This window comes from Pongo pygmaeus, chromosome 3 (genome assembly GCF_028885625.2).
Source record: "Pongo pygmaeus isolate AG05252 chromosome 3, NHGRI_mPonPyg2-v2.0_pri, whole genome shotgun sequence".
Lineage (NCBI taxonomy): Eukaryota > Metazoa > Chordata > Mammalia > Primates > Hominidae > Pongo > Pongo pygmaeus.
In genome coordinates this window covers 52460117-52532205 of record NC_072376.2, presented here as the reverse complement: position 1 = coordinate 52532205, position 72089 = coordinate 52460117, and the positions used below count along the sequence as shown (strand labels likewise).

General features: G+C 37.3%; 1 protein-coding gene and 1 long non-coding RNA gene across 3 annotated transcripts; both read left to right on the top strand.

The window, feature by feature from the left end:
• The first annotated feature begins 21740 nt into the window (after positions 1–21740).
• On the top strand, positions 21741–55626 carry LOC134739413 (uncharacterized). 2 transcript variants are annotated; one of them, XR_010126042.1, is made up of 5 exons: positions 21741–21983; positions 24390–24491; positions 48811–48860; positions 49311–49491; positions 54011–55626. It is a non-coding gene; the product is annotated as an uncharacterized LOC134739413 (long non-coding RNA). The 2 variants fall into 2 exon arrangements; XR_010126041.1 differs by lacking the exon at positions 48811–48860.
• On the top strand, positions 25604–27934 carry LOC134739412 (uncharacterized). The gene has a single exon (XM_063663643.1). The coding sequence runs from the start codon at positions 25649–25651 to the stop codon at positions 27932–27934; it is 2286 nt and encodes a 761-aa protein (XP_063519713.1). The 5' UTR covers positions 25604–25648.
• Positions 55627–72089: the final 16463 nt, after the last annotated feature.

The following is a 72089-nucleotide window of genomic DNA, read 5'->3' as shown; positions in this document are numbered from 1 at the left end:
AATTGAGAGCTTGTGCCTGGAGAGAGAGAGACTTTATTTAGAGTGACTACTGTTTATCCTGCCTTAGGTATTTCTTGATTTACTGGCTGTTTGTTAGCTAAGAGCTCTCCCTAGAGGACAGTAATTCTGCCACATTACGTGGGGTGTAAAACAGTTAAATTACTTTTCAAGGTTTATATGGAGGCTTTCTGACTAGTAGAGCTATCATGACAATGGCTTGAAAGCATGCATAAACAGGTCCTCCTAACTGCAACTAAGAAGTTGAGTAAAATATTGGATTAGAATTTTTCCTGAGAAGCCCCTTATGGTCCTGCTATGGGAAGAGGGGAGGCCTGAATTAGAGAGGAGAAAAGAGAGAGACTGACTTTAGTGTTTGGAAGGAGGTTTACTTTCCTTCCTTTAATTTCCAGAATCACTCAAGGCTCCTGTGCTGTAATGGCAGTTTGAGCCACTAGAGCCAGGGTTTGAGCCCTGAGATGCATCAGTCACTGGACCATCTGTGAGACTGGTTCTGAACCCAGTGACTTCTACTTCTGGGGGCAGTTTGATCTCCAGTGGTCTCCACCATGGGCTAGACAGGATCAAGGTGGCTGTTTGGGCATTCCTTCTTAAAATGTCCTGGCTTGCCCCATCAATAACAACTGGCAGAGGCACCTCAGGGATCCTAGATGTTGTAAACTCGCAAAGCCACTACCAGAGCTCTTTCCTTCTCCTGAGCTTTCTCTCTTTCTTTTGGGCCTCCTCCTGGTCCCTATTATAAAAGACCAAAGTGGCCATCTCTAGTAGGTTCTGTAAGGTGCTATCTGGTCCTATAGCTTGCTTCTGTGGTTTCCTTCTAATATAGGGAGATGCCGTTGTCATAAAGTTATCCTGCAGACTGAGCTGTCCCTAAACTGAATCAGGGGATAAGGAGGTGTACTCTATTAGTGCCTCAATTAGCCTTTCCATAAAGGCTATAGGATTCTCATCTGGCATTTTGTCTATCATGGACAGTTTAGAATAATTAAGAGGTTTAGTCCTGGTTTTTTATAAGCACTCTAATATGCACATTGAGAAGTGCTTCTTTTTCCCTTCATCTCCTGAGTTATTGGGGTTCTAATTAGAGTTGTCTACTGGAACTGCTTCTCTTCCTAGGGGGAATGGAGTTTCCACTACTTCTTCACCTTTTGTGTCTCCTCTTTTCTCCTCGGTCCGCTATAGGAGACATGTTGCTCTTCTCCCTATTTTTCTGCTGCCTGAAGAACTGCCTGCTTTTCAGCTGCAGTGAGGGTCTGATTTAGGAGCAACGTAACATCTCTCCTTGTGAGGTCAAACACCTGAGTTAAATAATGGAAGGCTTCTATATACCTATAATGGTTGTCAGAAAATTGACCTAGGTCTCCTTTTATTTGCCTAAGGTCTTGTAATGAGAAGAGAAGTTGAAGGGGTCCCAAATGATGGGGATAATTAGATGGTTCCCTTGACAGTTGCTTCTCTAATTTTAGGAAATTATTCTCTTTGGGCCTTCCCAATATGACTGCAAAAAGAGCCATGTTGATGTTACAATGCTTGCAAAGATTCAGTAAAAATGCCATGCTCTTGTGCAAAAGAAAATGAGTCACTTTTCTTTTCAAAGTCCTAAGGTTAAAGAAGTTCCAGTGTTTCAGAATGCACTCCAGAGTGCAAGCTGAAAATAATCTGTTACCCGTCTAGAAAGAGAAGTGACAATAAAAGTTTCCTTTTCATCTCCTTCCTTTCTGTGTGACCTAAGGTGGAGAAGAAGACAGTGGGAGTGTGCCCCTGACTGTTTTCCCTCCTTAGTTCCTGGGTTCTGGCACCCAGTTAAATCTGCCGCCCATGGTTGTAGGCAAGACCCTCCAAACCATGGCACCAGAGGAACTAAGCCATGCTCACTCCAGTAGCTCTAGTCCTCTGCCTTTGATTTCCCTTGTCTTCCTAGACTTGTGTGACCTGTGTGCCTCCCTAAAAAAGTGAATCTTGGGAAAGACTATATAAAAGGCAAGGCTCTTTTAAGGGAGGGAGTGTGCTAGATTGCCTGATATTATGGCCCATGCTAAAGCATTTACCTTTAAAAAAATGATTTTGGTTAACTTCCAGACTTAAAATCCCCTTACTAATTAAGTACTGTCTTAAGGGGAGACAGAATAGGTTCCTTAAAGGGACACAGGAACCTAATGGTGATTTTCCTGCTGATGGGACAGTACTGAGTAACATTCAGGTGTGGAGGACATTTACTCCTAATAGTTGAAAGAAGAATTTTCCCATTCACAGAAGAAGCATAAAGCCTGGTTTCTAGTAGAAAGGCACAAAAAGGAAAAATTGGGAAGCTGCCATATACTACAGAGGACCACAATGTGTCTTATGAAAAGGATTTCTATTTCCACTATGTGGCAATGTTGGCTTAGAAATACCATGTGCTCACAAGGAGAATATTAGTGAGTAACCTCACTGTTGGGGAAAGGGAGACCTCTGTTCCTAGAAGATTGCAATGGCATTTTCCTGAGCTATACCCGGTTACCACCGCATTTCCTGATCTTGCCTAATAGGATTACTACCCTGGGCTGTAAAAATTCCCACACTTTCAGCAAACAGAGAGAGTAAAAGACACAACCACCATGGACAGAAAAAGAAGGAAAGTTTTGTGACAGGATAGCTGGGGGTCTTTTACCAATACTCAGAGCAAGCTGGCAGAGGCTGAGTTCAGTCCAGAAGCCTTTGAATAGCACCAGCAAGTGTCCTGGCCAGAAATTCTCAGTTGCTTCAGAAATTTTCCTAGCCTTGTATGATGACTAAGTTTCCCCATGAAAAGAAATTGATTTAAAGCATGGCCAACATTCCCAATGACCCGTGGGTACTGAGGCGTTTTCCTTGTTCTCACCAGCAAACCTGACATCTGAGTCTTTAGAACAGCAGCCATGAAAAGCTTATCTAGATGGCTGACAGATGCCCATTAATTGATTTCATTTTGATTTTTAAAATACAGGCCAAGAGCCTCAGAATGATAGGGCAGATTTTGAGTTCACTCCTCTATTTACCACTCCAGTGAATGTTGTACCTTGGTTTTCCAGCCAATACACCAAGAATGATATGGCTTCAATGACTGGAGTAACACCAGGGTCCTTTGTCTTGTGTCAAGAAAATTATCAGCATGGACACATGTGGAGTGGTTTTAAGGAGGGAAAATTGAATAAACAAAAAAGAAGAAGATAGCTGTCCTCTACAGAAGGAGGAGAGCACCACTGGGAAATATCTCTTGTGGTGGAAAACAGTCAGTTATATTGAGGGGCTGGAGGAGGTGATGTCTGATTTGCATAAGGCCCAGGGGATTGGTTTAACCAGATGTGTCATTCACATAGCCCATGAAAAAACTGGCCCTCCCACCCTAGCATTTTAATATGCAAATGCAGGTCACCATGATGTCCTGCACATGTGGCCTTATCTGGAGGCTGCCATGACACCTGGCACATGTGGTGGCAGGGAGAAGAGGGCGGGAACCACTATATTGGGTAGACCTGGCTTCTAGCCTCTAGCATTTGCATATCAATGCCTGCTGGTCTAGTTTTTCAAGCTGCTTTCTGTTAGAAAAGAAATGGTTTGGGGTTGCTTTTTATAAATGGAAGATTCCACCAAGAACTTTCACCCTTTCTAGCTGCCTATAAAAACATTTCTTAATAACTCCTGTATTGATTCTATGTTGTCTGAATCTAGAATCTGTGTTTTTCACCACTATACTATATTACATTATATTATACCACCCCAGAGTGGCAGGAACCAAGCATCATGAGATATCTGGAATCAAGATTATTATTTTCCTAGGATTGAAAAAAACTGGCAGCCACTTGAGAATCTTTATGTAAACTGTATAACATAAACAAGTTCACATATGATAAATAGAAGCTATATGTTTGTCTATATTATTAAAAACCTGTAGTCCTCCCACATTTAGACATTGAAAAGAAAGACCATACTGTGATACTACTAGACTATAAGATGAAGCTTTTCCACACTTCACCAAACAGATTGTGATCGAACGAATTAAAGTTAGGATGGACTATCTCATAGTTCCACCGAATGATTCACTCTTCATATTGTTTCTTCCACTTTCTGTAAGCCTAGACTGATTCGGATATTTTAGGACCTAAGAAAACAATGTTTCCTTTAAGGTTCCATTCAGTGGAAAAGAGCCCAATCTAAAAAGGAATAAAATTATTATCTAATAATTTTTGGCCTGGCATTTTATTAGCCAAACTGGAAAAAGGAGACTTTATAGTGTGAGGTGATTTATCCTAAATATTTAGGGGAAATATTGTTAGTTCTATAAAAATAGGGACAAGAAAGTATATGAATCAAACCAAGGACAACTAATGATGTGTGGTTTTTTAATACCACCATATCTAGCAATAAAATTAATAGATTGCCGCTTTAACCATGTATAGGAAGTACAGTGTCCCACTAAGAACTCAAGGTTCCTTAGAAGGAAAAACAGAATTACAGGCAGGATTCTGAGTAGCTGAAACACTGACTACAAACTCTACCCATAGAAATTATTTCTTAATAACTCCTTTATTAATTCTATGTTGTCTGAATCTAGAATCTGTGTTTTTCACCAGTACACTATATTACATTATATTATATCACCCCAGAGTGGTAGGAACCAAGCATCATGAGATATATGGGTCTCATGATGCAAATGAAGGTAGCCATGATGTCTTATACATGTGGCCTTATCTGGAGGCTGCCATGACACCTGGCACATGTGGTAACAAGGAGAAGACAGCTGGAACCACCATAGTGGGTGGACCTGTCTTCTAGCAACCTGGCATTTGCATAACAATGACTGCCTGTCTGGTTTTTCAAGCTGCTTTCTGTTAGAAGAGAAATGACTTTAATTTCTTGAAGAAATTAAATCTAATTTAAATAAATCTGAAACTAGGACACAAGATACAGATAGTAAAAAATAAAAATTATAAGTACCAGCAATGGCTACAAACCAATTCTAAAAATGAGAATGCTAATATCTACTAATGTTCTCATTCTTTATTTCTGTCATATATATTTGCATATTTTAACAATTATTTTTATGATCCCTCCCTTTTCATGTATGTACACATACACATGTACACACCTACTATATATAGATATAGATATTGTTGATGACCTGTAAATTTAGCCCAATAAATTACAAAATAATCCTAAATTATAGAAGTTATCACTCAGAAATCTTGCATGTTCAGTTGGAGTTGATAATATATGATTTAGGGGAGGAATTTGGTGTACATTTGGTTTAAAAATTATGTCTTCATTTTCTCTGGCAAAATTATTTTTTAAGTGTAAGTAAATAAGTAGGGTAAAAAAGAAGTTTGACAATGAAAGAAAACAGTTTAATTAGAAGCTGTACTTTTTGTGTTTTTTCATTTGGAGACAAAGTTTCTCTCACTGTGAACCAGAAGGGGGCAATTACTCACTCTTCTCACACCCAGACAAGTAGGACATAGCTACCTGATATAGACTTAGCTGATTAGAATGTCCACTCAGAATTTCTAATGTAAAGCAAGTGTTGCAAAAGGAAGAACACAAAACATTACAGTGTTAATTGATGGCAGCAGAGTATCAGAGTGTACAGTGCCAAGTAGAAGCAGAAGTATAAAGTAGCAGTTTTAGCCATTGATATCCATTGATAATGCCAATAGCAATATCTTAACCATCTCAGTGAGGAATTTAGATTTCACCCTAAATCTCTGGGAAGATATTTTGGCAGTACAAGTCAGGTGATAATCCAATTTAACATTTTGAAACCTCATTTTAGCCACCAAGTAGTGAACAGACTGTTGAGCATTAAGAATGGAGACAAGGACAGACATCAGTCAGTTCTAATCCAGGTGGATTAAAGTTGGTAGCAATTTATTAAGACATGCATAGTAATTACCCCAGGTAATTCTGGAGGAGTTAAGAGAAAAATAAACTTTATAAATTTTCTAAGCTTTAAAACAACTGTTTATTGTTAGTAGTGATGGGATGTAAAGTATGAATATAAATGCTGCCTATTTCATAATATAAAAGCTGTGTTTAGGTCCATATATAATATGAACTAATTCACTAGCACATGTTAATTACATGCTAAATATGTGCTAGTGACTGTACTAAAATTTGAATATTTAAGGTAAGCAATATATGCTTAATAAACCACAAATTACTAGCGTAAAGTAATTGATAATGTCAGCTCTATATATCACACTACATTCCTTTTGATAACATTGTATCTAGGCAAAGCTGGAATTTTTGCAGTCAAGAAGAAAAAATAATTGTAGAAAAGAAAATTGAAGTACACCCAATTTCTTTGATTAATTCTTTTCTCAACTTTTACTCTCATACTTTGAAAGTCTTTTTTATTTTTGTTGGTTCTTAACTATTTTAATAAAATCTGACAATCTGTCTTATAATAAGTGAGTTTGATCTTATAATAGGTGAGTTTGATATTTCTCATAAGAATGAAAATAATAAACATTTTCTCTCAACTAATTTTTTTTTGTTTTCACTGAATTTTTTATTTTTATTACCCTTTTGCAAATTGCTGATTTTTTTTCATTGTGCTGTTTTAGAAATTATGGGTTCTATTTCTATTCTTTGTGGTTTTCTTATATAACTTTACAGCACCTATATTCATTTAAATTTTGTCAAATAAAACTAGCCCCCAAAACTTGATGGTTTAAAACATTGATTGTATTTTCTCACTATCATAAAGGTCAGCAATTTGAGCAGCTGTCCTCTACAGAGTATTACATGTAAATTCATTCATCCTGCCAATTGGCTGAGGGCTAGTTTAGTGGTTGCCTCACCTAAGAGGGTTTGTTTCTACTCCAGATAATCTTCTCCTTTAGTAGGCTAGCCCAGTGTTCATTACTTGATGGAAAAACAGTTCTAGAAGTCAGAGAAGGACACTTTAATTAACATTAAAAAAAAATTCTGCTTCAACATTGAGTAAAAAAATAAAATGCTTATGTCCAGAACCAATGTAAGAGAAAACTACATGTAACTGTGGATACAAGGAGTTATAAGTCATTGGAAGATGGGAAGATTTTACTTGTAACTATGATGACATATTCATTGCAAACACTCTTAGGAATACTTTAACTACATTCCTCCTCCTTCTAAATTACTATCTTCTGAGATTGTAATGATTAATTTTATATGTCAACTTGACTGGGCAACAGGAGACTCAGATATCTCATTAAATATTATTTCTGGATGGGTCTGTGAAGATGTTCCAGGAGAAACTAGCATTTGAACTAGCAAGTGGATTAAAAAGTCAACCTCACCATGCCAGTGAGTATTGTCCAACCCATTAAGGGCCTGAATAGAAGAAAAATGCTGAGAAAAGTTGGATTCACCTCTCCTCTGCATGACTGTTAGAGGTAGAACATTGATCTCTTCCCCTTGCCCTTCCTGGTTCTCAGGCCCTCAAACTTGGACTGGAATCTACACCATGGGCTCTGTAGCTCTCTGGGCTTTAAACCACACCAGCAGATTTCCTGGGTCTTTAGCTCAAGGCGGCAGATCATGAGACTTTTCAGCATCCAAATTCATGTGAATCAATACCTTATTATATGTATATACATATACCCTATTGATTTTGCTTATCTGAAGAACCTTGATAAGATAGAGGTCCACTATTTTAATTTTGAATCTTCACCCCCAAACTAGACATTATTATTATATTTGTCATTGTTATTCTTGTTGTTACTTTATGTAGCCCATAAATGCTTTGATTGACTTATACCTCAATAATTCCTTTACTCATATTCTTATTAGAACTTCAATACTTCTTGCAGGAGTGCATTTTCATAAGATTCTGCAATATTGCCTCTTTTAGAAAGGCATTTTAGATTTTGTTTGTTTCCCTGTTTAAATCTGAAAATGTTTATAATATGTTTTCATTTTTGAAAGATAATTTTTGGCTACAAAATGTAAAGTTAGTATTCATTTTCTTCTAATGTTTTGAGAATATTATTCCATTGCCATCTAATTTTAAACTAATAGTTCTTTCATAAATGACCTGCATTTTCCCTCATATTGCTTTTAAGATCATCTTTTTGACTTTGGTGCTCTAAAGTCAAATAAATGAAAGTAAAATATTCACTTGTATGCTTATAAAGAGAACATTTGGTTATTTGATTAATGATCATTTGGCTAATGGTCATTTTGTAATATAAAGCCAGTTTTTTTAAAAAAAGATGAAAATCTATATTTAGTTTTTTATAATATTCACTCAAGTCAAATATCTTGACTTACCCTCAAGACTTTGTATAAATGTTAACAATCAAAGCTGACCCTGAGTATGATCCTGTCATTCACTTCAAAGAAACATTGCAGTGAAAACCAAGAAAACTAATGAGAAAGAGAAAGAAAACAATATTGTATTACATATACATGCCAAATGCTAAATCCATTGTCAATTTGTCCATCTTCATGAAGCATGTATTCTTATATGACAGATATGGCTGAGATATGCTTTTTCTCAAATTGAGTTTAAATACTCTTTAAAAGACAAAATGCAATAAAAATACTATGTGACTATCTGTTGATTTGTTTGTATATATTTTTCTCTGCATTTGTTGTGCTTCCTATATATATGATATTTGATGAGTTTGGCATAATTTACAGAATATTTCTTTGAATATTCTTTCTCCTTCATCTCTATGTTCTCTTGTCCAGAGTATTTAGTTGGAAATATGTGTTAGATGTAGGACATTTTCATCGTATTTTCCATATTGTTACTGGCAAGTCTTTGTTCTTAGAGCTCCCAAGATGGTGGTGGGCCGCTCCCAGGATGGCAGCAAGCCTTTTGTTCTCTGACCTGGGGCTTTTGGCCTCACAGATTACAAGGAATGGAACCTTGGAACCTCGGGGCATGCAGTGAGTGTTATAGCTCTATTAGAAGCTGTGGGTCATGGAAGAGAACCGTGGAACCCAGCAAATAGTGTTCAGCTCCATTAGGACGAACCCGGGCACTTAGCCAGGCAGGAACAATGGCGAGCCTCCAGCCTGATTGGCAGTGGGAATGGGCCCCTCCCTGTATCAGAAGTGTAGCGGACACCCTGCTGAATCCAGAGGGGTGGAAGTCAGTGGCAGTCTGTGACAGCAGTGATCAGCAGTGGTGGATGATGAGTGAAAGCTCAGCTCCAGCTGGAACAAGCACGGACCAGAAGAGTGTGCATTTGCAACATTTAATAGAGTGAAAACAGAGCTCCCATACAAAGCGAGGGGACCCACAGGGGCTTGCCACCACCAGCTGGAATGCCTGGGTTTATATATCCCGATCATTGTCCCTCCCCCTGTGCTCTCAGGTGTTAGATGATTGACTGTTTCTTTACCTCCTGCTTTTAGCCTAATTGGTATTTTAGTGAGCTTTCTTTACTACCTGATTGGTCAGGTGTGAGCTGAGTTACAAGCCCCATGCTTAAAGGTGGGTGCGGTCACCTTCCCCAGCTTGGCTTAGGAATTCTTAGTAGGCCTAGGAAATCCAGCTAGTCCTATCTCTCAATATTGTGTTACATCTATTTTTTTTTTATTTTCTATATCCTTGATGCATCTTTGTGATGTATAATGTCTTTAGATTATTTTAACTTGTGAATTTTTTTCAATAACCATTTCTAATATTCTAACAGTGTCACTAAATTAATGTTAGAAGAACTTTATTTCTAAAAATTGTTTGTTTTAAGTCTGATAGATAATTATAGTAATTTATTATTACTCAGTATATAATTTTTATAATAACATTATATTCTAAATCTGATAAATAATATATATATAAAGCCTCTATGTTGGTTGTTTCTAATTATTCATAGTTGCATTTTTGTTCAGGTGGGCCTGGAAATTTTATATTTAAGCTCATATTCTTTATAACTAATCTAAGTAAATATAATATGATTCTTAAAGTATTGAATGAGGAGTCCTTTTCTCTATGAGGCAGGAAAATAGAGTCTGGAGGCAGAAAGTATAAAGCTGATTAACACTTCAGCTATAACAGGAAATATCCTCTCCGTAGGGCATAAACCATAAATGACTTTGTAACTTTACTTCATCCTCTTCATTTACATAGGGTGTACCTGAAGTAACCAATGGAATATTCTAGGGGGTAATTAAACTCCCAAAAATTCTGTAACAGGGCCTTTGAGCCCCTGTGCTCAGTTCCACACCCACACTGTTGAGTGTACTTTCATTTCATAGTCAACAAATCACTTCATCCCTTCTTTGCTTTCTTTTTGTGTTTTGTCCAATTCTTTGTTCAGGACAGCAAGAACCTGGACACCCTCCACCATTAACATATTTTGGTGAACCAGCCAGGAGGAAGAGGTAAGCCCAAAGTTTGGGATTTATTCTTCTCCTTCCCTCTTTTCCTTTCTGCTCCATGAAGGGGAATCTCTTTCTCTCTCTTTCTCTTTTTGTTCCAGGACTCTTCATGGGCAGTGCCTAAACATGGAAGCACCTGCAGGTTTCTGGCCATGGCCAGTGAAACTAAGGGATTTCAATGTGGAGAAGTCTGACTACCACCATCCAGTTCCCTTAAGGAACCTGGGTCTTTTTGATGGTCCTTTCTTTTCTTTTTTTCTTTCAGCCTTTCAGCAGTTGTTTTCTAGTAGCTTCTTGGAAATTGAGGGCAATTGGCTTAGGCCTAGGAATAAATGGGAATAATTTCCATGCCCCAAAGCGGGGAGGACTTTTTTTTTTTTATCTTTTCCATGCATGGTCCCTGATCAGTATGTGTGGGGCATCTTGGAGCAAACTTGCACATGTTTCAGGCAACTTAAACTTTTCATGTGCTAAATTCTTCCCTCATGATACTGAACTCGCTAAGGAACAAAAAGGCCCACTTGGCATCCAGTTCACATTACAATTCACAGCTATTCATATAAAGCTCATAGAATGCTCTGGAGGAGAAAACCTGCATGTGGCACCCCCTAAGGCCAGAGATGTCTGGATTGGACCCCACAGGAGGACGTTCCATGGGTTCTGTGAACCCCAACCACTCCAAAGAGGATGCTCTTGGCAGAGGTTCTGAGGTTCTGAGATCTTAGGCCTCCTTAATATTTCCTCTCACAGTTGCAATGCTTCTTGCAATGCTCCCAATATTGCTTGGAATCTGGAGTTTTCTGTCTAATGGGAAAGTAGAATGGTGTTGCATATATACAGGCTTTTGTGCTGTGGTTGTAAACAGGGGGCCTGGTTAATGTGTGGCGCACTCTCTTGGTACAGTTCGGCACCAGTGCTCTTTGGAGTCTGGGGAGGTTTTTCCTTTAAGAGTCAAACCTCCATGGAGACTGCTTTACCCAAAATTTTGCTTCAGAGACTTTATTGGGTTATCTATTGGGGCAAAGTAAAACCAGCAAGCTTGTAGTGCTATCTCATGGCTAAGGTTCCAAGCTATTGGACCTTTGTTTATGTGTGTGTATACACATCTACATGTGTTTATTTGTATGTACACTTATCACTATATGTTGTGTCTACTAAATTGGCTTATAAGTAAAAGAGTGCTCATAAATTAAGTAAATAAATCTAACTGTAGCAGGACAAGCCACAGACCAAACGCCTCAGACACCAAGTTAATGAAGGAAGGGGTTTATTCGGCCAGAGGCACCAGCAAGACTCCTGTCTCAAGAGCCAAGCTCTCTGAGTGAGCAATTCCTGTCCATTTTAAGAGCTCACAACTCTAAGGGGTGCACGTGAGAGGGTAGTGATCGACTGAGCAAGCAGGGGTACATGACTGGGGGCAGCATTCACTGGTAATTAGATCAGAACAAAACAGGATAGGGATTTTCACAGAGCTTTCCTATACAATGTCTGTAATCTATAGATAACATAACCAATTAGGTCAGGGGTCAATCTTTAACTACCAGGCCCAGAGTGTGGCGCTGGGCTGTCTGCTTGTGGATTTCATTTCTGCCTTTTAGTTTTTACTTTTTCTTTCTTTGGAGGCAGAAATTGGGCATAAGACAATATGAGGGGTGGTCTCCTCCCTTATAACCAATTTTCAAGTTCATGTGACTTAAAGCATAACATTACTAAACAAGCTAGCTTTAAAATTCTTGGTGGAATAAAAATAGAAATGCCTTTGTAATTGTCACCATACAATTTTGTCTGAATTTTATGTTTGTCTTTGTTAGATATTTTAAGATGTCAGTGTTAATTCAAGCTGGCAGCTGCTTGGGGCGAGCCTGCCTTCCATTCTATTCAAATTCTCACTGAGATAAATGTGTATCTGATTGCTTCCTTTGGAAAGGCTAATCAGAAACTCAAAAGAATGTAACCACTTGTGTCCCACCTGTGATCTGAAAGCCCCCAAGCCTCCTCGTCTCAAGTTGTCCTGCCTTTCCAGGCCAAACCAATGTTCATTTTACATATGTTGATTGATGTCTCATGTCTCCCTTGTTAAAAGTAAAACAAAAATAAAATTCAGTGAATGGGATGAGTGTTTTAGGTAAAATTTTTGTGTAAATTAAAATCTTAAAGTTATTTTTTAAAGCTTATTTGATATCTGGGTCATTTCCAATTAAGAAAGGGTTGTAATGTGGAGAAATATGTTTCTAAAATTGTGGAATTGTTCTTATCTATAAATGCTCATTTCTAATAGTTTAGGATTTCTTGTATTTTAGGGTTTCACTAAGGTTTTAGGTTACTAACAATAAAATTTTAGTTAACAAATAATTCTGTATACAAAATGTGTCAGAAAGAATTATTAGTGGAAAGAAATAGAATCATTCTGTCTAATTTGGAAGTTATCTAAAAGTTAGTTCAAATAACAAATTTGAAAAGGGTATTTACGAAACAATGTAGTAAGGAATCATTAAGTAGGCAAGGAAGATGTGGAAAAAGTTTAGATAAAAAAATTCTCTAAAGCCTGACAAACAACTGGAGACATTTCGCTAATTAACTTTTTCATAGTTAAAGCTCTTAGTCTTGATTAAATTAAGTATTGTAAAAATGCACTGGCAGTTTGGCAATTCTTTTTTCAATATAGTTAAGCATGAAGTTGGGTTTAGAGTGAGCCAAATTTCACATACATGCTTGCATAGCTTCACACTATGTTTATCATTTGGTTTAGATAGTGCTGGAATACTTACTGGTCATGTTCCTGAAGTGAATTTCTTAATTGCACAGGATGAATAATAATATTAGTTACCTTAAAGATATTGAATTGTGTATCTTGAATAAATTATTTATTATGTGGGTTTTCTGGGGCCCTAGGTAACAATGTAACTTTCAGGGTAAATTGAGTAGGAAAATTTAGAGTTGATTTTTTGTCTATTTGTGTTTGCATCTAGTTTTCATTTGTTTGCTGTTTATTCTCCTCTGGCTTTGGTTGTGTGTCTCTCTATATAAAACCATGATGCTTTTTAGTTTCTAGTGGAAGGCTTTTATTTGATTTTGTGAATGGTTATTTTGCTTCCTATGCATTTCTAGCAAGTCATCATTTGTTCCATTTCTCTGGAATTCCTAAGCTACCTTTGTCTGGCCACAGGAATTAAGGGAGAATTAATTAATTCCAGAGAAATGGAATTCCTAAGTTACCTTTGTCAGGCCACAAGAATTAATGGAGCACACCAGCTTTTTATTCTTATAAACTAACTTTTTGGATCTTAAGCTTTCTAATACTTTAAGTGTGTAATGTCAGCCCTCTGAGCCCAAGCTAAGCCATCATATCCCCTGTGACCTGCACATATATATATCCAGATGGCCTGAAGTAACTGAAGAATCACAAAAGAAGTGAAAATGGCCAGTTCCTGCCTTAACTGATGACATCGCCTTGTGAAATTCCTTCTCCTGGCTCAGAAGCTCCCCCACTGAGCACCTTGTGAACCCCAGCCCTGCCCACCAGAGAACTACCCTCTTTGACTGTAATTTTCCATTACCTACCCAAATCCTATAAAACAGTCCCACCCCTATCTCCCTTCACTGAATCTTTTCGGACTCAACCCCCCTGTACCCAGGTGAAATAAACAGCCCTGTTGCTCACACAAAGCCTGTTTGGTGGTCTCTTTTCACGGACATGTTTGACATGTAAAGTGTACTTTCATTAACATAATTTGAGTCATTTTTCTCTCTCTGCCTAGTTTCTCCAAAATTTGCAAAGTATTTGTGAATATCCTTAATTCATGACAATATGTTTGTTTGCATATGGCCAAGCAGGGTTGCTAGGGCTGTTCAAGGAGAGAGAACCCAGAAATCTGGCATGCTGGCAAAAGGGTAAGAATTTCTTACCAGTCAGTCTCTGGCCTCTTTCTCTCTGTGCAAACTGGTTAAAAATAAAGTGAAAGTCAGTGTGTATCTGCTTCGTAAAGTTTTATCTAATTTGTTTAATAATAATAAGTGCTTAAATCAAATATTTTGTCAGGAAAGTAGAAATTGTAATGCCTTTTAATTCTTGTGACTTTAGCAATCTTTGAGAAATAAAGACGGTTTTAAAGATTATTGGTAAAATACAATTGTCTTCAAAATGTAAACATGTGTTCTAAATTTTGTTCAAATATTAGGTTTCCTAAATGCTTTCAGGTCATGAACTGCTTTGGCTTTTGAAAATTGTTTAACTTGCCTGCACTCTAGTTAGGTAAGGCCTGGGGACATGTGGAATTAGCCATGCCCTTGTTATGCTGGAAACCGTCTAAGCTGATCAGAAAATAACTTACCAAGGTTTACATTCATGGTAAACGTGCCAAGAGTCACCACTGGAACATTCAATAAAGACTACTAGAAAGAGTGTTACACGCAAGGTGTGTAAAAACAGTAGGTTTTTTTGTTTGTTTTGTTTTTGTTTTTTTCTGTAAAAGGTTATAACGGGTTTTTACTTCTTTACAATTTCTGAGTCATAATTTTGGCCAAATAAATAATTATGGTAATCTGGAATTCCAAAACCAAACTTCAGTTTCAAAATTGTCTTTCCTAATGCCTAGCATTCTTGATGGATTAGAGAGCCCCTGAAAACATTCAGAAAAGAGGTAAACAGGATTATTTGACATGTTTATGTACATGGGATTGCCAAAATGATGTTCAATCTTCTTTAGGTTCTATTTTTGTGAATAATACTAATATATATTCCAAAATTATATGATATTTCTAACATTCTTTTTTAAAATTTTATATATATATTTTTATTATACTTTAAGTTCTAGGGTACATGTTCACAATGTGCAGGTTTGTTACACATGTATACATGTGCCATGTTGGTGTGCTGCACACATTAACTCCTCATTTACATTAGGTATATCTCCTAACGCTAACCTCCTCACACCCCATGACAGGCCCTGGTGTGTGATGTTGCCCTTCCTGTGCCCAAGTGTTCTCATTGTTCAGTTCCCACCTATGAGTGAGAACATGCTGTGTTTGATTTTTTGTCCTTGCAATAGTTTGCTGAGAATGATGATTTCCAGCTTCATCCATGTCCCTACAAAGGATATTAACTCATCCTTTTTGATGGCTGCATAGTATTCCATAGTGTATATGTGCCACATTTACTTAATCCAGTCTACCATTTTTGGACATTTGGGTTAGTTCCAAGTCTTTGCTATTGTGAATAGTGCTGCAATAAACATACGTGTGCATGTGTCTTTATAGCAGCATGATTTCTAATCCTTTGGGTATATACCCAGTAATGGGATGGCTGGGTCAAATGATATTTCTAGTTCTAGATCCCTGAGGAATGGCCACAGTGTCTTCCACAATGGTTGAACTAGTTTACAGTCCCACCAACAGTGTAAAAGCGTTACTATTTCTCCACATCCTCTCCAGCACCTGTTGTTTCCTGAGTTTTTAATGATCCCCATTCTAACTGGTGTGAGATGGTATCTCATTGTGGTTTTGATTTGCATTTCTCTGGTGGCCAGTGATGATGAACATTTTTTCATGAGTCTGTTGGCTGCAAAAATGTCTTCTTTTGGCCAGGCATGGTGACTCATGCCTGTAATCCCAGCACTGTGGGAGGCTGAGGCCGGTGGATCACAAGGTCAGGAGATTGAGACCATCCTGGCTAACACAGTGAAACCCCGTCTCTACTAAAAAAAATACAAAAAATTAGCTGGGTGTGGTGGCATGTGCCTTTAGTCCCAGCTACTCAGGAGGCTGTGGCAGGAGAATGGTGTGAACCTGGGAGGTGGAGCTTACAGTGAGTCGAGATTGCACCATTGCACTCCAGCCTAGGTGACAGAGCAAGACTCCATCTCAAAAAAAAAAAAAAAAAAAAATTTCTTTTGAGAAGTGCTGTTCATATCCTTCGCCCACTTGTTGATGGGGTTGTTTCTTTTTTTCTTGTAAATTTGTTTGAGTTCTTTGTAGATTCTGGATATTAGCCCTTTGTCAGATGAGTAGATTGCAAACATTTTCTCCCATTCTGTAGGTTACCTGTTCAATCTGATGGTAGATTCTTTGGCTGTGCAGAAGGTCTTTAGTTTAATTAGGTCCCATTTGTCAATTTTGGCTTTTGTTGCCATTGCTTTTGGTGTTTTAGGCATGAAGTCCTTGTCCATGCCTATGTCCTGAATTGTATTGCCTAGGTTTTCTTCTAGGGTTTTTATGGTTTTAGGTCTAACATTTAAGTCTTTATTCCATCTTGAATTAATTTTTGTATAAAATGTAAGGAAGGGATCCAGTTTCAGCTTTCTACATACGGCTAGCTAGTTTTCCCAGCAGCATTTGTTAAATAGGGAATATTTTCCCCATTTCTTGTTTTTGTCAGGTTTGTCAAAGATCAGATAGTTGTAGGTGCATGGTATTATTTCTAAGGGCTCTGCTCTGTTCCATTGTTCTACATATCTGTTTTGGTACCAGTACCATGCTGTTTTGGTTACTGTAGCCTTGTAGTATAGTTTGAAGTCAGGTAGTTTGATGCCTCCAGCTTTGTTCTCAGCTCAAAATTTCATTAAGCTGATAAGCAACTTCAGCAAAGTCTCAGGATACAAAATCAATGCGCAAAAATCACAAGCATTCTTACACACCAATAACAGACAAACAGAGAGCCAAATCATGAGTGAACTCCCATTCATAATTGCTTCAAAGAGAATAAAATACCTAGGAATCCAACTTACAAGGGATGTGAAGGACCTCTTCAAGGAGAACTACAAACCACTGCTCAATGAAATAAAAGAGGTTACAAACCAATGGAAGAACATTCCATGCTCATGGGTAGGAAGAATCAATATCATGAAAATGGCCATACTGCCCAAGGTAATTTATAGATTCAATGCCATCCCCATCAAGCTACCAATGACTTTCTTCACAGAATTGGAAAAAACGACTTTAAAGTTCATATGGAACCAAAAAGGGGCCCACATTGCCAAGTCAATCCTAAGCCAAGAAATTTCTAACACTCTAATGTCTAAAGTATATGCTGCAAATTGCAATTATAGCTATTATGTTAAGTTATTGTAAACCACAGAAATAACCAAATTTTCATGTATAAAACTGCTCACCCAAGTAAAACAACAACAAAATTAAATATCAAGAAAATACTTTTATGTTAAATCAGCTAATACTGAAATTGTTTAAAACAGTTTATAAACAATGCTTGATCCCATATCCCTGGGAAAACAATTATGGCTTCAGGTAACTTTAGTTACCTGGTTGGCCATTTAAACATTTTGTAAAGGGATTTCATTCCATTGTTGTTTTCAATTCATGCTTTCTTGTTCTATAAAAGCTTTCCCTTGCAGGAGGGCTGATGTTATAACAGTAGATTATTATGCTCAGTGTATTTTCACCAGGTAAAGAAAGCTTTTTATGTTTTGAACATTCTGGAAATATCAGAGAAAGACTGTCTTTGCTACCAATACTACAACAAAACTTTGAAAACTTGAACTTTAGGTTCATAATATCACAACTGAGAAAGGTACTTCCATGCTCTTGGAGGTTATGCACCCACTGGAATGCTTAAGGTAAAACTAACCAGGGAAATTTCTCCCAAAAAAAGGATGGCATCCTTGATGCAAACAACTTTTCCTAAGTTCACAGATTAAGACTTCTACTGTCATGAAACATTTATCTTTGATTTTTTCTTTTTTTTCTTTTTTTTTTTTGCTTAGGCCTCTATGAAAAATAGAAGTGGAAAGGAGGTTTTGTTTATTGGGACCTTGGGTAGGGAGAATACTCTAAACTCTTGGTATTATCCACCCAGTAATTATAATAATAGTCTCCCTGGTGTGCTGCATTCTCTCAGAGGTTTTAAACACTTGCATGCAGCCATATCTAGAGTATCTTATGGTCTCCCTTCAACTGGAATAACAGGAGCTGAAAGAAATGTGCAACTATGAGGACACACATAACCTATAAATGATGTGCTGAGACCAGAAACCCAAAATTATGGTAACTGAGAGTTGCACTGAGGCCCTACATTTTGGTTACACTCTCACATAAGTGAAAGCCTGAACAAAAAGGGGGAAGTTTTCAAACAAAATTATGGGAGGCCATTGTTTTGGACTAAGCTCATGCACTAGGTCCCAACAAACCAAACCAAACCAAACCAAAATTGAGTCACTTGTGCTAAAACTTTAAGAAAACACATAGATTCTAGGACAAACCAGGTTTTGTTTTTTCTCTTGAAAATCTCTATAACAAACGTTTCTGACAGTATAGGTGTGCAGCCCCTGAAGTCCCATTAAATCTTTTAGCCAAATTAATTTTCTCTCTCCTAGAGACCCTCAAGTTTCATATGATTATGCAACAAAGGTTCCAGTCAGTTCGAGGTGAAGACATCAACCCTGGTCATCAAGAAGCTACCTTGTCCCTACTAGATAAAGCAGGGTGAGTTCTGTGATCCCCAATAGGTAGGGACTACACTTCAAGCCAACATGAAGCAGTTACAGAAAAAGACTATCAGTCCCTCTGCCTCCCATGAAAATTTATGGGGATCACATTTCTTAGGAGGGAGATGAGGCAGAAAAATAATGTCAGGAGGCAGGGAATATAATGCTGATTTACACTTCAGGTATAACAGGAAATATTCTCTCTGTAGGGCGTTCACCATAAATGACTTTGTAGCTTTACTTCATTCTCTGCATTAATATAGAGCATACACAAGTAACAAATGGAATCTTCTAGGGAGTATTTAGACTCCCAAAAAGTCTGTAACTGGGCCTTTGAGCCCCTATGGTCAGGCAAGCTGCCACACTGTGGAGTATATTATTCTTTTTAATAAATTTCTTTGTTCCTTCCTTGCTTTGTGCAGTTGTCCAATTCTTTGTTCATGACATCAAGAACCTGGACACCCTCCACCATTAATATCTAGGTATGATTTGCTTGGATGAAAGTCATTGAACACTATTAAACATGAATTTTGTAACCTCTTTTGTTAAGTTTGTAGCTCATCTTGAAGCTTCTAGCATCCTAGAAAGCTTATATTTAATCACATTGCATGGCACAAAGCTTGGTGTAAGACTATCATTCAGAAGTTCTGGTTTTGACAAGCGACCTAAGACAAAAGAACAACCTTAACTTTTGCTTTCTTCTCTGCAAGCAGCTCAAATTTTAACTTACTATTTCACTATTCCCTTTTTTGAAAAATAAATCTACTTTAAAAAATAAAAACAAATCCCTATAGATGCACTTTAAGTTTAATGACACTTTTACTCAAGGCTTTGTGGATGCTGAATTTGAAAAGTTTTTGTTGAAAATTTACCCAGAACATGGTAATTACAGTCTCATTTGACCATGAAACAAATATATGAAAGAAAAATTAGGAACACTATATCATCTAGATGTTACTTATTGTCATTGTTGTTAATTAAAATGCCTGACTTCTCTTTTTATTTTCCAAAATTTTTACCCTTTCTCTTTGTTCCCAAGTAAGTTATTTCATTGATATGAGAGTATAATTAAAAATAATGAAAAAATATTTACTTGGATGCTTTAAAAGGAAACATTTGGTTATTTGGTTAATGGTCATTTGGTTAATGGTCATTTTTCAATATAAAGCAAGTTTAAAAAAAATTGAAAATCTATTTTTAGTTCTATGTAATATTCAGTCAGAGTCAAGTATCTTGACTTAGCCTTAGGACTTTTTCCAAATTGTAATTGTCAAAGCTTACCCTGAGTATGATCCTGTCATTCACTTCAAAGAAACATTGCAATGAAAACCAACCAAGACAGCAAAAGAGAAAGAGAAAGAAAACAAAATTATATATACATGCCAAATGCAAAATCTATTGTCAATTTGTTCATCTTCCTGAAGAATGTATTCTTATATGACAGGTATGGCTGAGATATGCTTTCTTTCAAATAGAGTTTAAATTCTTATTAAAGGGAAAAATGCAATAAAAATACTAACAGCAAAACAAAAGAATTAGGTTTCATTTTTAGGAAAAGAATTAAAAGCAGGTGTTAAACACAGAGAACATTTTTACTCCATATGTGCTGCCCAGTCAAAAACTATGAGAATAAAAAATGTAACAATGAATTAATAAAGATAACTATAATCCACTTCTATCGACATCTATTAAGGTAAAACAGCCACAACATCAACACTGAGATTAAAATTGACTTTGTAATGCCATTTTTTGTTTCTATGAAATAAATTCAAAAATAGAGCCAAGAATAATTTGAACATTTATAGAATACATCAATAATACACCATTACCTAGATCTCCTTCAATTCAGTGATTTTAATTTTCTGTTGAACAAGTAGGGTTTATCAGAGAACTTAGCATCTGAATGTAACAGGGGGAAATTGTAAAATTATTTCTTTAAATTTGCATGTCTTTGGCTCCTGAATAGCCATCAATGTAATTGTTTCTTAAATGTTATGCAAATCTTTTCTCCTGTGTTGACCCTAATCGAAGCAATTAATTCTATAATGATGTCTTTCTTTGCAGACACCATCTTATTATTATCTTCGTCTAAATTAATAACATCATGATAATAATTAGTAGATTTGAAATCATCTATTTATTTCTTACAGCATGTGGACTCCTTATAAAAGACCAACAGCGATGGAAATTAGAGTAAAACATGGCAGCTGTGTTGATTGGTGTGCCCTCCTAACCTTAGCACCTGCAACATCGGCCTTATTTAAATGTGAATGGGATGTGTTTGTAATAGTCTTTCCCTCACCAGACTCTACAAAGTACAAATATACACAGTTAATAGTGTGTGTGTGTTTGTGTATATATATTAGAATATATATCTTATGTCGACCTAAAAGAAAGATGCTGAGGCAAAATTAATATAGGTAGAGAGTTTATTTGAAGCGAGTTTCAGGGATGCAACTTCAGAGCACAAATTCAAGTTGCCCTGAATATACACTCCAATTAACAAGTACAAGTAGGTTTTTAAGAGGAAAGAAGAGGTAGTTTCTGTCAGGCCTCTGAGCCCAAGCCAAGCCATTGCATCCCCTGTGACTTGCACATATATGCCCAGATGGCCTGAAGTAACTGAAGAATCACAAAAGAAGTGAATGTGCCCTGCCCCACCTTAACTGATGACATTCCACAACAAAAGAAGTGTAAATGGTCAGTCCTTGCCTTAACTGGTGATATTCCACCACAAAAGAAGTGAAAATGGCCAGTCCTTGCCTTGAGTGATGACATTACCTTGTGAAAGTCCTTTTCCTGACTCATTCTGGCTCAAAAAGCTCCCCCACTGAGCTCTTGTGACCCCCACTCCTGCCCACCAGAGAACAAACCCCATTTGACTGTAATTTTCCTTTACCTGCCCAAATCTTATAAAACGGCCCCACCCTTATCTCCTTTCGCTGACTCTCTTTTCAGACTCAGCTCGCCTGCACTCAGGTGATTAAAATCTTTTATTGCCCACACAAAGCAAAGCCTGTTTGGTGGTCTCTTCACATGGACGTGCATGAAATTTGGTGCCATGACTTGGATTGGGGGACCTCCCTTGGGAGATCAATCACCTGTCCTCCTGCTCTTTGCTCCATGAGAAAGATCTACCTATGACCTCAGGTCCTTAGACCAACCAGCCCAAGAAACATCTCACCAATTTCAAATCTGGTAAGCAGCCTCTTTTTACTCTCTTCTCCAACCTCCCTCACTATCCCTCAACATCTTTCTCCTTTCAATCTTGGCGCCACACTTCAATCTCTCCCTTCTCTTAATTTCAATTCTGTTCATTTTTTGGTAGAGACAAAGGAGACACGTTTTATCTGTGGACACAAAACTCCGGTGCCAGTCACAGGCTAGGGAAAGCAGCCTTCCCTTGGTGCTTAATCATTGCAGGGATGCCTCTCTGATTATTTGCCCAGGTTTCAGAGGTGTCAGACCACGCAGGACACCTGCCTTGGTCCTTCACCCTTAGTGGCAAGTCCCGCTTTTCTGGGGAAGGGGCAAGTACCCCAACCCCTTCTCTCTGTGTCTATACCCCTTCTTTGCCTTTCTGGGGGGCAAGAAAACCCCAACCCCTTCTCCTTCACCTTTAGTGGCAAGTCCCGCTTTTCTAGGGGAGGGGCAATTACCCCAACCCCTTATATCTCTGTGCCCCGATCCCTTATTTCTGCACCCCAACCCCTTATATCTGTGCCCCGATCCCTTATTTCCATGCCTCAACCCCTTATATCTCTGTACCCCGATCACTTATTTCTGTGCCCCAACCCCTTATTTCCATGCCCCAACCCCTTATATCTCTGTGCCCTGATCCCTTATTTCTGTGCCCCAACCCCTTATATCTCTGTGCCCTGATCCCTTATTTCCATGCCCTGACCTCATATCTCTGTGCCCCAACCCCTTTCCTGCTTTTCTGGAGGGTAAGAACCCCTAAACCCCTTCCCTCCTTGTCTCTACTCTCTCTTTTCTCTGGGCTTGCCTCCTTCACTATGGGCAACTTTCCACCCTCCATTCCTCCCTCTTCTTCCTTAGCCTGTGTTCTTAAGAACTTAAAACCTCTTCAACTCTCACCTGACCTAAAATCTAAGCACCTTATTTTCTTCTGCAACACTGCTTGGCCCCAATACAAACTTGACAATGGCTCTAAATGGCCAGAAAATGGAACTTTTGATTTCTCCATCCTACAAGACCTAAATAATTTTTGTCAAAAAACTGGCAAATGGTCTGAGATGCCTTGTGTCCAGGTACTTTTCACACTTCATTCCCTCCCTAGTCTCTGTTCCCAAGGTGATTCCTCCCAGATCCTCCTTCTTTCCCTCCCACCTGTCCCCTCAGTCCCAACCCCAAGCATCACTGTGTCTTTCCAGTCTTCCTTTTCTACAGACCCATCTGACCTTTCACCTCCTCCCCAGGCTGCTCGTCACCAGGCCGAGCTAAGTCCCAATTCCTCCTCAGCCTCTGCTCCCTCACCATATAATCCTTCTACCACCTCCCCTCCTCATACCTGGTCTGGCTTACAGTTTAGTTCCATGACTAGTTCTTCCCCACCTGCCCAACAGTTTCCTCTTAGAAAGGCAGCTGGAGCTGAAGGCATAGTCAGGGTACATGTACCTTTTTCTCTATCAGACCTCTCTCAGATCAGTCAGCATTTAGGCTCTTTCTCATCAGACCCCACTAAATATATACAGGAATTCCAATATCTAACTCTGTCCTACAATTTAACCTGGAGTGACTTAAATGTCATCCTGACTTCTACCCTCTCCCCAGATGAACAGGAAAGAGTTTTTTCTCTAGCCCAATCTCAAGCTGATAACTGCCAGCTTCACAAGCCAGACCTCCAGGAAGGCATTAGAGCAGTTCCCTGAGAGGATCCCCAATGGAATTACCAGGCAAATTCCCCAGGTATAGCTAGGCAAGATTACATGATTTCCTGCCTAGTTGAAGGGCTTAAAAAGGCAGCTTACAAAGCTTTTAATTATGACAAGCTTAAAGAAACTACCCAAGGTGAAGACGAAAACCCAGCCCAGTTCATGGCCCACTTAGCAGCAACCCTTAGATGCTATACCGCCCTAGACCCAGAAGAACCAGAAAGCCGCCTTATTCTTAATATGCATTTTATCACCCAATCCACTCCTGACATTAGGAAAAAACTTCAAAAATTAGAATCTGGCCCTCAAACCCCACAATAGGAATTAATCAACCTCGCCTTCAAGGTGTACAATAATAGAGATGAAGCAGCCAGACAGCAATGCATTTCTGAGTTACAATTATTTGCCTCTGCTGTGAGACAAAGCCCAGCCACACCTCCAGCACACAGGAACTTCAAAATGCCTAAGCTGCACATGCCTAAACCACAGCAGACAAGCATTCCTACAAGACTTCCTCCATCAGGATCTTGCTTCAGGTGCCAGAAATCTGGCCACAGGGCCAAGGAATGCCCACAGCCTGGGATTCCTCCCAAGCCATGTCCCATCTGTGCAGGGACCCACTGGAAGGCAGACTGCCCAGCTCACCCGGCAGCCACTCCTAGAGCCCCTAAAACTCTAGCCCAAGGCTCTCTGACTGACTCCTTTCCAGATCTGCTCAGCTTAGCAACTGAAGATTGACGCTGCCCGATCACATCTGAAGCTCCCTGGACCATCAGGGATGCCGAGCTTCCGGTAACTCTCACAGTGGAGGGTAAGTCCATTCCCTGTTTAATCGATTCAGGGGCTACTCACTCCACATTGTCTTCTTTTCAAGGGCCTGTTTCCCTCACCCTGATAACTATTGCGGGTATTGACGGCCAAACTTCAAAACCACTGAAAACTCCTCCACTCTGGTGCCAACTTGGACAACACTCTTTTATGCACTCTTTTTTAGTTATCCCCACCTGCCCAGTTCCCTTATTAGGCTGAGATATTTTAACCAAATTATCTGCTTCCCTGACTATTCCTGGACTACAGCCACATCTCATTGCCACCCTTCTCCCTAACCAAAAGCCTCATTCGCGTCTTCCTCTCCTATCCCCACACCTTAACCCACAAGTACGGGACATCTCTACTCCTTCTCTGGCAACTGATCACATGCCCATTACCATCCCATTAAAACCTAATCACCCTTACCCTGCTCAATGCCAATATCCCATCCCACAGCATGCTTTAAAAGGATTAAAGCCTGTTATCACTCACCTGCTACAGCATGGGCTTCTAAAACCTATAAACTCTCCTTACAATTCCCCCATTTTACCTGTCCAAAAACTGGACAAGTCTTACAGATTAGTTCAGGATCTGCGCCTTATCAACTAAATTGTTTTGCCTATCCACCCTGTGGTGCCCAACCCATACACTCTTTTGTCCTCAATACCTTTCTCCACAACTCACTATTCCATTCTTGATCTTAAAGATGCTTTTTTCACTATTCCCCTGCACCCCTCATCCCAGCCTCTCTTTGCTTTCACCTGGACTGACCCTGACACCCATCAGTCCCAGCAGCTTACCTGGGCTGTGCTGCTACAAGGTTTCAGGGACAGTCCTCATTACTTCAGCCAGGCTCTTTCTCATGATTTACTTTCTTTCCACACCTCTGCTTCTCACCTTATTCAATATATTGATGACCTTCTTCTTTGTAGCCCCTCCTTTGAATCTTCTCAACAAGACACACTTCTGCTCCTTTAGCATTTATTCTCCGAAGGATATTGGATATCCGCCTCCAAAGCTCAAATTTCTTCTTCATCCGTTACCTACCTCTGCATAATTCTTCATAAAAACACACGTGCTCTCCCTGCTGATCATGTCCGACTAATCTCTCAAACCCCAACCCCTTCTACAAAACAACAACTTCTTTCCTTCCTGGGCATGGCTGGATACTTTCACCTTTGGATACCTGGTTTTGCCATCCTAACAAAACCATTATATAAACTCATAAAAGGAAACTTAGCTAACCCCATAGATCCTAAATCCTTTCCCCACTCCTCTTTCCATTCCTTGAAGACAGCTTTAGAGACTGCCCCCACTCTAGCTCTCCCTGATTCATCCCAACCCCTTTCATTACACACAGCTGAAGTGCGGGGCTGTGGAGTCAGAATTCTTACACAAGGACCAGGATCGCAACCTGTAGCCTTTTTGTCCAAACAACTTGACCTTACTGTTTTAGGCTGGCCATCATGTCTCCATGCAGTGGCTGCTGCTGCCCTAATAATTTTAGAGGCCCTCAAAATCACAAACTATGCTCAACTCACTCTCTACTGCTCTCATAATTTCCAAAATCTATTTTCTCCCTCACACCTGACACATATACTTTCTGCTCCCTGGCTCCTTCAGCTATACTCACTCTTTGTTGAGTCTCTCACAATTACCATTGTTCCTGGCCTGGACTTCAATCCAGCCTCCCACATTATTCCGGATACCACACCTGATCCTCATGCCTGCATCTCTCTGATCCACCTGATGTTCACCCCATTTCCCCACATTTCCTTCTTCCCTGTTTCTCAACCTGATCACACTTGGTTTATTGATGGCAGTTCCACCAGGCCTAATCACCACTCACCAGCAAAGGCAGGCTATGCTTTAGTATCTTCCATGTCTATCATTGAGGCTACTGCTCTGCCCCTCTCCACTACCTCTCAGCAAGCTGAACTAGCTGCCTTAACTCAAGCCCTCACTCTTGCAAAAGGACTACACGTCAATATCTATACTGATTCTAAATATGCCTTTCATATTCTGCACCACCATGCCATCATATGGGCTGAAAGAGTTTTCCTCACTACACAAGTGTCCTCCATCATTAATGCCTCTTTAATAAAAACTCTGCTCAAGACCACTTTGCTTCCAAAGGAAGCTGGGGTCATTCACTGCAAGGGGCATCAAACGGTGTCAGATCCCATTGCTCTAGGCAATGCTTATGCTGATAAGGTGGCTAGACAAGCAGCTAGCTCTCCAACTTCTGTCCCTCATTGCCAGTTTTTCTCCTTCACATCAGTCACTACCACATACTCCCCTGCTGAAACTTCCACCTATCAATCTCTTCCCACACAAGGCAAATGGTTCTTAGACCAAGGAAAATATCACCTTCCAGCCTCACAGGCCCATTCTATTCTGTTGTCATTTCATAACCTATTCCATGTAGGTTACAAGCTGCTAGCCCGTCTCTTAGAACCTCTCATTTCCTTTCCATCACGGAAATCTATCCTCAAGATCACTTCTCAGTGTTCCATCTGCTATTCTACTACCCCTCAGGGATTATTCAGGACTCCTCCCTTTCCTACACATCAAGCTTGGGGATTTGCCCCTGCCCAGGACTGGCAAATTGACTCTACTCATATGCCTCAAGTCAGAAAACTAAAATATCTCTTAGTCTGGGTAGACACTTTCACTGGATGGGTAGAGGCCTTTCCCGCAGGGTCTGAGAAGTCCACCATGGTCATTTCTTCCCTTCTGTCAGACATAATTTCTCAGTTTCACCTTCCCACCTCTATACAGTCTAATAATGGACCAGCCTTTACTAGTCAAATCACCCAAGCAGTTTCTCCGGCTCTTGGTATTCAGTGGAACCTTCATATCCCTTACCATCCTCAACCTTCAGGAAAAGTAGAACAGACTAATGATCTTTTAAAGACACACCTCACCAAGCTCAGCCTCCAACTTAAAAAGGATTGGACAGTACTTTTACCTCTTGCCCTTCTCAGAATTAGAGCCTGTCCTCGAGATGTTACAGGGCACAGTCCATTTGAACTTTTATATGGACGCACTTTCTTGCTTGGCCCCAACCTCATCCCAGACACCAGCCCTCTAGGCGACTATCTTCCTGTCCTCCAACAGGCTAGACAGGAAATTCACCAGGCTGCTAATCTTCTCTTGCCTACTCCACATCCCCAGCCATATGAAGACACCCTAGCTAGACAATCAGTTCTTGTTAAGAATCTGACCCCTCAAACTCTACAACCTCGATGGACCAGACCCTACTTAGTCATCTATAGTATCCCGATTGCCATCCACCTGCAGGATCCTCCCCACTGGGTTCACCATTTCAGAATAAAGCTGTGTCCATCAGACAGCCAGCCTAATCCCTCCTCTTCCTCCTGGAAGTTGCAAGTACTCTCCCCTACTTCCCTTAAACACACTCGTATTTCTGAAGAACAGTAATAACCCTTATAAGCCTAATACATCCCTTCATTCTATTAGGTCTGTTCATCCTTACCCTACTTTTTGCAACAGGGCTTTACAAAGTCACCCCACCACTTAGGCTGAGCCCCAAAAAACTTGTCATCCCTACTAATTTCTGTGTAGTCATACTCCTATTCTCTGTTCTCAACTATTTATAAATGCCCTATTCTTGTTTACACTGATGGTTTACACTGTTTCTTCAAGCCATCACAGCTGATATCTCTTGGTGCTATCCCCAAACTGCCACTCTTAATTCCCTCTTAGAGTGGGTAGATGATCTTTGCTGGCAAGGCACCTGCCAATACTTCCACCCTGATGAAGTTCTATTCTTTACTTTTATACTCACTCTTATCTCATTCCCATTCTTATGCTACCCTTTACCTCTCCCCAGCTATCTCCACCACACTATCAACCTTACCCATTCTCTCCTAGCTGCTTCTAATCCCTCCTTAGTGAACAACTGCTGGCTTTGTATTTCCCTTTCTTCCAATGCCTACATCGCTGTCCCCACCTTACAGACAGACTGGGCAACATCTCCTGTCTCCTTACACCTCCAAACTTCCTTTAACAGCCCTCACCTTTACCCTCCTAAAGAACTCATTTACTTTCTAGACAGGTCCAGCAAGACTTCCCCAGACATTTCACAACAGCAAGCTGCCGCCCTCCTCCGCATTTATTTAAAAAACCTTTCTCCTTATATCAACTCTACTCCCCCCATATTTGGACCTCTCACAACACAAACTACTATTCCTATGGCCGCTCCTTTATGTATCTCTCAGCAAAGACCCACTGGAATTCCCCTAGGTAATATTTCTCCTTCTTGATGTTCCTTTACTCTTCATCTCCAAAGCCCAACTACACACATCACTGAAATAATTGGAGCCTTCCAGCTCCATGTTACAGACAAGCCCTCTATCAATACCGACAAACTTAGAAACGTTAGCAGTAACTATTGCTTAGGAAGACACTTACCCTGTATTTCACTCCATCCTTGGCTACCTTCCCCTTGCTTGTCAGACTCTTCTCCCAGGCCCTCTTCTTGTTTACTTATACCCAGCCCCAAAAATAACAGTGAAAGGTTGCTCATGGATACTCAACTTTTCTCATACACCATGAAAATTGAACCTCCTCCTCTACACAGTTACCCCATCAGTCCCCATTACAACCTCTGACAGCTGCCGCCCTAGCTGGATCCCTAGGAGTCTGGGTACAAGACACCCCTTTCATCACTCCTTCTCACCTTTTTACTTTACATCTCCAGTTTTGCCTCACACAAGGTCTCTTCTTCCTCTGTGGATCCTCTACCTACATGTGTCTACCTGTTAATTGGACAGGCACAGGCACACTAGTTTTCCTTATCCCCAAAATTCAATTTGCAAATGGGACTGAAGAGCTCCCTGTTCCCCTCATGACACTGACATGACAAAAAAGAGTTATTCCACTAATTCCCTTGATGGTCAGTTTAGGACTTTCTGCCTCCACTATTGCTCTCAGTACTGGAATAGCAGGCATTTCAACATCTGTCACGACCTTCTGTAGCCTGTCTAATGACTTCTCTGCTAGCATCACAGACATATCACAAACTTTATCAGTCCTGCAGGCCCAAGTTGACTCTTTAGCTGCAGTTGTCCTCCAAAACCGCCGAGGCCTTGACTTACTCACTGCTGAAAAAGAAGGACTCTGTATATTCTTAAATGAAGAGTATTGTTTTTACCTAAATCAATCTGGCTTGGTGTATGACAACATAAAAAAACTCAAGGATAGAGCCCAAAAACTTGCCAACCAAACAAGTAATTATGCTGAATCCTCTTGGGCACTCTCCAATTGGATGTTCTGGGTCCTCCCAATTCTTAGTCCTTTAATACCCATTTTTCTCCTTCTTTCATTCGGACCTTGTATCTTCCATTTAGTTTCTCAATTCATCCAAAATGGTATCCAGGCCATCACCAATCATTCTATATGACAAATGTTTCTTCCAAAAACCCCACAATATCACCCCTTACCACAAGATCTCCCTTCAGCTTAATCTCTCCCACTCTAGGTTCTCACACCACCCCTAATCCCACTTGAAGCAGCCCTGAGAAACATCACCCATTCTCTCTCTCCATACCACCCCCCAAAAAATTTTTGCCACCCCAACACTTCAACACTATTTTGTTTTACTTTTCTTATTAATATAAAAAGGCAGAAATGTCAGGCCTCTGAGCCCAAGCCAAGCCATCCATCCCCTGTGACTTTCAGGTATATGCCCAGATGGCCTGAAGTAACTGAAGAATCACAAAAGAAGTGAATGTGCCCTGCCCCACCTTAACTGATGACATTCCACCACAAAAGTGTAAATGGCCAGTCCTTGCCTTAACTGGTGATATTCCACCACAAAAGAAGTGAAAATGGCCAGTCCTTGCCTTAAGTGATGACATTACCTTGTGAAAGTCCTTTTCCTGACTCATGCTGGCTCAAAACCTCCCCCACTGAGCTCCTTGTGACCCCCACTCCTGCCCGCCAGAGAACAAACCCCCTTTGACTGTAATTTTCCTTTGCCTGCCCAAATCCTATAAAATGGCCCCACCCTTATCTCCCTTCACTGACTCTCTTTTCGGAATCAGCCTGCCTGCACCCAGGTGATTAAAAGCTTTTATTGCTCACACAAAGCCTGTTTGGTGGTCTCTTCACACGGATGCGCATGAAAATTTCTAAGTTGTTCACCAAAAATTTTTGGTAAAATAATATGTTATTGATTGATTATACATAGTTATTTGTATCATCAATTCCAGAAAGATGAAGGTAATTGGTGAGGCAGCTAGTCAGGAATGTAATGATTTTAAATAATCGCCCCAGGCATGGGTATGGCATGGGTATGGAGAGGAATGACTGAGGTGTCATACTCATGTCTCTCTGGTCCTGGATACCTCACAGAGTTCAGACTAATCTGAGCCAGTTTTCTTTTCTCACTTATATATACTATATTCATAAGAATTTGCTTACTAATATATGCAATATATTATATAAGCTATATATAATATATTAAAGTGTATGTAACTATATGCATACATACATGACATACACACACATATATATACATGCTTCTATCTATATAAACACACCTCTCCATATATACTTATATGTGTCTGTTCTGTGATTATTGGAAGCATTCCTATATGTTTTTATTTTACATATTTATTTTTCACAAAGATTCATACCTAATTGTGGCATTTATTTATTCATTATAAAGTTAATATGCTCTTAGCAGGTTGAATCTATAGAGAGTAGACAAGTCATAAAATATGTCAAGCAATTTCATTTACAAGAATCTTTAATATCAATACAATAATGCCTATGAGCTAGACTTCTACATTCTTTCTTGATATCCTTGAAGTAAGTTTTTCTAATTAACTTGTTTTAATTTGATGAGGTATCCTGATATCTTTATAGTTAGTACACTGAAGTCCAGGATTTTTATGCAAACTTTCTGGCTAATTTAGGTGGTCTGTCATCCTGGCAGTTCTCTTCATGAATAGATTTCTTTTAGTGGGTATTCTTATTGAATACCTATCTTAGACACAGTTTTCCATTTGTCCCACCTGCATTTGATGTTTCATCAATTAACTTATTTGTTCCAAATTCTCTGATTTTATGTGTATATATGTATACATATAAAATAATCTAACTCATTCAACCCAATAGCAATTATTACTGCAAATATTTGTACCTATTCTTGTAACATTTTACTTATGTTTAATATTGTACCACTGTAGGTAAAATGTAGAAACATTGCAGCATGTGAGGATATTTTTCAGTCTCAAAGATATAATGACAATATGCATTATATTTTAAAGCCTACAAGACAGTTGTATCATATTGCTTTAAAACATGATATATATTTTAGAGATAATAAGAAAACACAATGTTTTACATTTATCCAAGTCTTAGTGCTTTTTATTTCTTCTCCAAAATTGCTTGGTATCATTTTCCTTCAGTCTAAGTTACTTTTAGTATATTTATTCTGCTGTAGTATTCTGTATATTATATTCTGCTGGCAATAAATTTCTCAGTACTTTTATCTAAAAATGTGTTTAGTTCACTTACAAGATATTTGTACAAGATATAATATTTCTGAACTGACAAATATTTTTAATTTATTTCTCTCAGCATTTTAAAGATATTATTCCACTGTCTTTCAGCCTCCATAGGTTTTTTTGAGAAGTCACATATTTTCCTGTCATGTTACTCTGGCTTCATTCAGGATTTTTCATGTTATTTTTGGTTTGTAGTAACTTGTCTATAGTATTATTAATTGTTTAAACATTTATCTTATTTGGGATCCATTAAGTATTTTACTTACTAAATTTATATATTTCACCAAATTGGAAAATTTTTTATCTATTTCATCAAATACTATTTTTCCTACTCCATTTGTCTACTCTATTTTTTTCTGCTACTACAATAACAGATATTTAAGATGTTTTAATATTTTATCAAAGGTACCTAATCTTGGGCTAATATTTTTCAGTGTTTTTTTCTCTATTATTTATATTGAATTAGTTGTATTAATCTATTTCAATTTTGTTGATTCTTTCCTTTGTCCACAACAATCAGTGAAACTTAATTTTTGAAATTGTATTTATTGAGTTGGGGAATTGTCATTTGCTTATTTCTTCAGGTTTCAAAATCTCTTTTAATATTACATATCACTCTATTTGTTACAAAAATTTTTCTTTCATATTAATGAGCATAATGATTATAGGTCTTTTAAAACCTTTCACTGGTGATATCAAAATCTGGGCCAGTCTTTATTAATTGTCATTTATTTTTGAGAATGGGTCTCATTTCTCTGGTTCTTTATATGTTGAGTTATTCTGATTTATATTTGAATGTAGTCATAGTGTGGATAGTAAGGATTCTGTTAGGTTTCTTTTAAGGATGTTGGAATATTTGACAGGAAATTGGTTAAATTTGAAACTTAAACTCCATCTTTTGGAAAACTGCTGACATCTGATTTCATTGTCTTCATTTATAATTTGGTTGCTTGCATTTTAACACATGCTTCAGGTATTCTCCAGATATTCGGACATTTTATATATAGGATATCGGCATTTTCTCTCATTTTCTTTCTTCTAAAATTCACTTCACACTTTTCCTTGGCTGCAATATACTGTACTCTGCTTTCTAGTTCATCAAACCAGAAAGACTGTGAGTTCTCTTTCTTTCAAACTTGCCAATATCCTACACAGAGTGAGGTGTGAGTTTCCTTCCGGCCAAAAGCCATGGCAACAAAAAGACACTCACGTTGTTACTCTTCTCTTCCAAATGGCAGCTGACATGCAAAAACATACCTGCATTATTTTATACTCCAGAATATAGGAGCAGAAGAGGTGTGATATCTTTCCTCCCCATCATAAGGGTCATGGCCACCACTACTATATCAAAAGACAAATTAATGAGAGAAAAGTAAGACAAATTGATTTTAAAAAAGTGTCACATGACATAGAAGAAGTGAGAAATGAAAACCTAAAGACTCAGGGAACTATCAATTTTTGTTTTTATGTTACACAAAGAATAGACAGTAAGGTAAAAATGTAATTGTACAAAATGGATATGATCTAATAGTAACAAAGGAAGAGGGAAATCCAACAAGACATGTCTTTTTCAATTTTTTTTGGCTGTTTTGTGTGGCAATCCTTCTGAAGCCTTGAGTGGGATCCCTTCTAGAATAAGAGTTTTATGACCTACTATTTGACAAGGTAGGTCAGATAGTTTATTTACACTCAGCACTTACATAGAAACATAGGGGAAGGTTTTATGGATAGCTTTGAAGGAGAAATGTCCTAGGTTCTATCCCTGCCCAGAGGGAAAAGAATTCTATTTTCTATAGCTTGTCTTTGTTGGGGGGCAAGAAAGGGAAAGAGGAAGACAGAAGTCCAGAGAGAAACGTTGCTTCTGACACTGCTTCCAAGGTCTTTTTTTTTTTTTCTTTAACTTTTATTTTAGGTACAAGGGACATGTGCAGGTATGTTATACAGGTAAACTCTTGTCACAGGGTTTGTTGTATGGATTATTTCATCACTCAGGTACTAAGCCTAGTGTCCAATTGTTATGTTTCCTGCTTCTTTTCCTCCTCCCACCCTTCACCCTCAGGTGTCTGTTGTTCCCCTCCATGTGTTCATGTTGTCTTATCATTTGGCTCCTTTATGATACAACAATTTATATTCCTTTGGGTATGTACTCAGTAATGTGACCGCTAGGTCAAATGGCAGTTCTGTTTTGAGCTCTTCCAGGAATCACCACACTGCTTTCCACAGTGGTTGAACTAATTTACACTCCCACCAACACTATATAGGAATTTCCTTTTCTTTGCAACCTCAGAGCATCTGTTATTTTTTGACTTTTTAATAGCAGCCATTCTAACTGATGTGACATGGTATCTCACTGTGGTTTTGATTTTCATTTCTCTAATGATTAGTGATATTGAGCTTTTTTGCATATGCTCGCTGGCCACACGTATGTACTCTTTTGAAAAGTAGCTGTTCATGTCCTTTGCCCACTTTTAATGGGGTTGTTTGCTTTTTTCTTGTAAATTTAAGTTCCTTATAGATGCTGGATATTAGACTTTGTCAAATGAATAATTGGCAAATATTTTCTTCCATTTTGTAGTTTGTCATTTCAATCTGTCGATAGTTTATTTTGCTGTGCAGAAGCTCTTTAGTTTAATTAGATCCCACTTGCCAATTTTCCCTTTTGTTGTGATTAATTTTGTAATGAAATCTTTGCCAGTTCCTGTGTCCAGAATTGTATAGTCTATCTTGTCTTCCAGGGATTTTATAGTTTTGGATTTTACATTGAAGTCTTAATCTATCTTGAGTTAATTTTTGTAAATGTTTTAAGGAAGGGGTCCAGTTTTAATATTCTTCTTATGGCTAGCCAGTTATCCCAGCACTATTTATTAAATAGGGGGTCCTTTTCCCATTGTTTTTTTGTCAGCTTTGTCAAAGATCAGATGGTTGTAGGTGTGTGGCCTTATTTCTGGGCTCTCTGTTCTGTTTTATTGGTCTATATGTCTGTTTTTGTACCAGTACCATGCTATTTGGGATATTGTAGCCCTCTAGTATAGTTTGAAGATGGGTAGTGTAATGCCTCCAGTTTTATTTTTGTTGTTTAGGATTGCCTTACTATTCCAGCTCTTTTTTTTGGTTCAATATGAATTTTGAAATAATTTTTCTAGTTATGTGAAGAATTCCATTGGTAGTTTAGTGGGAATAACATTGAATCTTTAATTGCTTTGAGAAATATGGGCATTTTAGTGAGATTGATTTTCCCTACTGAAGAGCATGAAATGATTTTTCCTATTTTTTATTATGATTTTTCATTTATTTGTATCATTTTTGATTTCTTTCAGCAGCATTTTGTAATTCACATTGTAGAGATCTTTCACCTCCCTGGTTACTGTATTCCTAGGTACTTTATTCTTTTTGTGGCAATTGTGAATGGGTTTGCATTCCTGATTTGGCTCTTGGCTTAATTTTTGTTAATGTAAAATAATGTCAGTGATTTTTGTACCTTGATTTTATATCCTAAAACTTTTCCTGATGCTGTTTATCAGTTAAAGGAGCGTTTGGACCAAGACTCTGGGGTTTTCTAGATATACAATTATGTCATCTGTAAAGAGGGATAGATTGAATTATTATCTTCCTATTTGGATGCCCTTTATTTTTTTCTCTTACCTGATTGCTCTGGCCAAGATTTCCAACACTGTGTTGAATAGGAGGGGTGAGAGAGGGTATCCTTGTGTTATACCAGTTTTGAAGAGGAATGCTTTTAGCTTTTTCATGTTCAGTATGATGTTGGCAATGGGTTTGACATATATGGCTCTTATTATAGTGAGGTATGTTACTTCTATACCTAGTTTATTGAGAGTTTTTAACATGAATGGATGTTGAATTTTTTTGAATCTATTGAGATAAATGGGTGGTTTTTGTCTTCAGTTTTGTTTATGTGATGAATCACATTTGTTGATTTGGTATGTTGAACCAGGCTTGTATCCCAGGGATAGGTCTACTCGATAATGGTGGATTAGCTTTTTGATGTGCTGTTGGATTTGATTTGCCAGTAGTTTGTTGAGGATTTTTGCATCAATGTTTATCAAGGATATTGGCCTAAAGTTGCCTTTTTTAGTTGTGAATCAGCCAGGTTTTTGTAGCCAGATGATGCTGGACTCATCGAATGAGTTAGCGAAAACTCCATGCTCTGGAATTTTTAAAATAGCTTCAGTAGAAATGGTACCAGCCTTTTTGTACAACTGGTAGAATTCGACTGAGAATCTGTCTGGTCCTTTGCTTTTTTTTGGTTGGTAGGCTATTTATTACTATTTTAATTTCCAAGATCATTATTGCTCATTCAGGAATTCAATTCCTTACTGGTTAAGACTTGGGAGGGTGTATGTGTCCAGGAATTCATCCATTTCTTCTAGATTTTCTAGTTTGCTAGTTTGTGTTCATAGTAGTCTCTCTCTCTTTTTTTTTTCTTGTATTTTTGTGTGGTCAGTGGTAATATCCCTTTTGTCATTTCTAGTTGTATTTCTTTGGATCTTTTCTCTTTTTCTCTTCATTATTCTAGCAAGCAATCTATCTATCTTACTTGTCATTTTTTGTTTGTTTGTTTTTAAAAAAGAATCTCCTGTATTTGCTAATCTTTTGAATGGCTTTTCATATCTCAGTCTCCTTCAGTTCTGCTCTTATTTTGATTATTTCTTCTCTTCTAGTAGATTTGGGGTTGGTTTACACTTGATTATTCAGATCTTTTAGTTGTAATGTTAGGTTATTAATTTGAAGTCTTTCTTTTTGATTTGGCCATTTAGTGCATATAAATTTTCTTCTTAACACTGCCTTAGCTGTGTGCTGTATTTTGGTTCTCATTAGTTTCAGATAAATTCTTTATTTCTGCCTTAATTTCATTATTTACCCAAAAGTAAATCAGAAGCAGGTTGTTTAATTTCTAGGAAATTATATGGTTTCTAGCAATTTTCTTCATTTTGAGTTCTATTTTTGTTGCACTGTGGTCTGAGACAGTGGTTGGTATGATTTTGTTCTTTTTTTGCATTTGCTTAGGATCATTTTATGTCAATTGTGTGCTTGGTTTTAAAGTGTGTGCCACGTGGCAATGAGAAGTATGTATATTCTGTTGTTTTTTGGTGGAGAGTTCTGTAGATGACTATCAGGGCCATTTGGTCCAGGCCTGAGTTCAGGTCCTGAATATCTTTGCTAATTTTCTGCCTCAATGGTCTGTCTATTACTGTTAGTAAGTTTTTGACAACTCCCACTAACATTGCGTGGAGGTCTAAGTCTCTTTGAAAGTCTCTAAGAACTCACTTTATGAATCTGGTGCTCCTGTACTGGGTGCATATATATTTAAGATAGTTAGGCCTTCTTGCTGAACTGAATCTTCTACCATATGTAATGTTCTCTTTGTCTTTTTTGATCTTTGTTGGCTTAAAGTCTTTTTTTCGTGAAGTTAGGATTGCTCCTGTATCATTTTATTGTGATTCTTAGCTTTCTTAGATTGGGTTTCAACGTTCTACTGAATCTTGATAATCTTCATTCCTACCCACATTCTGAATTCAATTTCTGTCATTTCAGCCATCTCAGCCAGTTTAAGAACCTTTGCTGGATAACTAGTGCAGATGTTCAAAGGGAAAAAAGGGCATTCTGGCTTTTTGAGTTCTCAGAGTTCTTGTGCTGGTTTCTTCTCAACTTTGTGGGCTGAGTTCCTTCAGTCTTTGAAATTGCCGTCCTTTGGGTGGGTTTTTGTTTTGTTTTGTTTTGTTATCGTTCTTTCATCCTGTTTGATGACCTTGGGTGTTTTATTGTGGTGTAAGATGGGTTCGTCAATTGGTTTTGTGTCTGGAAGATTTAGGGGGCCAAGACTGAGCTCAGGACTCCGGCACTGTGTGTTCGAACTCTGGGAAACTACTCTAGGGACTTGGCTTTGTTATCCCGCTCCTTGAGGTTAAGAACCTGCTGTGCTAGAGGATCTTAGGTGCTCCCAGACCGCTGGTCACAATAATATGATGGGTAGTGCCAGCCAAAGCAATTCATAGGGCGGTGGCAGAGGGATCTAGCCTCCTTCACAAGTGCCAACAGCAGTGGTAGTGGCAGTGTGGCGGGGTGCATGCTTATTGGCTGTGTCAGGGTGCTAGCAGTTGCCAAGATGCCGGCCTCCATGCATGCATTTGCAGCAGAGGCAGTGGCACCATGGCTGGCAGGGCAGGGACTTCGTCGGTGACTGTGTGTGTATGTTTGCACTACTAGTGGCCTTAGCACAGGAGTGGGGCAATGGTGCGCGCAGGACTGCCCGGGCACTTTGTGCATATTCACCTGGGCAGCAATGGCTCCTCAGGGCAAGGTCGTGCCCGCTGTTCTCCATACCTAGTTTCACACTGGTGGCAGTGTTGGCACAGGGTTAGGGTGCTGGTGGGGGTGGGGCTGGTGGGCTCTGTGTCCACCAACGTTTCTATGAGAATGGCAGTGTGGAAGGGGTGCACGATGCACTCACACAGGCAGCAGTGGCATTGCAGAGTGCACATGCACAGGTGCGCTGCTGGGGAAGGGAAGGCAAGGTTCGTCCATGCACACCTGCGCCAGCAAAGCGATTTTGTGGGTAGCCGTGGGCAGGTACACATGCAGGCAATGTTGGATGGGGGAGGCTACAGTGTGGTGAGGTGCATGTTTGCAGGGCTACTCTGCTGGAGCACTCTGCCGGTCAGTCATAGTCCACCAGCACAGGAGCTATAATGTGGGCCCACAAGGAGGTACCTGGGGGTTGCACTGCAAGCAGGTATGGTCAAGTTGGGCCCCTGGGAGAGACCAGCAGATCTAGGGGTGCTCATATCGGACAGGCCCCATCTCATGGGCAAGACTACCCTGCATAGGTCAGGTCAGACAGTTCCCCTAGGGCTAAATCTCCTATGGGAGCGAGGTAAACCTAGGGGGATGAGGTCCCTGGCTGTCTTCCACTACAGATGCGCCCACACCAAAACCTTTGGGCTCTCCATTGGCTGGGGTTTTTGCCCCTACTGCTTCTCTGAGCAGCACTCCCTGGCAACTCAAGTGTCCATGACGGGCAAGTGGGCTCCTCACACTGGGATTCCAGAGGCATGTGGCAAGAGCGGATTACTCCTTGCCTGTTTAACTTACCCCTTCTGCAGGAGTGGCTGGGGGTCCAGAGCCCTAGTGGGTGGTAGTCCCATTCTGGGTTCCACGCCTCCAGCGCCTTCAGCCCAGCCTCTGTGTCTTTCATCTGTCCATTCTCAATGACTTCGTTCTGAAAGTCTGCTAGGAGTGTGCCAAACTTCCCTATGTCCCAGTCCCTTGATAGTAGATGTTCCTCCTGTCTGCATCTAGTCAGCCATCCTGCAGAGCTCAGTTTATCAAAAGAATAAGATGAACACAACCAGACAAAGAGGTACATAAGGCAAGGTCTGGAAGGGACCTAAACACAGGAACTCTGTCCCCACAGATGTAGGGTATGTCTCCTTCCTGGCTTGTGGTTATATTTGTTTTCGTCAACTCACAAACTCTTGAACCCCTTCATTTAGGGTTTTATGAACATTCTACTACAATGGCATGACTGACTAAGTCATTGGCCGTTGGTTTCCTCCCCAAGGCCTTCTAATCTCTTTTAGTTCAAAGCACTTAACTTGCCAAAGCACCATATTTTGGGGTATTGTTTCCTTAGCGCCAACAAAAGCATGTGAGTAGATTTTGGTTTTTATTTGTGTTATATGCCGGGTTTAAAATTCATTTCTGCAGGAGAGTCAGTTTGCTAGGAGCTTAGTTGTATATGTTGGATGCTAAACTCCTAATTTGTTTTAAAAATAATGTTGCAGCTATTTCTTTATTTAGTGCCTAGCTTTGGTTTTGTTTTTATCCTGCTTGAGATGTTTTAAACTTTTGAATCTCGTAATTTATGTTATTATCATCAGGTATATTTTATGTCCACAAAATTATATTCTATTGTCCAGATAGATTGCATGTGCATTATGTTCTTCTTTCTAAAAATTATCAGTCAGTCAACTTAGACCAATATAGACTCAGGAATTTAGGATTTTAAAAGGAAACATTATAATGATTAGTATAAATGAATAATGTTTTACATAATGTTTAAAATTTGTAGATAAAATAACACACGAGGTTACTATGGCAAATCTCACCACTTTTTTTAAGAGATGAAGAAATAAAATTGAATAATTTTTTCAGGGTCACAGAATAGGAAAAATCAAGGCAGTATTTTAACTCAAACTAGGTTTACTTATTCTATTCCTTTATTCTATAATACTTCCAGATTCAAAACTATCTCTAAATTTCTTTTAATTACTTCCAATTTTCAGATAAAATCTAAAGCTGGTAAGAATATATACATTAAGTAGGTGTAATGCCAAAATCTATATCTGCTTTTTATTTTACCTGTAGTGTTTAATCATGTTACAGTTGAAATTCAACAGACATGAGTTTTAAATATTATATAACAGTTATCTAAAATTTATTATGAATTTAGAAACAAGCTCTAATGAGGACAGGGGTCAATGTGATCAAATATTTATTTGGACTTATAATTTTATCTATCACAGAAAAATACATATTTCTGCTTCTAGAAGGTGGATTACATGCACTATTGTAACCATAATAGGCTCATTGGTCAATATACATAGCAAGTCAATATTCAGAGACACCAGGTTGTAATAGAGAAAGAGGTTTAATTATTGGATCACCTAAAAAGGAGATGAGAGAAAAACTCAAATGTATCTCCCTGAAGAATTTGGGCCTTGAGTTTTTAAGGGTTTTAGAGTGGAACAAAGTGTGGAGATCTTCAGTTGGTCTAAGAGTGTATGGGGAAATCACGGGAGAGGGAAATGAAGAAGCTGCATTCTAATTCTGATCCCGTTCCTCTATAATTGTCTTCAAAGCGGTTGCTGGAATTTGGGATCTGAAAAATATCTTAAGCGATTATTAAATAAAAGCCTTATGATTTTAATGTCAGAGATCTTGTGTATTTGGACAATGGGGATGGAAATAAATTCTTAAACATACTTATCACCCTAATGTCAGAAATTCTACCTATAGGAAAAACGGGGATGCAAATGGTCAGTATTTTGTGCCGTGTCACTTTTAGCAACAGAGAAGTAGGTCAAAGAGCAACCTGTTTATTGCTTAATTATAATTATATTTCTGTTCAGAACCCATCATTCATTTCTTGCCAACTCTGTAGCAATGGATTCACTTTTTCTTGTGCTTTTCCACAATAAGCACACCTAAAAACCCTAGATATTAAATATGAAACAAACCTGAGAAGATTATAGCAGGAGAGAAGACAGACTGGTTAATGATCTTAGGTTCTTAGAAAGGACATGGAGATGAGATCTTTGGGTTTTCTTTTTGCCTCATATGTTCTAGATTTGAAGCTGAAGAAGTTGGCTACTCAGAATTGCAAACAGCTTAAAAGAACACACATTTATTATCTAATAGTTTCTGTGGATAAGGGGTCAGGGCATAACTTAGCTAAATTCTCTGCTTCAGGCTCTCTACAAAATGTCAGTTAAGATGTTGGCCCAAACCAGGTGTTGTTGGTGCCTCACACCTACAATCCCAGCAACTAGGAAGGTGGGAGGATGGCTTGAGGCCAGGAGTTCGAGACCTACCTGAGCAATATAGCAAGAATGTCTCTACTAAAAAACAAAATTAGCCAGTAGTGTTGCCTTGCACCCCTAGTCCCAGTTAATCTGAAGGCTGAGGCAGGATGATTGCTTGAACCCAGGAATTTGAGGTTGCAGTGGGCTATGATCAAGTTACCACACTCCAGCCTGGGCAACAGAGTGACATCCCGTCTCAAAAAAGAAAAAAAATGGTCTTATTTGAACACTTCAAGCCACTCCCAAGCTCTCTTATGTGACTGTGTGAGAATTCCATGGCTCAAGATTTGCTGTAATGATGGTGCATGGTGATGGCAGTGGCTGGGTGTCTCTGCAGCCTGCACCCTCGGGTGCCCCAGGAAGGATGCTAATCCCTGCAGGCTCGGGGGTGTTGGCCTGACCTCTCTCCATTCCCAGTGCCTACTCTAATCTCCAAGAGGGAGATGGGGCCAAGCCTGGGGGTCATGAATGGCAGCTGGAGGCAGATTGATTCCTGAGTGAAGGGGGCGGGTGCCCAGTAAGGCCCCACCTGTGAGCCAGGGAGGACCTGAATGATCCAGGCCAAGCTGCCAGTCCCGCAGACCAGAATGGGAACTCTCATTTCTTCTTCCAGCCAGTCCATGGCAGCATGGAGTACCCTTTCTGCTGATAGCTGTAGACAATGGGACAATGAAAGCTGCAAAGAGGAGTACCTTCTCTGCTGAGAGCTGCAGAGACAACCTGCCGGAAGAGAGGTGCTATGCTGTCTATTGAGAGCTTAAGAGACCTGCAGAGACTTTGGAATGACTTGCAGAGAGGAGCTACCCTCTCCAGGTTCTCCTCTCTGCTGAGAACTGAATACTAGATGGGGCTACCTGCCTTCAGAGAGGAGCTACCCACTCCTCTGGGCTGTTCTGACACTAAATAAAACATTTCTTCTTCATCACCCTTCACTCTTCTTCTTTTTCACCCTTCACTTGCCTGCTACCTCATTCTTCCTGGATGCAGGACATTGTTCTTCTTGGATGGAGGACAAGAACTTGGGCAAAGGTGCAGCAGACACAGAGGTTTCAAGACAGAAAAATCGACGCCCTAGAGATCTTGTAACAATGGCTCTGTTTGTTACTGGCTTTATCTAAGAATAAAGTTAGAGTTCATTCTCAATAGCTCGTCATGTGGCGGTCTCCATGGGGCAGCCCACAACATGGCAGCTTTCCTTATCAAAGCCAGTAAAGGAGTCAAGACAAGTTGAAAACTTTTTGTTTTCTCCCTCTTGAGAGGGCAAGAGGTTTCAGTGAAAACTGGAAAACCTAGGTAAGTTCTAACAGAACTGTAACACCTATAATCTAATCTTGGAAATGACACCCATTGACTTTGTCATAGTCTGTTGGTTAGAAGCAAGTCACTCAGTTCATCCCCTGTTTAAGGTAAGTGAATTACACAGGTTTGGGAATATAAAATATAGAGTTTATTGGGCTCCATTTTAGAAGTTTTCCTATATCACATCCTCACTAAATTATCTTCAAATTTTTAATGAAAATCAATTAATAATATATACATCTGTTTCTCAATATTTCATTTTGTTCCATTGATCTGTAAGCCAATGTTTTTGTCAGGGCCACAATAGCTTTATTGTGGAAGATTTGTAGTAAATCATGCAATCTGGTAGTATCAGTCCTCAATTTTAATGTTTAATAAAACTTAGCTATCCTTCAGTGCATTGTATTGCCATATGTATTTTATAATTAGCTTAATAAAATCTTCAAGAATAGCCTGTTAAGATGCTAACTGATTTTCTGGGACCAAACATCTGTGGCAGACTTGTCAGATCATAGGACACAACACAATAATTTTATATGTGGATAGGAACACTCAACCCTAGAAGAAAGTTTTAATCATCCAGAAAGCATTCCAAAAAGTAGTAGAAGATGGCATGTATTAGTCAGATTTTGTGAGAAAAAATGATGAAGTTATCTTAAATATATATATTAACTTGAGGACAATTTTGAGTCTTCAAATCCATAAATTTGGCACATTACTCCATTTATTTAACTCGTTTGTATTTGTTCTCTACAATGTGTTGTAGTGTTCAGTGTAATGATCTTGAAAATATATAACATTAGATTTAAGCATGCCATGTTTATGCTATTGTGAGTGATACTAATATTAATTTAAATAGAATTCAGTTTTCAATTTTTTAAGTTATATAAAAATATGGTTGACTTTTGTATATTGACTGCATATCTTGAGACCTTTCAAAATTAATGTATTTCTCATAAATGTCATAGAATTTTTTTTACAAATATATGTCATCTAAGAATAAAGTCAGTTGAGCTTCTTACCTTCCAATTTGAATGCATTTTATTTTTTTTCTGCGTTATTGTACTGACTAGAACCTAAAGTAAAACATTCAATAAAAGCAGTGAGAAAACATATACTTGCCTTATTCCCAATCATAGGGAGAAATTATTGAATGTTCCTCAGTTGAATAGAAGCTACAGGTTTTATTATGTGTGTGGGGATACCCGGTACTAGATAGAGAAATTTGACCTGTTATTTTACTGTTTGTATCTTGAATAGGCATTTATTTTAGTCAAATGCATTTTCTTGCATTTGTTTGATATACACATGGTTTTCCATCATTTAATTTACTTTGACTTCTTAAATATATAAACCAATCATAAATTGCTGTGATTAATTTGAATTTGTTTATGATGTCCTCAACATTTGATAAGTAGGTGGATTTTTGGTAATACTTGTATTTAGAATGTTGGTATCTATCTACATCCATGAGAAAAATGTCGGTCTTTAATTTTATTTACTTGTAAGACTTTTGTTTGACTTTGATGTCATGTTAATGCTATTCTTACAAAAATTAGTTGAAGTTTTTTTTATATTTTATGTTCCAGAATGTATAATTGGTATTATTTTTTTCTTAAATAAATGATATAATTTACCCATGAAATTATCTGGGCCAGAAGTATTCATCACAGCAATTTCTTTTTACTAAGAATTCAATTTCTTAACATAAAATGTTAATTTTTTCTACATAACATTTGGCAGCTTGTGCTTTTCAACAGTTTTATTAATTTTATCAAAGATGTACACTTTATTGCCATAAAATCATTTACCCTATTCTTTATTATGTCTTTAATAACTGTATGGTATATGGCAAAATCTATTCTTTTATTCTTTTTTAAATGATTGTTTTTCAGTTTATGTGAAATTAATATAACAGAAAGTTAACTATCTTAAAATATTAAATTCAGTGGCATTTAATGCATTCCCAATGTTATTCAACATCTTCCCTCTAATAAAAAAAAATTATCACTCCAGAAAAAATCCTGTATTCATTAAGTAATCACTCCCAACTACCACATCCCTAGCACCTAGCCACCACTCATTAGCTTTCTGTCTGTATAGATTGGCCTACTCTAGATATTTCACATAAAAGGAGTCATATATGTGACATTTTCTATCTGCCTTCTTGCCCTTAGTATAATATTTTTAAGGTTCACTCAAGTTGTAGCATGTATTAGTATGTCATTCATTTTTATAACAATAATATTTCATTGTATGTATATACCACAATGTGTTAATCCATTTGTCCATTGATGGATATTTGGGTATTTTCCACCTTTTAACTATTATAAGTAATGCTGCTGTGAACAGTGGTGTACAGGTTACTGTGTGAACATATGTTTTCATCTTTCTTGCACATACCTGGAAGTGGAATTGCCAAGTTACATGGTCATTCAATGTTTAACTTTTTACAAAACTGCCAACACATTTTCCACTATGCCTACATCATTTAACATTCCCATCAGCAATGTAGGAGGGTTTCCATTTTTCCACATCCTCACCAATACTTTTTTATTTTTATTTTTTCTAGTTTTATCTTTATTATAGTCCCTTCATATATATATCCCTTCATCATAGGGATGTGTGAAAGAGAATAAAATCTTGGGACTGCAAACTCACTATGCCAAGGAGATAGTTAAGCTTGGGAATTGAGTCATGCAGTACTGCCTTCTCCAGATAGCTGTAATTTCACAATGACATAGCCTTACCTTATGCCTAAGCCAGGTACCCAAAGGGATAGAAAGTCATATGCCTCCCCCAGATGGCCTCTCTCACACGTTATTCACAAATAAATTCCTTGTGAGCCCCTAAGTCTACCAGGATAAATATTCCTCTATAAACCAGCTCTAAGTCAGAGTTCTGTTAAATCTCAAACTGATTATATGTTGATTATGAGCTTATCCTCACAGATACAGAACAAGGGCAGAGTCAGAAATCATCCTTCTGTGTACCTTGAGATGGAAGCATAATTGACTTTTTCTTCTACTTTCTTTTTTCATCTTCCCTTATCTTGTGTAAAATGTAAATTCACTGAGCACTTATTAGATCCTTACTAGAAAGTAACCATTTGCCTCACTGTCTTCTCTCTCTCCCTTTTCTCTATACTGCTCGTTCTTTCCCCTTTAAATACTGAGTTCCACAAACCATATATAGAAAAGCACAGGTAACAAATGTGACATGTGTTTTTCCCAGGTGCATCCTCAAACTTTAGTTCAATAAACATCTATTGATTGAGACTCCCATCTTAGTCACTTTTTGGCTAACAGGTGTAAAGCAGTATCTTACTGTGGTTTTGATTTGCGTTCTTTTAATGACCAATGATGATAAACATCTTTTAATGTGCTCATGGTTTATTTTATATTTCTTTTGGAGTAATGTATATTTGATTTCTTTGTATTTTTTATTTGAACTGCTTTCCTTTTTGTTGTTGAGTTGTAAGAGTTGTTCATATATTCTGAATACTAAACCCTTATCAGATATATATATTGCACATATTTTATCTCATGTTGACTTTCTTGATTGTGTCTTTTGATGCACAGTGGCTTTTTAATTTGATGAAGTTTAATTTATCGTTTTTCTTTTGTTACTCATGCTTCTGTTGCTGAATTGGCAAGTCATTCTCAAATATAAGGGGGTAACAGTTTATTCTAATACATTCTTCTATTAGTTTTATAGTTTTAGCTCATATATTTAAATAATTAATCCATTTTGAGTCAATTCTTTGTGTACAAGTGAGGTAGTGGTCCAACCACATTTTTTTTTTTTTTTTGAGATGGAGTCTCCCTCTGTCACCCAGGCTGGAGTGCAGTGGCGTGATCTCGGCTCACTGCAAGCTCCGTCTCCTGGGTTAATGCCATTCTCCTGCCTCAGCCTCCCGAGTAGCTGGGACTACAGGCGCCCGCCACCATGCCTGGCTAATTTTTTTGTATTATTTTAGTAGAGACGGGATTTCACTGTGTTAGCCAGGATGGTCTCGATCTCCTGACCTCGTGATCCACCCGCTTTGGCCTCCCCAAGTGCTGGGATTACAGGCATGAGCCACTGCACCCGGCCCCAACCACATTTTTTTTTTTAATGTGGTAATCCAGTTGTCTTAACATCATTTGTTGAAAAGATTTCTCTCCTTACTGAATGGCCTTGGTACCCTTATCAAAAATCAGTTTGTCTAGGTTTATTTCTAGACTGTCAGTTCAGTTTTACTTGTTGATATGTTTATTCTTATGTCATTACCACAGTGTTTTGATTACTCTAGCTTTACAGTAAGTTTTGAAATTGAGAACTATAGATTTACCAACTTTGGCTTTCTTTTCCAAGATTATTTTGGCTACTTGGAGTCCCTTCAAATTTCATGTGTATTTTAGTATATTTTTTCCTACTTCTGCTGAAAATGACATTTGGGTTTTGGTAGGAATTGCAGTGAATCTCTCCAATACTGCTTTTGTAAATGTTTGATTGAATTTTTCCACTGTACCATTTGACTCCTCTTTTATTTTCTTTTTTGTTTTTTAAGTTTTTTTTTAGTGGTTACCATGGAGATTGCAGTTATCATACCAAATTTATACCAGTCTATTTTTAACTGATACCAATTTAGCTTAAATAGAATACATTCACTCTGTTTCTATCCAGCTCCATGCCCCTTTATGTTGTTATTGTCATAAATTACATTTTATACAATGTTTGTCCATTAGCATTGACTTATAATTAGTGTTTAACACATTTATCTTTTAAGTGAAATAGTAAAAAAGGATGAATTACAAACCCAAAATGTAATATTACCTTTTATATTTGTCATTGTGGTTACCATTACATGAAATCTTATTTGTATTGTTTTATTTTCATTTATTTAATTATTTTCTTCTTGGGATGGAGTCTCACTCTGTCGCCCAGGCTGGAGTGCAGTGGGGTGATCTTGGCTCACTGCAACCTCTGCCTTCCAGGTTCAAGCAATTCTCCTGCCTCAGCCTCGTGAGTAACTAGGATTACAAGTGCATGCCAGCATGCCTGACTAATTTTTGTATTTTTAGTAGAGATAGGGTTTTACCATGTTGGCCCGGCTGGTCTCAAACTCCTGACCTCAGGTGATCCACCTGCCTCAGCCTCCCAAAGTGCTGGGATTACAGCCATGAGCCACCACACCAACCTGTATTATTTTAAACAACAAATCTTTGTTTCAATGCATATAAGGTGCTTTTTATTTTTTTCTTTGCTTGCATTTAAGATTTTCTGTTTGTTAAGCTTTGGTGTAGATTGCTATACGGTTTTTTTTCTTCCTTTGGGTTTATTGAGCTTCTTGGGTAAGTCGTTATTAGAGATTAAATTTTTGTGTATCAGCAAAATTAACATTTTGAAATCTAATCCCCATTGTGATGGTGTTTGGGAGGTAATGAAGTCATGATGGTGAAGCTCTCATGAATAACATGAGTGAGTGTCTCATAAGAAGAAGCTAGAGAGCTAGCTTGCTGTCTTTCTACTACATGAGGACACATTACAAAGTCAGCAATCTACAACTGGAAGAGTGCCCTCACTAGAAACTAACCATGTTGGTATCCTGATCTCAGACTTGTAGCCTCTAGAATTGTGAGAAATAAATTTCTATGATTTATAAGCCACTCAGCCTATGGTGCTTTACTATAGCAGGCTAAAATGGCTGACAGTGGTTTTAAAGATTCACTGACATCTAAGAATGTTTGGCTATTATTTTCTAAAATATTTTTGTAATTATTCCCAATTCATCTGTATAAATTGGTGACTCCAAATACGTGTGTGTTTTCCCACTTGAAATTGTTTCCAAACTGATGATATATTAATTTTAGACATTTTCTGTGTTTCATTTTAGATAATTTCTTTGGTCATGTCTTCAAGTTCACTCTCTTTTTTTTGCAACTGGTAATTTACCATTAAGTAAATTCACTGTATTTTTTCTCACGCATTAGAGTTTTTACATCTAATTGTTCACTCATGACCCTTTAAGCATATCCTCCTCAACTTGACTAACGTTTTTAATGTTTCTCATACGTTTAATATTTCCTATACGTTTTTAAATTTATATGATATAGTAATAATTAATGTTAAAGTTTCCAAACTTTAACTTAATCTATATCTACTAAATCTATAACTGTACAATTTCTGAGTTAGTTAATAGAATGGTTTTATGAGTTGAATTGTGACATTCCCCCCTGTGGAAAAAAAAAATGTATGTTGAAGTCCTAACCTTCAGAACCTCAGAATGTGACCTTATTTGGTAATATGATTACTGTACTAATAGATGTAATTAGTTAGGATGGGGTTATACTGGAGTAGATTAGGCCCCAAGTTCAAAATTAATTCTGTCCTTAGGAGAAAATGACCATGTGAATACACAGAGAGAACACTATATGAAGTTGAAGGCAGAGATTGGAGTGATGAGTCTACAAGCCAATGAATGCCAAAAATTACAGATCATCATGAGAAGGTGGAGGAGAGACATGGAACATTACCAATACCCTGATTTTATATTTCTGACATCCAGAACTCAGAGGTAATACATTTCTATTATTTTAATTCACCAAGTTGGTAGTACTTTGTTACAGCAGATCTAGAAAATTAATAAAATTGGCTTTACCCCTTATTATATATTGTATTTTGCTGATTCCTCATTTTTTTAAAGATATGAGGTCTGGTCTTATTTACTTCTGTATTATTATTAATATTGAGACAGAGTCTTGCTCTGTCACCCAGGCTGGAGTTCAGTGACACAATCTTGGCTCACTGCAACCTGTGCCTCCTGGGTTCAGGTGATTCTCCTGCCTCAGGCACCCAAGTAGCTAGGACTACAGGCATACAGCACCACGCCTGGCTAATTTCTGTGTTTTTAGTAGAGACAGGGTTTCACCATGTTGGCCAAGCTGGTCTTGAACTCCTGGCCTCAAGTGATTTGTCCACCTCAGCCTCCCAAAGTGTGGGGTTACAGGTGTGAGCCACCATGCCTGGCCTTTATTTATTATTCTTAAAATATCTTATTTTTGTGTTGGACTCAGACTTACAAGTAGAAGCTGTTAAAGAGGTCAGCCTGTGTCTTTTGACAATTGGTAATGGCATTTTTCTTTGGCCTCTTTCATTCTCTTTGGCCTCCTTCATTCTCTTTGCCAAAAGTTTACTATAATCTGTGACTTTTTCCTTATTTTTCTTTGTAAGCTATTTCTCCAGTGCAATCTGGTGTTTGTGTTACAGGACATGTGGAGTAACATAATGTGGAATCTTGGACGCTTTGGTCCTAGGTATCTTACCTTTTTTGCTCAAGGTCTTTCCCACAACATATTGGCAGACATCCTCTTCTTTGGAAAGATGAAAAAAGTTTACAGATTCTGCTAGGTCTTTTGGACCCCAGCTGATGAGGTATTGTAGTATTATTCAGTACAGGAATATACTTCTCTTCCTTTTTTTACAATAACCAAATTGAGAACACTCAGATTAGCACCAACAATGCAACTCCAAACAGATTTCTACTTTCTTTAGCCAGTTCTTCGGAATCTATAACAAAAGTGTTCCTTACTCAATAGCAGATGAAGATGGCCATAGGTGAAGGCACAGTGTTTCATGTGGAAACCTCACTTGTCATCCTCATTACTGATTCAGACCACATAACCCTTCCGTTTTTCACCCAGAGTAACAGCAGCAACTTCTATGGCTTTATGCTAATCATAAAAAGTACAACATTTATGTTCACTATCCATGTCAATGAGTTTCTGGCAGCCAGTGGCTGGGAAGAATATATTCAGCTTCATCTTGAAGCAACTGATCAACTCTGAGGTGCTAAGAAAAAAAGCTCTTTCTTGTGGATTTTATTTTGCTAATTCCTAATTTTTGATTGGAGGTCAGACATTGCAAATTTTACTCTGTTGGGGGCTGAATATTTTTGTATTCCGATCATATTAGGATTTTATTGCGAGACATGGACAGTTACTAGGAAACAGTTTGATATTTTAGCATCTTGTTTTAATCTTTGGTAGATGGGTTCAGAAATACATTTAGTCTAGGGTTCCTTTTTTCCCCTATTACTAAGAGAAGACCATTCCATTAAAGTACTCCCTGAATTATGAGTTTTTCTACTTTGTGCTGTTGGAAGGAGGCACTATTCTTCACCCTTTGCATACCCCAAGCAATGTTGCCATAATCCTGTCAGATAGTTTTTTTCTCAGCCTTGAATATTTTACTCACACAAGTGTTGTGTGTTAGTCCATTTTCACACTGCTGTAAAGAACTGCCTGAGACTGGGTAATTTAAAAAGAAAAGAGGTTTATTTGACTCACAGTTCTGCATGGCTGGGAAGGCCTCAGGAAACTTAAAATCATGGTGGTAGGTAAAGGAGAAGCAAGTACCTTCTTCACAAGGTGGCAGGAGAGAGAGAAAGCACAGGGGAAACTGCCACTTTTAAAACCATCAGATCTCATGAGAACTCCCTCACTATCAGGAGAACAGCATGAGGGAAACCACTTCCATGATTCAGTCACCTTCTACCAGGTCCCTCCCTCAATACCTGGGGATTACAATTTGAGATGAGATTTGGGTGGGGACACAGAGCCAAACCATATCATTTGGTAACCAGTACTTAACTGAACATTCCCTGGAATTTTCTCTTCTGCAGTTCTTTCTTATTTGTGAACTTTCACCAGCTTTTGTCTGGCCACATGTCTCCAACAGACTAGCCAATGCTTCTTTGCATTGTTACTGATTTCCAAAAGCAACAAGCAAAAGAGGACAAGCCCTATTGTAAAAGCACTCTTTGAGCCTCTTGGGTCACTTTTGCTACAATCCCATTGGCCTAAGCAAGTCACATGGCTAAGCCCAGAGTTAATGAATGAAGAGATTAAATTAGTGAATAGATGGAGAGAGAGGTGATTTATTAGAGGCCATTACAATAATAGTCTATCACACAGTAATTATAATAGCTGAATAACAAGTTCCAGAGATTTTATTTATTTAATCCAATAAAAAGACCACATCTGGAATAGCAGTTGCAATGGAAGATACCATCTGGTATGACGTACATTACTTTTCTCTTCTCCCAAGACTCATCTGTCTTTTGCAGATATCAAAAAAGAAATTTTAAATGAGGGTATAGTGTAATGGGAATCACCACCTCTGCTTTTTCATAGTTTTCTGGGTGGTAATAGTCTCTATAATACCAAAAGTGATATAGTCTTGCATTTGGATTACTATTTTTATAAAAGAGGGTGCTCCAAATATATCTAATAAAATAAACATTTAGATTGTTAGAGAATTTATCATTTTACTTATAAAAAATTTTACTCATTGTAGTTTCCAAACATAGATTTTAGGTACAAACTTTCATGAAGTGTAGAAAATTTAAGTTCTTCTTTCAATAACATATGTCAGGTATCTCAAACTCTTTAAATCTATGCCCACTTTCAATAATCAAAAACAACAAAAATCTTCTGAGTCATTTTATTAACATCTTAAATTTCACAATATGTTAGTATGATGAAAAATTATAAATTCGATATGTTTCTTATTCTATTTCCAGTTTTAAAAGCACTTTTAAGAGGAATACATGCTTTGTTATCCTCCTTTTAAAACCATTTACTTAAATGTTTGAATGTTGCTGTTATATCTTTAGAACTCTTTTCCTCTTGAGGATAATATCCACTATTTCTCAACCATTCTCAAATGTCAGGGATATCATTCTTGTCCTAATACTTAAATGTACTCTGCAAATATGTTCTTTTCCCTGTTTTGTGACAAAGGAATCTGAAATAGAGTTTGTACTCAAATTTACCCTGAAATCAGCCATAAAAACTTAAGGCCAATATAAAATATAAAGTAAATACGAGAGGTAAAACTTTACTGCTACACTCTTAGGGTCCTTGACTTGGCCCAAAAGTTAAATAGGCATGAGATAGATTAAAAGGACAAAAGAATACCAATTTAATGTTAAGTTTTATGTGACATAGAAGCCCTCATAAGGAAATGAGGCCCAAAGAAGTGGGAAAATCCATATGATTTTATATTAGATTGATCAAAGAGAGGGAATTACAGAAAAGTAACTAAATTATATGAGGAAGCTAAAGGAAGATAAGAATTATTTTAACTTGGTCTTTTTGTATAGAATTTTCTCAGCTATGACTCCCCATAGAAGAATATTTCTTTTCTCCTGGTACAGGGAGGGTGTCTTTCATATGGGAGCTTTTATCTCCTGTAGGCAAGAAAAATTAGTAGATTAAAATATTCTGTTTAAATCTTCTGTTTTTCAAGTGCCTTTGGCTCAAAATAATCCTTATACCAAAGTATTATATTCTGGATGGCTTCAGAAGCCTGAATACAATGCAAAATTCAGGCTATTCTGTAAATAGTAACAATTAAAGTTTTATAAATGAATGAAATGCAATATCTTTTAGAGAATAAGAAGAATGAGAAAAGAAAGCTGAAAACTGAAGTCTAAAGAATCGGTAAAGAAGTCTGAGAGACAACTCAGGCGGACAGGGTGAAGTAGTAGCATATTGTGTAAACAAAGATGTAGGGAATCTTTAAACAGGCTTGTATAGCCAAGGTAAATGTGGTCATATAGACCCCAACAGACTTCCAATTTGAAGATTTCTTACATCAGAGCATTTTTCAAAACATAGCTATGTATCTTTAGATGTACTTGTAAATTTGACATTTGTTTACCAGTTGCTATTAAATTAAGCATCAAAAAGAAAGAAGTATTTTATTACTTCATTTATGGAAGATGCATTGAATATATTTAAATGTTCATAATTTTTAAATCATATTATACATATACTTTTGTATTGCAATTCTAGTGAAAAACTATCCACTCAACATTTGAAAAAGAGACAAAATAGGATCCTTGGTTTTCCCATAGTTAATAAGTTCAGCAAAATTTTATTTATTGGGATCTTTCATAAATAATAATAACACACCATGTATTTGTGTAGCTCAAAAACTTTTAAATACAAGTTTGTAACATTGATATATGTTATTTTAGCTACAAAAGCAGCCTTGGAAATCGTTAAGCATAACCACTTCTTTTTTTTCAGATGAGAAAAACCAGAATATGATACAGTTTCCTGTAACACCTCTGGTAACTAAGCCTTAAACTGGGCATGGACATTGCTCCATGGACTACAACCTCTCTTATTTTAACTGCATCAGTGACACTATTAGGCCAAACATATTTCTGGCTATTTTTATTACTTCGGAAATGTTCATCTGGTGACTCAGCAAAAACACTAATTATCTCATCTTCTTTCCCCATTTTGGAGAAGGACAAATTGAGGATTGACCATTCAAGAAAGATATAATAATAAAATAGAAATAAAAGTGCATAAGGATTTTCTTCATTTTCTAGAGCTCTTTTCATGACAAAATGTTTTTAATTAAAGATGAGTTAAATCAAAAGAATGGAAGAAATTAAACGAGACACTTATTTTTTAACACCTGCTAACAGGTGCTAAAATCTGTTTGAATTCTGTGAATGATGATTTCTGTAGCCAAAATCTCATTATCATAAAACCCAAGATCAAAAAGACTGTGAAATACTGAGGCTGATTTAGTTTTCAAATGCAAAGCAGCAGCTGGATTAAAGCAAAAGGCTACTGGAAGAACCTGGAGAGACACAACTGACATCTTTAGTCATCGGGTGCACTCTCAGACAATGAACAGACTGATTGGACATACAGAAATGGGAAAATTCATCATGTTCTTATTCTAATAAGTTTCGTTTCAGGAACCTGATGAATGGCAAGCTGCAGCAGGTTATTCTTTTACTCAGCAAAGAAAATACAGAGGTGATTGATACTGGGAGGACATAGGTAGAAACAAAATGCTTTTGTTAAGATTATATTTACTCGAAAATAATGCCATATATAAAAGTTTTATCCAAGAAAAGTTCTTGTACAATACATATATATCTATATTTACATATAAATATATACATATGTCTACATAAATGTAGATATATAAGTATGTACCTGTATAGCTACATGAAATACATATTCATATATACATGTATATGTATGTACATGTATATCTACATAACATACATATGCATATGTACAAAAAAAGGTAATTGAAACAAAGAATGCTTTTTCAAAAGTTGAGATTGATATACTCTCAGCTTTGATAAAAGTCTAATATAAAATATACTATTAAGGAAAAAATTCACTGTACCCCAAAAGAGTTTTTAAATGCATTCTCCATTATGCCACACAATATTCTAATGATCACCTTTCAATTTATTGCTAAGAGGATTCTTTGCCTCTTTAACAGGAATAATTCTATCAAAGTATAGAATGTCTTAGGAACAAAGTACACATAGTTACTTAAAAAGAAAGAGAGAAAGAAATTAAAGCTGCTGCTCCATGTAATTGCAAGCTCAAGTATTATTGTTATTATTATAGTTGTTGTTGTTTTCTGGTTCTGGATCTTGTTATTTAAAATAAGAGAATGAATTCTGCACAGCCCAGGAAGTAATAAACAAAGTGGAAAGACATCCCATGGAATGGAAAAAAATATTTGCAAACTATCCATCTGACAAGGGATTAATAACCATAATATATATGGGTAAGACAAAAGAGATTTTTGGCACTGTAAGAAATGGGGCACACACACATCTGTAAGTATCAATTATTATTATTAATGTTTATTAGAAATGTGGAGACTATACTAAAGGTGATTAATTTTTAGGCCTTTACTAAATTTCATAGACACAAAATTGTTTTTTCTCCATTAGCTGTTGTTTTTATGTGCCTAATATTGCCTAATAATTGCTGTTTTGTTTTCTAAAAATATATACTGCATATATATTATAAACATATGAAATAAAATATACATATTTAATAATAAAATAGTGTGTACTCTGCAGAAAACATAAGAAAATGCCAGAAAGGGCAGATTTTCTAAAATCACTAACTACTCTACTCAGCTAAAGATTTTCACTGTTAAAACATATGACATATATCTACAGTTATTTTTTGCATTTTTCCCCATTTAAGCAATAATTCTAAGTTCATATACTGAATAACCATTTTTCTTCAATATTTAAAGAGAAATTTTTCTTATAACCTACTTAATTTTACATAGATGCATTTCTATTATTTAGAGTTTTCATCCTATATTTTTTCCTGTACCAACTACATGCTATGCTATTATGCTTATTGAAAATTTAGGAGCTGATTTCATATTGAGCTGTATAAGTTGTCTTTTCTTCTCCTATTTCAATGTTCCTTGACTGGTGTTATCAGTTATTCTCACATATAAACTTCTCAATCCTTTTATCAAGTTTAAAAATTCTGTCTTTTTCCTTTCTGTCTGATTAAACACATTCTCTTGATTTTCTTCACGAAATAGGCATAGATTATTATAACCATTTCTTTGTCAACCTATGAAACTTAATTAGAGGCACCCATATAATTTTTTTAACATTTTTATAAGCCATAATAAAAAGTAAAATAAAGTGGGTAAAAAGAAGTGTAATAACATATTTGATTTAAACAAATATATCCACAATATTATCACTTTAACATCTAGTTAAGACAAAAATTATTCAGATATTTTACATGTTTTTATAGCAAGTATTCAAAATTTGGCATGGATTTTATACTAACAGCACTTCCCAATAGGGAATAACCACATTTTAAGTGCCCAGTGATCACATGTGGGTAATGGTTACAGTATTGGGCAGCAAGGTTCTAGGCACTGATTATAATAAACCAAAATAAAAGAGGATGACGGGTGTCTTAGTCTGTTTTATGCTGCTATAACAGAATACAACAGACTCGGTAATTTATAATGAACAGAAATGTGTTTGGCTCTTGGTTCTGGAGGCTAGGAAGTGCAAACATGGCATCTGGTGAGGATCTTTGCATCACATCATCACATGGTGAAAGGTGGAAGGGTCAAGAGAGGGCAGGAGCTAGAGCAAAAGATTGAATGTGCAGTCTCAGAGCTTTCATAGTCAGCATGAATTCATTTATGAGGGTGGAGCGCTTGTGACCCAAACATCTATCATTAGGCCCCACCACCCAACACTGTTGTATTGGGGATTAAGTTTTTAACACATGCTTTTTGAGGGACACAACAAAACCATAGCAATACAGAAATTAAACACATATGAAGAAACTAAAATAGGATAACAGGTAGATAGTGACCAGAAGTGTAGAGGCAGGCAGTCCCAATCAAATAAAATCTAGTGTAATATCATTGAGAAAAAAAAAGGCGTTTAGTACTTTTGAGAAATAGGAGGCAGGGCTGGGGTGGTCACTGTGGCTGTGGCTGAAACGTGCTGCGAGATGAAATGGATCAATGAAGCAAGGAAAGGTAGTAAAAACCAGTTCAGTAGGGCCTCCTCGGATTTTATTCTGTTTTCCATGGAGAGCCACAAGAGAGGCATAAGCAGGAAGATTACATGATGTGCTCTGTGATTTAGAAAATAGAAAACCACGCGATGGCTGCTGAGCAATGAATGGACTACAGTGTCGGGAGTGGAAAAGCAGAAGAGAGTTGAGGGTAAAGCCAGGGAAACCATTAATGGTCTGTTTCAGTAATCCAGGAGTTAGAGATTCAAAACTCGAAAGGCCTGGAATTGGTGAGAAATGGTTGGATTCAGGATATAATTCAGCAATGGAACATGGACGACTTATGAATAGATTGGTTATAGGTTGTGAAGAGGAAAGATGACACTATGATGACTGCTAAGGTAGGAATGCATGTTGATGCTATTTACTGTGGCAAGGAAACTTGGAGAACAAATGTAGAGAGATAAATTAGTAGTTACATTTTGGACGGTTAAATCATTGAATGTCTTTTAGGTGGAGAGGCTATTAAAGGTTATAAGTCAAGGGAAAATGCTAGATTAGAATTTTTTAGTTAGGATTTATGGGCCAATAAATGACATTTAAAAATAAGGAAACTGACGTGATTATTTATGATGAAAAAAGTATGTTAGACAAGAAAGTGTTTCAGAACTAAGCCATGTTGTAATCTGACATTTAGAGGCCAGGCAATGGAGAAAGAAAGAATCAAGGACGGTGACAAACAAAAGCAAGTGAAGGAGAAAGAAAATAAGCTTTAGGTAATATCAAAAAGTCCAGAGATGTCTGCATTTCAGGGGTAAAGAGTGGCAAACACTAAACTGCTGAGGAGTTAAGAACACTAAATGTGGTCAGGCACAGTGGCTCATGCCTGTAATTCCAGAACTTTGGGAGGCCGAGGTGGGCGGATCACGAGGTCAGGAGATCCAGACCATTCTGGCTAACACGGTGAAACCCCGTCTCTACTGAAAAAAAAAAAAAAAAAAAAGAAAATTAGCCAGGTGTGGTAGCGGGCGCCTGTAGTCCCAGCTACTAGGGAGGCTGAGGCAGGAGAATGGCATGAACCCGGGAGGCGGAGTTTGCAGTGAGCCAAGATCACGCCACTGTACTCAGGCCTGGGTGACAGAGTGAGACTCTGTCTCAAAAACAAAAACAAAACCAAAAACAAACAAACAAAAAAGGACACTAAATGTAAGCATGATCATTGATTTGGGCAAGATGTAGGTTATTGGTGACATTTACTAATTGAGAAGAGTGTGCTGAAAAGTTAATGAAAAGTGAGGAAGCAAAAAGAGTAAGTGTAGACAGTTTTGTCGACATGTTTCCTATAAAGGAGAGAAGGTAATTTGAGCAGGAGATTAGTGGAGGATTAAAAAAAAAAGCAAAGTGTTTGATTTGTTCATTAGTGTATTTCTTTAAAATTAGTGATACCGAGACATGTTTACAAACTGTGATTGGTAGAAAAGAATAAATTAACCATGTAGAAGAGAATGGGATAATTGAAGAAGTAAAGTCCTTTAGGGTACAACAGCGTATGGGAACCAGGCCTCATATAGAAACAGGAGCACTTCATTATCACAAAAGGGGTGACAGAGTACAAGCAGGTAGGTGAAACTGTCGTTAATAAATTGATGTGGTATTGTATGCATTTTTGTAGGAATTATGTAACAAATTCATCCACTGATACTAAATGGGGAAGACATTTTTTGAAATGTGTAGTCATTCTTCAGAATGGGAAAGGGAATTTCCTGAAGCAGTGATATGATTCATATCAAGCAGTATTACTGTGAAATTAGCAAGCATGGCTCTGTAATTTTTCTCCAGTACCGTTCAGCTGCTGTGGATCAATGTGAATCAGCAGATGGCTCAGTATAAACAGTATTGGGCTTTCATCACTGAGTAAAAGGGAAAATGAGGGGCATGGGAGGCCGAGATATTTGCAAAGGCAGTAAGGGTCCTCTACGTTGCATTTCTTCCTTAACCTTACTGTTTTTCTCTTCTGACCATGAGGTGTCAGCTAGAAGATCACTGACTGTAATTCTGCAACCAGTAGACCATAATATGATGAATCTTTACTGAACATATTGCTGTGTCATGACCCCCGTTATGGAAAAATGTGCCTCCTCAAATTCATGTGTCGAAGCCCTAGCACCCAGTGTAGCTGTATTTGGAGATGAGAACTCTACAGAAGCAATTAAAGTTAAATGAGGCCTTAAGGGAGGGCCCCTGATCTGATAGAATTAGTGTCTCTATGAGAAAAGACACCACAGAGCTTCCTTTCTCTCTCCCTGTGCACACACTGAGGAAAGTCCATGCAAAACCATAACAAGGAGGTGTATGTCCACAAGCCAAGAAAAGAACCCTTGCCAGAAATGAATTGACCAGTACCCTGATAATGAATTTCCAGCTTCCAAAATTGTGAGAAAATAAATTTCTGTGGTTTAAGACACTCAGTCTGCAGCATTTTGTAACTGCAGCCTGAGCTGACAAACACAGTCCCTTTTTCTCTTCTCTCCCAGAAGGGTCAAAAAGGGTATTTGAGATGGTACCATAACTTGTAGGAGGAAAGCTAAGTTGGCGAAATTTTACAGCATTTCTTTTGTTATTTTTTCACTGAATCTATTAAAAAAGAAGAAATGGAGCAAAGTTTGAAAACTTTTGATAAAGCCTTTATCCCTCGCAAAAGGTAGTTATCTCCATTTAACAGGTGAGAAAACAAGAGCCTTAGGAAGGTTATAAAATTTGATTAACGTTATGTGTTAACAACAAAAAAGGAGATGAAGTAATGTGTCAGGGGTCTGGGAAATCTTTAAACATGACAGGATTAAAGCTTATGCTAACTAGCAATACTAAGATTTTACAGGTAAAATAAAGACAGTTGCAAATATCTCAATTTGAGCAAGTCTCTTGGCATTTCTGTGGGTTAATGAGTTAAACAGACAGCCAAGGTGAACACCATATCACCAAATGGGGCATTGTGTAGTCAGGAATGTGTAACTGCCAAAAGAGGTATAATGCCATTATTCATGCTCCTGGAAGGTAACCTCAGAACTCATGAATTTTCCAAGTGAGAGAGTGTTTTTGTTATTCATGGTGGGCCCCTTGGACCACAGGAGGTAGTTGATGCTAACCAGGTGACTCAGGGTTTCCTGGAGCCACATCATATCAGTCCAATCTCTGTACAGGAGTTTTTGAATATTGAGTTCAAGTACATATACAATAAATCAATTGATCATAGAGAGATAATAAACTCTTAATAAAACTTGAGACACCGAAGCTCAGGTGAGCTGCACAGGTTTGTAATGTCTTACGCATATCATTTCAGATCAATGGCTGGAGGATAATACATCTTCAGAAAGATGAAACCTTTGCTTTGGGAACCCTTCCAGACTGCACCCTTTGTGTTCCTTCCCTTGACTGATTTTTTTTTCCTCAAGAGACAGAGATTTTTTTTTTTTTTCCTCATGACGGAGTATTGCACTGTCTCCCATGCTGGAGTGTAATGGCGTGATCTCAGATCACTGCAACCTCCACCTCCTGGGTTCAAGCAATTTTCCTGCCTCAGCCTCCTGAGTAGCTTGGATTACAGGCTTGCGCCACCATGCCCGGCTAATTTTTGTATTTTTAGTAGAGATGGGGTTTCAACATGTTGGCCAGGCTGGTCTCTAACTCCTGACCTTGTGATCCACCTGCTTCGGCCTCCCAAAGTGCTAGGATTATAGGCGTGAGCCACTACCCCAGCCTCTTGACTGATTTTTAATGTGTCTTTTTCCTGTAATAAGTGTAGCCACTAGTCTAATAGGTTTTAGTGAGTCCTGTCTTTCAGAACTAATCAATCTTGGAAGAATTCATTAGTCTTTGTAATGAGAATTATTGAACCTGAGAATGATTTGGGGAAACTCTTGAACTTACAGTTGGTGTCATAATATAGGGTGATCTTATGTGGACCCTTCCCTCTGACTTTATAGTTGGAACTCAACTTCTTGAAGTTAGAGTCAGACATCATGAACTTACTTGGCCATCTGGAGGACTGTGCCAATAACTTCACAGTTCGACTAACTCTCCATAGACTTAAGAAAGCTTGAGTTAGATGTCAGGAAAAAATAAAATATTAGTTCAATTTAGATTACACTTTTCTGCAGCATATCCAAGTAGCAATATGTAGAAAGCAATACTAAAGAATTAATATATCCAATTCTTGAGTTCAAAACAGAGATCACAGGGATGTGAATTTGGTTGTCTATAAAACATAAATTATATTTGGAAACTTATGGGAATGGCACCATTCAAGACAAAATTATGAAGAAACAGTTACCTAATTACTTTCAGAGGTTCATTCTGTCATGTGAGAGGTGAACCAGTGTTTCATCACACACACACAAAAAAAGTAGCATGGCTAAATAAATTTTAGAAATTTTTAAAAAATAGTACTTGATCTTTTAGAGATTCATAATGAATGCTGGTGGATTATATGTTCTGAAAAGCTATTCTCTAATGTTTAACTTTGGTTCTTTGTTTAAAAATATGACTTTGGAAACATAGTTATTAAATATTATGTTATTTTGCTAAGGCTACCATAACAAATTAACTTCCTCACAGTTCCAGAGGCTAGAAACCCAAGATCAAGGTATTAGCAGGTTGGCTTTTTCGAAGGGCCTCTCTCCTTGGCTTGTAGATGGTCACCTTCTTCTTGTTTCTTCACATGTAATATGTTGAGAGATACAGGGGAAAGGGTGTAGAGAACACATATTTTCAAAGCATATGCTGTTTTTCTTGTCTGTTACTATTACAAATAAGGGTTAGCTATTATATTTATCTGGAAATACTACTTAAAACAATTGCTTTGGTGATAATAATTATAGCAATAGAAAACTCTAAATTACAATTTTTTATCACCCTCAGGTACAATAACATTCATTTAAATTCTGGTCTACAAACCAATGATTGTGTAACAGTTTCTTCTGCTTAGTTATTGTTGTTCATTTGTTGTCCAGAGTACTACTAAAACTAATGCTAATGTAGTCTTCCAGCAATACAGTTTCCTTTAAACAATGGAATCAGGAAAACCTCCAGAGAAGTTTGAATCATAATTATTGCCCTTATGTAATGTTCTTCATAAGACCTACTTTAACTCCCCTCCAAATTTTTCACTTCAGAATAATCAGTACTTATATCCTATGAAAGCTGCAAGGTCTTGAAGATGTGATCTGAGTCTTATGTATAGTTACATCCATTACTATAATAAATATTCACTGTTAAGTAAATAAATACAAAATATTGGCAACTGAACTTTTTCTGTCTTCAAGTCAACCACACCTTGCTGTAAGGACTGACTCATAATAGCCCATGTAAGGAATATCAGAACATCATGATGAAATAATTTTAGGTTTCTGATTTTAAAAATATAAGCTTGATGTAAAGGTTAAGGAGAATTCCTGCCTTATACATTTAATATAATTAGATGGAGAAGGAACATAATCGTGATGGAAATAGTTGAAAAAAATTGAATGTGTATATATATGTATATATATATGTTCAGAAAAATAGATAATTTTATGTTATATTTTCAACTCACATAAAGTATATGAATAAAACTGCCTGACCTAGAGCGTGGAGCTGTAAGTCAAATGAGAATAATTTGTTATTAGTTAACTAAGGAATCGTTGACAGTTGACACACAGGTGAATTTAAAGAACAGTTATAGTGTTAATTAAAACTAATGAGGACTTATTTTTTTAAAAGGTGATGTTTGAAGTAGCAGTTATCCAAATCAGATGATGGAACTGATTGATCTATTAATAGACTGAATGAATCATTCATTTGCTCATTCAAAAATATTTAATGAGAGAATTCTAGGAAGTGGAGACTGGAGATGTAGCAGGAATCAAAAAGATGAGATTCTTACCCTCACATAATTTATATCTGATTGGGCCTTATGGATAAATTAATAAGACAATTAAAAATATTACTTGTTGGGAAGGCAATAAACAAATGGATTATGTAAGTATTTATTTGGTGAAGGATATTCTAGACAAGTAGTCAGAAGGAGCACTCTGAGGAAGTGACATTTATTTGATCTCAAAAAGCAAAATAGTGAGCCTCATAAAGATTTTGAAGAAGGAAACTGGTTGAACTGCTGTGTAAACACTACCTCTCTATGACTGTGAATCAGACATCTACCACGCAGAAAAGGAAAATTGTCACTATCAAAAATGACCAACTTACAAACATTCACAAGCACGTTGCAAATTTAATCCCTGCTGTGTCTGAAGACGTGCTGTTATCTGAAGTCACTCATGTTGTGAAACCCAATATCTAGGATTGAGTAAGTATACTCCTCCCATGGGGATGCATGAATAGTTCTGAGAACAAAAATAAAAGTTTGAGCATCCTTTGGCACTTAAAGGTAGTCCATATGTACCTTTTATCCTACCTTCACTACTTCTGATTGTTTTTCTTATCAATGTAAATGCACATAGATTGTACCCACAAGGGAAGCAGCAGCAACCACATGAAGCCATAGCCACCGGCACAAATAGAAGATGGCGCACAAGTAGACCAGCCCCATTCTCAGTAGTGAACAGACTGCAAGAACATAGCATTTTTCTTTACCAGTGTAATAATTGGTCCAAATTAGGTGTTCTAGAGGCCTCAAATTTTTAATTTGCAACATAGTTTAATTTTTTTTTTGAATCTTTAAAACCTTTTTATTATGGAAATATCCAAACTAATCCATACATAGAAGAATATAATGAGTCCCCCATGTGCCCAGGCCCCAGCATAGTTTAAATTTATATTGAGGAACTCCCTGACTTATTCTGACTTAGTTATTATTTCTTCATTTAGTAATAAGAAACTGTTATTCACCAAGTATTCTAAAGCATCATTGGATTTGAACAGAAAAATAGATAATTTTATATTATATTTTCAACTCACATAAAATCTGTAATTTAATTGGTGACCTTTTGAACAGTTTATAACAGCTGAAATTAGTAATTGCTAATATTGATGTTTTTGTAGCTATAAGGAGGCTAATGTGGGCATAAGTTGTAAAGTTGCATGCTCAATAAGTTTATGGCTTTAAAATCTAAGAGTTAATGAATGCTATAATAGGTTAGTGAAGATGATGTACAACTCCAAATATTAAATGATTAAGTAGTGTTCTGTTTTTTAAGGCTGCAAAAACTCAATGGAGTTGTAAGCCAATGTTACTCAACACTCAGGAATCAAGTTTAATGTATGGAAAATGAAGCTATATTAGTAGATCATTTCTAAGACTGTTGTTAAGGTAATTTTTAGCTGTCAAGACTATTCCAAGTCTCATTGTAGGAATCCAGACCTGAAAAAAGCAGACAGTGGAAGTACCAATTAAAGCCACAAGAGGGTAGTCTTCCCACAATAAAAGCAGTAATATGTTTTTGTTTCCCTTATGTCAGCATTACATTATTAAAATTCAAATTTTAGAGGCTGTCAATTGAAGGCAGAATTTACGACCTGTAATTTTTATAGCCACAAGTATTTAAAACTGTTTTAAGATGGACCAACATAAAAAATAAGTGGAGATGAACCATGATATATCAGTAAGCAAAACATGCTATTTGAGTAATTATGATTTTGTCTGGATAAGTAATATTTTTCAGGTGTAACCAGTTTTCAAAGAATAGTGCACTGTGGAAGTTGTGAATAAAAACAGGATGCTCTTGAACCATACGTAGATTCTTTAATTTTGGGGAACAGAATAGCCTCTCTTTAGAATAATCCTCCAAATTTTCTCTTATTTTTGTACTGACTGTGAAAGGTTTTGCCTTTCATTCTGTTCAAGTGCTTGGCTAAAAATATTTAACAAGGTATGTACTAAGAAAAAATGTTTGTTTGTTTTTTGTTTTTCTTCTTTGAGACGGAGTCTCACCATGTCACCCAGGCTGGAATGCAGTGATGCGATCTCTTCTCACTGCAACCTCTACCTCCTGGGTTCAAGCGATTCTCCAGCCTCAGCCTCCCGAGTAGCTGGGACTACAGGCACACGCCACCACACCTGGCTAATTTTTGTATTTTTTTAGTGGAGACATGGTTTTGCCATGCTGGCCAGGCTGGTCTCAAACTCCTGACCACAGGTGATCCACCCTTCTTGGCCTCCCAAAGTGCTGGGATTACAGGCGTGAGCCACCACACCCGGCCAAAAATGTTTATTCTTTTGTTGTCTTTAAAAGTTTAGCAGTGCAATGTGTGAAAGATCTTTTGCAGTATAAAAGAGGAGACAAGAATTCTCATCCCAAATTTGTTACTAATTAACCAAGCAGTATAATTGACAGAAACCAATATATTCTCAGTTACTCTCTCAGTTGTTTGAAATGTTAAACAAAGAGTTTGAGGAGGTATACTTGGAGATGTTCCTTTGACTTTCCCCCCATTCTTTCCCCTAACATTGGTATATCCTCTTTGTGAAGAAAACCGTAAAGAACAAGAGTTAATTCATGCTGCATCTGATTCATCTCTGAGCTAGCATTGCTTTGATAAAAGTACTGTTTCTTTGTGGAGTAGATTTAAATGCCAACTGATTTCAAACCAATAGTGCTTAAAAGCCCCTTTGCTTGTCTTATTTTTTCACTGCTCCTTAAATTTCTCGTTCAAACCCTGAAAGTACACATGAATCAGGACTTCAGATCAAAGGTAGAATGAGTGTTTCATAACTGCTTTCTTCGTAGCTCAGAAACTATCCCATGGATTGTATTTAGTAAGAAGAGTGAGTAAATTTATGTTATAATCTATTATGCCAGTCCTTGCTCAAAGTCTACAGTTAGCACACTAAATAATGAATTTCTCTTTGTGAAAAGTTGAGTAAGAGACTGCCCATGGGGGGGCTATCTGGTAGTGATATTGAACATCCCTATTTGCTGAGTGTCAAGGCAACTATTTCCATGACTGTTCTTTTTATCAGCAGGTGTGATGACAACAAAAGACAATTCAAGAATGACCTTTCCCACTCTAAGGAACATGATTCTTCAGTCAAGGATGTGCAAATAGCTGTGCTCCTTGACTGGAGCTTCAAAACAGTATCTCAAACTCAATTCTAATTAGCTATAAAACAGCTATTTATGTGGCAATTATGTTGTTACACAGGTGTGTTGCTGCTGGAAGAACCATTCCACCACTCAGCTCAACAATGTGCATATGTTCATCTTGTTTGACTTGGTTTATGATTATATGCCGTAGTGCTGCCAAATAAACTGTTTTCAAAATGTTAACTATCTTATGCAGAAGATTGGTTTGCTATCATTTTAGTATATGACTTTGCTTCATTCATTAGATCATTTCTGTCCTTTAAATTTTCTCAAACACAAAACTGAACAGAATTCCAATCCCTCACTCCCCGTGTGGTGAATCTGAGTGTAAAAGTGGATAGAATGAACCATTCTTTACAAGATAAAAATTTAGCTCCTCCCCATTCCTCTTATTGCTTAAGGCTAAAGAGGCAGAGAAAATAAAGTTAACAGAAGGAATATAGGGATGTAGCATATGAGACAGGTAGGTAAAGCAATTCTACAACACTCTATGGATTCATAGAACAAGAAATTGATGCTAATGACCAGGGATTTAGATGCCTCTGTCTCACTGACAATAGCATTGCTAGGGTGGTGGTACTATTGCAATCACTTTCAGCTATTTTTCTTATCAACAGGCAAAGGACTAAATAAAGCATGCAGGCAGGGAACTAATATTTACTTAATCCTAACTATATGCCAGATGCTCTCTCAGAGCCTCGAAACAAGCCTGAAAGGCTGATGTCATTATTTCCATTGTTCAAATGAGGAAACAAGGACTTAGAGAAATTGAATAATTTGTCAGAGTTCACATATCTCATTAGTGCTAAGGCATGAATTTCAACCCAAGTATGTGTTATTTAAAGATCAAGTATTTAAAATAGTTTTTCAAGTATTCTAAGTTGCTTCTCAGAAATTAAGGAAAAACAAAGCCTCCCTGATGTACTTTTATCTTTTCCATACCATATTTCTTGGTCTAGAAGTCTTCAGTGACATTTTTCTCTTGTTACTGAAGAGAATAGCAAATTCTTTGTCTGTGAAAACTGTTGTTAAATCACCTAACCTATTTCAACAAGGCCTCTTTTTCAATAGCGTATTTCTCTTTTTTTTCTCTTGCCAGGGAAAATAAAAAAATGCTTCATGAATATTCAGAAAGAGATGTTCTGATAGCTACTATCAGTCACCTATAATGCAATATTGAATGAAAACAAAGACTTACAGCATTCTGAAAATAAACTGAAACTGTGAAAAAAACCAAAAGATACACAATACATTATATTGGTATTCAGAATGCCTATAGTCCTTTGGCTCAATTCTCATAGATGCATAAAATCATATTTGAAATCAGCACATTAAAATTCTCTGACTTAGACAATATATCTTTATCAAAAATCTTTTAGTAACAAACTTTAAAGGACACTCTGGATATAATAGCAAAAATCTGACATTTTCTAAGTCCATTTGATATTATCTTTTCCGAAAAGCAATAAAGAGTAATCATAACAAAATATAAAGCCATTAATAAGATTTAATGTAATAACAAAATACACATGTGTCAGAGAAAATGAGAATGAACATCAGTAAATTCAGAGCTCTTCATTTTAGCTAGTGCCTCAGAAGGATGTTCCTCTCAATGACAGCTTGCATTTCACTTGCACATTTGAAAAAAAAAAAAGATGTTTACATTTTAGGAAAATGGGATAAATACATTCATATTCTCTTACACATATTTTCATATTTTTAATGAAAACCAAATGTATTATAGATAGAATAGATTTGGAAAATATTGTTTTCCATTCTGAATATAGTAACTAAGAAGTTAAAACATTTTCAATGCTTCTTCAAAGATTATTTTTTCCCAAAAGTTTGGTAACAATAAGTCTCCTTTATATTCACCAATCAGCAATTACCTCTACGTCTTGAAACAGGTCAGTTTTCCAAAGAACTTTGGTCTGACTGTTCAAAACATATTGACTAAATTATATGCTGTCACTAAACGTACACATATACATAAACACACACAAACAAACATATGTTTAGGTTTGTCACTTGATAGTATAAAGGCTTGACATTCAACCTACCTTATACCTGAGTAATGAGAGAATTTTGAACCATTTTTTTCTGTGTCCTGGGAATTTTAAAATCTCCTCAGGTGATTCTAATATGCCATCCACATTGTGTACCACTACTTAACCCTTGTGTTCTTTGGCAATCAATTATCTATTGCCTCCCATGGCACCTGAGCTCATCCATTTCAGAGGCTGCAGGTGAAAACTGTTCCGGACCTTCCCTAAGATCCAGTCAATAGCTGAGGAGATGCCACACTGTCCACCTACACTATATGACAATGGTTAGATTGGCCAATGAATGACTGAGTAACCCTCTTAGAGTTGGAGGCTTTTATTTCTGCGGAAACAAGGAAAAGATCCAAAATACCTGGTTTACTCCATTCCACATCTATTCCAGTATCTCTCATCCCTATAATTTTGTCTCATACTTTAATTGGATTCTGTCATAGAATTTATCAAAAATTCCAATTGTTTTACTCATCTTCCTGTCATATTGGATGTTCTCTCTTATGGTACAGTATAATCCATAAAAGCAACCACTTTTTTTTTCTATTCCTGATGCCTTCAGATGTTGCCAAGAACACAGTAGGCCTCCAGTGAGCATATTTTGTTTTCATAAATGAATGATTACATAAAAGGGTTGCAAAGAAAGAGACATTAGGAAAGGTGGCCTCCCAGAAGAGCAAGATCTTCTGATTTCCTTCCCATGAATGCATTAGGTAATAGGAGTGTACAGCAGTGACAGGAAGGAGTTTGCTCAGGAAGGCCCTGATGGTATCCACTGCTCTCACAGCTGGGACCTCAGACCATGTTAAGGGGTCTTGAGAATCATGTTTTAAATTTTAACATGTGTCCTTTTAATGTACTCTAATTTAAACAGCAGGTGGTTGAGGCTATTACTTTTGCCTTAGAAAAATTCATGAAGTGAAAGAGTCAATCATGTAGGTCAAACACTAAGATCAAAACATAATCCGTTAGCATCTCCCCAAGCAGTTGGAAAACAGGCTCAGGATTTTCAGTAGACCATCCCCATAGATCACACTATGAAAAATATGGGTATATTTCTGGGAATTTTAAACAAGATCTATTATTTTTAATATCCCTAAACATAATATATGGATGGAATTTTTAAAGAATCATACACAGTATGATGTAAGCAGTAGGTGGTATGGGTTTGTTGTATAAGTGCGCACGTGTGTGTGTGCGTGTGTGGGTGTGCATGTGTCTGTCAGTGTATGAGCTTACTAATATATATAAATAATTGTTTTATTTGCTGTATGTATATATTAATATGTTTGTGTACAATATATATAATTGGCTCTGATATACTACATATTCTGACACATTCACGTTTATTCATATCATACAAACAAGCAAATTAAACATACAAATGGTTAAATATGCTATTTAATGTCACTTAACAAAGAGGAGTAAAAAAAATTTGTTCAAAATCACAATTGTAGTCTTATTGCTATTATTTCATAGTCCTTTTCTTTGAAATTATGCAGAAAAATTACCCAAAATATATTTTATCATGAAAATATTTCAAATCCTGCATTGACAAAACAATAGGATACATAATTTCACTGCCTGTCAATCAACCTAGCCCAGTGTCTAGAAGTAAATCGAGAAAACAGAATCATTTTCGGCGTAATCTTATTTGTGTAAAGAAATATTCACAAACAAAAATATTTTAAACTCTCATGAAATATTTATTTTGTAGTATCTTATATATTAGAAAAAATTTGTTTATTATATTAGAATATACAAAATTAAATAAGCTAGGGATTATTTTTCTCCTAAAGAAAACCTAATGACTTCTTGTGTTGTTTTTGCAACTTGGTGTTATATTCTTTATTTTTATTTTTACTTTTTTTTTTTTTGAGACGGAGTCTTGCTCTGTCGCCTAGGCTGGAGTGCAATGGCGCAGTCTCGGCTCACTGCAACCTCCACCTCCCAGGTTCAAGCGATTCTCCTGCCTCAGCCTCCAGAGTAACTGGGACTACAGGCACGTGCCACCACTCCCGGCTAATGTTTTGTATTTTTGCTAGAAACGGGGTTTCACCGTGTTAGCCAGGATGGTCTCAATCTCCTGACCTCGTGATCTGCCCGCCTCTGCCTCCCAAAGTGCTGGGATTACAGGCGTGAGCTACCATGCCTGGCCTATTTGTTACTCTTAATGAAAAATAAAAGTAAGTGGAGGTAAACAGACATAGAAACTGATGGTGAAAGACCCCAGAATAATGGAGTTACTACCAAAAACAAATATTTTCTAGTAATAGTAAAACTTCTGTAGATAAAATATTATTCTGTAAATGGAAAAAACACAACTATGATATTAATTCTTTGGAAATTATGATTTATTCTGTTATCCATAATTAAAGAATGCAAATAAATATACATAGTAGCAATGGATTAAAATGGCTGGTAGAAGTTTGTACTTCAATTTACTTAGAAATAGATGCCTTTGCAGAAATGCAGTATATTTCTGCAAGTAAGTAGGTCAACTTGGGGATAAAATACTAATAGCAGCATGCTTAGGCAAATCTAGTTATGGCACAATATCCATAACTTTTATACTATAACTTTATTATCTGAATATTTGATATATAATTTAACATAAAATATAGAATATTTATATTCAAAATACAGCACAGGGTAACTAAATATCTTTGGATACCTTTTCTTCTTCCCAATTGCCTGTTCTACTAATCCCATTTACATATTCTTTACTTAGCAATTCTAGTTGGGTGTTATTGATGGAACCTGCCAGAACAGCAGGTGTACAGGGCGAAGAGTAAATTTGTGTATCATGACGGCTGATTTCATTAGTATGGCCAGCCAAACTGTCTTCTCTATATATTTGAGCCTGAACCTCAAATACTGTACAAAGCTTGTGTATCAAAAAACAACTTTTTAAAAACACTGCCCTTTTTAAAACTCAAAAGCCTGTTTTTAACTCTGTTGACCCAAATATAACAAGATTTTGACAAAATTCTATACAATTTTCTGTAACTATTCTATTTTTCTTTTCTGATTAGCTACTACCTTAGGCAATCCTATGCCAACATGAACACTACAATGATTCAGTTGAATCATATCTGATTTATACATTCATATATACAGGTGTGTTTGATATGCAAAATCCTATGATCAGATCTCTTTATGTGTTGGAGTATTGATGCGGGATTCAGATCACTGTAGATTCTTAGTCATAATAAATACCAAAAAATGTAAGTTTGATGTTGCATTGCTTGTTTTTCCTTCTAACATACTCTGTTATTTCTCAAAAGGGGAAAATAGGATAATAGTAACATTCGCATAAAGAAAATCAATCAATAAATCATAGGTATAAAGGTTTCATAGCATCTTTTAGGTCATCCTGTCAACTCCTGAGGGCTGGGTGAGATTGTCACTGAAATCTTCTTTCTGGTGTTTATCAAAAATAGTACCAAAAGTGTTAATAAGGAGAATATTTTTTCTGATGTATTAATGCTCAGAGCTCAGCGTAAATGCTATTAATATTCATTGCAGCAGAACTTTCATTGTTATCATGGTCAGAGATCATTTGGAAATGATTTTATTGTGGCTCCTAATAAAGACATCAGCAGTTCCACAGTCATTTATTAGTCAGATTAAAAAGTCTCTATTTTAAAACTGTAAGAGTTGTTAGAACATATTTCTTCTTTGTTTGAT

Coding starts and splice junctions, on each gene's coding strand:
- LOC134739412 (XM_063663643.1), top strand. CDS start 25,649: ATGGCTGGATACTTTCACCTTTGGATACCTGGTTTTGCCATCCTAACA.